Source organism: Nelumbo nucifera, chromosome 2 (assembly GCF_055504915.1).
Source record: "Nelumbo nucifera cultivar China Antique chromosome 2, China Antique-T2T, whole genome shotgun sequence".
In the NCBI taxonomy this organism is placed as follows: domain Eukaryota; kingdom Viridiplantae; phylum Streptophyta; class Magnoliopsida; order Proteales; family Nelumbonaceae; genus Nelumbo; species Nelumbo nucifera.
Window position 1 is genome coordinate 99,783,845 of NC_142650.1, and position 72,089 is coordinate 99,855,933.

General features: G+C 37.3%; 2 protein-coding genes and 1 long non-coding RNA gene across 8 annotated transcripts; all 3 read right to left on the bottom strand.

The window, feature by feature from the left end:
• Positions 1 to 9,358: 9,358 nt before the first annotated feature.
• Positions 9,359 to 27,126, bottom strand: ING2 (PHD finger protein-like protein). 6 transcript variants are annotated; one of them, XM_010271422.3, is made up of 9 exons: positions 26,998 to 27,126; positions 26,817 to 26,898; positions 26,588 to 26,679; positions 26,435 to 26,506; positions 20,924 to 21,114; positions 13,379 to 13,442; positions 11,130 to 11,386; positions 10,955 to 10,993; positions 9,359 to 9,714 (listed from the first exon to the last, which is right to left on the bottom strand). In XM_010271422.3, exons 3-9 carry the CDS (start codon positions 26,631 to 26,633, stop codon positions 9,610 to 9,612), a joined length of 774 nt encoding a protein of 257 aa, XP_010269724.1. In that variant the 5' UTR covers positions 26,634 to 26,679; positions 26,817 to 26,898; positions 26,998 to 27,126; the 3' UTR covers positions 9,359 to 9,609. The 6 variants fall into 6 exon arrangements, with proteins under 6 accessions (XP_010269724.1, XP_010269727.1, XP_010269726.1 ...); XM_010271425.3 differs by having other exon boundaries at positions 26,588 to 26,707; positions 26,998 to 27,082; XM_010271424.3 differs by lacking the exon at positions 26,817 to 26,898 and having other exon boundaries at positions 26,588 to 26,816; positions 26,998 to 27,116.
• A 2,950-nt stretch (positions 27,127 to 30,076) lies between these two features.
• LOC148802607 (uncharacterized) lies at positions 30,077 to 32,474 on the bottom strand. Its single transcript, XM_088897945.1, has 4 exons — positions 32,035 to 32,474; positions 31,640 to 31,697; positions 31,038 to 31,522; positions 30,077 to 30,506 (listed from the first exon to the last, which is right to left on the bottom strand). Exons 1-4 carry the CDS (start codon positions 32,472 to 32,474, stop codon positions 30,077 to 30,079), a joined length of 1,413 nt encoding a protein of 470 aa, XP_088754071.1.
• A 3,995-nt stretch (positions 32,475 to 36,469) lies between these two features.
• On the bottom strand, positions 36,470 to 41,263 carry LOC104606303 (uncharacterized). Its single transcript, XR_016082739.1, has 6 exons — positions 40,721 to 41,263; positions 40,416 to 40,625; positions 40,091 to 40,205; positions 39,667 to 39,795; positions 37,196 to 37,524; positions 36,470 to 36,658 (listed from the first exon to the last, which is right to left on the bottom strand). It is a non-coding gene; the product is annotated as an uncharacterized LOC104606303 (long non-coding RNA).
• Positions 41,264 to 72,089: the final 30,826 nt, after the last annotated feature.

The following is a 72,089-nucleotide window of genomic DNA, read 5'->3' on the forward strand; positions in this document are numbered from 1 at the left end:
GCATGAGGACTGCGCCAACTCCTTGGCTTGACGCATCACATTCATTGATGAAGTCCTTTGAGAAGTCTAGAAGTGCGAGCGTTGGTGGGGACGAGACAGTTGTTTTGAGTGTCTCGAAGGCCTGTTGGACCTCCCTAGTCCAGTAGAAACCATCCTTCTTAAGTAAACTTGTCAAGGGGGCAGCAATCAGTCCATACCCTCTGATGAATCGCCGGTAGTATCCTGTTAGACCCCGTAACTCCTTAACATTTTGAGGTCAAGGCCAATTTATCGTGCTTGAGATCTTTTTTGGGTCTGCTGCTACAATTCCGTTTTTGACTACGTGCCCTAAATAGTGTACTTGCGTCTATCCAAATGCGCACTTTGACTCTTTTGCAAGGAGTTTATGAGTCCTTAGTAGTTTCAAGGTGATTTATAGATGTACTAGGTGTTCGTCCCATGTAGCGCTATATACAAATATATAAAAAAAAAACAAGTATAAATTTGCGCAAATGGGGTCGAAATATGTCATTCATAAGTGCTTAGAGCATAGCTGGCACATTGGTCAACCCAAACGGCATGACCAGAAACTCATAATGCCCTTCGTGTGTACGAAAGACAATCTTGTGGATGTCTCCCTCATGGACCCAAATTTGATGATATCCTGATCTTAGGTCTAGTTTAGAGAATACGGTGGCCTTGCCGAGTTCATCTAGTAGTTCATCAATTATCAGTATGGGAAATCAATCATTCACAGTAATGTTGTTTAGAGCCCTATAGTCTATACAAAACCGCCATGTCCCATCCTTCTTTTTCACAAGTAATACTGGCGAGGAGAATGGGCTTTGGTTGGGTTGTATAATTTTTCTATCAAGCATATCTTGCACTTGCCTCTCAATCTATAGTTTCTAAAAATAGGGGTAACGATAGGGCCTTACATTTGTGGGTGCAGTTCCGGGCAGCAATGGAATGCAATGATCATGGGCAAGTTTCGGTGGTAGTTCCTTATGCTCTTGGAAGATCACTGAAAACTTCTGAAGTAGTTGTTGTAGTTGTGTGTGGCCTTCTTCGGATCTGCTTCCTTGGGCTAGAATGGGGCCGTTTCCATGGGAGTCTATCTGCATTAAAATGATGTGGGTTGGGTCTGCTGCCTGTTTCCTTAGGGTGGTGAGACTAATGGGTCCTGGACCCTTGGACAGCTGTCCTTGAATATGCACTTGTGAGCTGCCCACTTGAAAATCCATGGTGAGATGGGCCCAATCACATATCACCGGCCCTAGTTGCCTTAACCATTGGACTCCAAGAACTACATCTGCTCCACTGATTTATAGGGGGTGTAGATCTACCTCAAACTCATGTCCTTGTATCTTCATCTTTAATTCTGTGCACATACTGTCGCACACCAGGTTGCTCCCATTAGCTACGTGCACCCGGAATGTTGTACATGGTTGGACCGGAATCCCCAGTTGTTTGACCAATGTTTGGATAATGAAATTGAGAGTGCTGCCACTGTCTATCAAAACCGACACATGGTACCCTTGTACCAGTCCCGTTACTCTCATAGTTTGAGAAGAAGCAAGACCGGTCAAGGCTTGCAGGGATACTTTCGGGTATTCCTTTGTCCATTGTCCCCATTCTTGGTTGTCCATTGGCTCTTCAATGTCTGTTGATTGCTCGACGTTTTCGGTTTCGGGTTGAAGGAAGAAAACTTGAGGGATCTTACAATGATGGCCCAACCCGGATTTGTCTCCGCATGCATAACAAAGGCCCTTTTCCCATTGGGCTTGCATCTCAGCCCAGGTTAACCTCTTGGCTGAGCCGGGGCCTGAACCAGAGTTGGCATCCTTGCCTATGATTCCTACTCCTGGTTTGGACTCCGGTTTACCCAAGATACCTGGTTCTAGGTTCGGTATACCTGGTCTGACCGCAACTTCCAGAGGTCGATTAATCCTTCTTGCCCGATTCAGTTTGTCTTCATGTAGTCGAGCTAATGCTATTGCGTCAAGAATGGTGGTGGGCTGCATGGCTTTTACCTCCACCCGCAATTCTTCCTTGAGTCCACCAACAAAACTGCCAACAAGTGCATCTTCTGGCCACCCTTGCATGCGCACAACTAACCTTTCGAACGCTATCTGATAATCTTGGACGAAGTCGGTCTGTCATAGCTTAGTGAGGCTTTCATTATAGTTCTCAAAAGTCGAGACTCCAAATTGCATGGTTAAGGCATCGGTGAAGTCTGCCCATGTGGCTCTTGGGTGTCGTCGCCGGTACCACTGGTACCAGACGATTGCCTCTCCTTCCAGGTGTGCGGAAGCTAATGGAACACGATCAGGTCCCTGCATGTTGTGGTAATTGAAGTATCTTTTTGTTCATAGAAGCCAGGATGTGGGATCTCCCCCTATGAAGATGGGAAACTCGATTCTTACTGTTCTTGATCCGCTTCGATGACTAGTGTCACTGCGCTCTTCCTGCCCTTCCCGATTCGGCACGAGTGGTGCCTGTTCCAGTCATTCAAGCAAGGATGCAAAGCTTTCTTTGATTTCTTTGATGTCAGCCAATATTCTTTGCATTTCTCCTTCCATGTTGTCGACCTTGTGCTTGGCATCTTGGCTCTGATATCAACTTGTTAGGAACTGCCTAACTCAGGGGCTTTTTCGAGGAAGCTTGCCTCTTGAACGAGAGAGAGAGAGAGAGAGAGAGAGAGAGAGAGAGAGAGAGAGAAAGAGAGTGAGAGAGAGAGAGATTGTATTCCCAAAATCAATAATTCCCCTTCTATCTTCCTTTCCTTATTTATACACTTTTGTTACAATTCTGTTATACCAGCCTCTCCACTTGTCCAGTTTGTTATTTAGTTTGTTCTATTGGTTGGTTGTTAGTTACATTACTTAAAGGCTGGCGTGGCCTTTTCTTGTACACTTGTATTCCCTTTATTTGTGTCTCACAAGAGATTTGCAACAATGAGTTGGGAGTGGGTCGACACTTGTATAGAAGAAACATCATACATGACCCTGTTTGCAAGATGTGTGGCAAGAGCTCAGAAACCATATTGCACACATCATTGTTGTTGTGTGAGAATGCTTGGTCTTAGAACAGATAAATATGAGAACTTTGATGATTTTGTTAACTGGTTTTTGTTCTGGCTTAATGAAAACATAAATCATGGCTTAATGGTGTATCTAAGTATATAGCAATTTTTAGTAAGTTTCTCAGTGTGAAATGAGTATAAAAATTAGAATGCTAGAATTGATGAAGTCTGTGCTTCAATAAAAGTCATCATCATCATCATCTCTCCACTTGAGAAAGTTCCAAGCAAATCAAATATCAAAGCTAATGACGATCTAGAAGGTTGTGGAGCTGCTAAAGAATGATTTACTACAACTTCTCAACAAAGAGAAAAGAAGACTACATCAAACTGCACTTATTTGTATTTGTATTTTTGGCTCAATTAGGAAAGAGCACAAATGAAAATATGTACAATACAAAAACATACAAAATACAAGGTTTTGCACTTTATATATTTGTATTTGTACTCCTTCCAAATTAAGCTAGGGATTTGAAACATATTGGGCATTTAAAGGATTGGTAGTCATCATGGTTGTCAAGGCAACGCCTAGGCGGGCACCTAGGCGACGCCTAGGCGACAAGGTGCCCTTGGAGGCTCGCCTCGCCCAGTCTCCTAGCAGTTTTGTATTGTGTCTTATAAAATACTTTTAATTGTTACTTTTTTGAGATTATAATTATAAAATAGACATTATTAAACAAAAATATTCATTTTTTGTGTTTATAAATTAATTTCTTTTTATTATTTTCTTGTTTGTTAGGGTTTAATCAACACAAACATTGCTAACTGTTGTATTGAACCATCAAAGACTTCAGAATTTGTTGAATTTTCTTTTCTTTCTTATTTTTCTTCTCATAAATATGTTGATTTTCTAGACATAAACATGAAATTTATATGAAAGTTATGGATAGTTATTAAGGAGAGATGGTTATGGAACCTAGGGAACTACCTAGGATATGTATTTTTCACTTAAAAAAATCCATCGCCTAGGTGACTAGGCGGCAGGGCGCCCTCTGTCGCCTAGCCTCGCCTTGGCGCCTTGAAAACTATGATAGTCATCATCTTTTTCACTTTTCAACCTGTCACATGAGAAAGCACTATGGCATTCAGCAATCACAATCATTTTCTCTTCAAAATTGTAAACAAATCGTTATAGGATCCATTTTTACATGAATTATCAATTATCAATTTCTTGTAGCTGTGAAATGCATCTATCTCAAACACCATCCAAGTCTCCTTTCCAACTCTAAACTAATTCCTTGCCACCAGCAGAAAGAAATCCACGATTTCAAGGCACAAGCAATCTGTAATGAACAAAAAGACAAGGGGTACATTTAACATACATCTATTGTGTTGTAATTGTTGAGATTTGACCATTTAACAACCAAATCAGAGGTGAATATGTCAATCATCTGATAACAGTGTGGATCACTCACAGTGACGTGTTTGTACCTAATTGGTTGTTAGAGTTACTACTTACCCTTATTTACACATCTTCCTGATGACATCTTAAAAGTGGGCCCACCCATGCACATCCCACCTGGATGGTTGGATGTGTATGTAGTGACTGTTGGACAGTTTTTGTATGCCTTTAGCTTCAATCAATTCTGATGTACTTTTAATATTTAATGTAAATACATGAAGTACATGTTTGATTCATGTTGTATGGTATACTTCTGTGTAAGACCCTAAAACTGGACACTTAATGAGACTTGTGTTGGTTTTAAATGTTCACAGCCGTTGGATGAGTCTGGGGAGATTTATCTTGCCAAGGCTCACACTGGTGTGCTGCCAACTATTGGGGTGGCTTGTCTCAGCCGCCAGGGTGAGACCCAAGGCACACACAGTGTAGGATTACTTGAACCCTTGAATCGGACTAGATTTCCAATATTGCCCCAGACCTTGGAGATTGATGGGCAAAACTGGAAAGTTACACCTGACCCCTAGACCCGATTATGGTACTGCACTAGGTGTCAGATTGGGTTGTCTTTGATATGCCAATCAGTGAGATCCTTAGCGGGGGTCAAAATCTGGGTATGTTGGGATAGTCTGAGAATTCATATGAGTGGGTGATCATAGTGACAGGATCAACCCCTTTGTCGGACAAAGGTAATGATCGAGGATGCACTCTCTCTGATGGAAACCAAACTGTCGGCAGATGATTTCAATCGTTGGAATTTTGTTTTGCAAAATTTATATATATGATATATAGATATGTATGATTTCAAAATGTTTGCAAATGGTTTTAATTCCCGGGATCCATATGAGTAGAGAGTGCAACACTATTCCTTGCAGCCGAGGGAGAGGTCCTCTCTTGTCGGGCAGTGCTTGATCATTATGGACTGAGAGGTTAAGTGTAAGGCCATTTGGGATAATACCTAATGGGCTAATCTTGCACCTGCCCACAGTCCCTGGGTTTTTATAAGATGGCTTGGCCCAAGGACCACTTAGTGTAAGTGTTGGGCCCATAGGGTCCATGTGATGGGCTTAGAGGGTTCACTGGGCTCTCCGGTGAATTCGGCTAGGCCTTGTAACAGAGGCTGGGCCGAACCCATGTGGCTGGCATGTAGATCAATGCTTGGGTCCCATGCCATACAAAGAAGCCCAACTGGGCAGCAGTTTGGAAGACTTTTGAGCACTTGATTCTTATTGGGCCTAAAGCCCATTTCGAACTGGGCTGATTCGATTAGTCATTAACAGGGGGTGGATCTGAGATTAGGATGAGCCCAAAAGCTTATCTAGTCTGCAGATAAGATTAAGAAGAGTCCTAATCCAAATACAGATTTGGATAAGGGAAACTCCTAATATGATTAGGAGCTTTTTTCTTAATCATTAAGCAACTAGAGGAAACCCTAATTCGAAATACAAGAATTCGAACCCTAGGGATTTTGTAGAACACACTCTACAACTTTGAGATAGGATCTCAGAAACCCTAGAGAAGAAAAAGCAGTTCGCCATCTTCTTCTCTAGCTTTCTCCTTCAGCAGCCGCCACCTTCTACCGCAGTTCGATTTCTCTGTGAGATATCAGTCTTTGCTGAAAGGATGATTCAGTTTGGTGCTCATTGTTTCAAGAGGATTCTTGTGAAGGATTCAGTGTGTAGGATGCACTCTGCTGGTTCTATTCCACAGTTGTTGTGTCATGTTCAGCAGGAGCAGATCTTGGTGTCTTCCTTGGGCGTGAACACCAACTTTGGGAGATATTATTTCTTTGGATCAGGTATAATCACTCCCTTCTCTTTTGGTTCAGATCTGGTTCAGTTCTGGTTCAAGCGGGATCCTTGAGTCTTGATTCTAAAATCAGGGAATGCGATTCCCAATTGAAAGGTAGGTAAGAAATTTTTGAAATTCGCCCACCCATTCCGCAACAGTTTTGGCGTCCATACGATGGATCCTACCATCCCTTTCAGTGACATCATGGTCTACATTAGATCCAAAAATTAATAATCCGTTAGGTACTGGTTCACCCTATTCTGAACCAGATATAACTCGTTGACAAGTCTTAGGCCATGTTTGGGAGTGCTTAAAAGTAAGTGCTTATTTGGGTCATTAAGCACTTATTGGTATTTAGGAAATAAGCCCGAAATAAGTTCTTATTTTAAAAACAAGGGCTTATTTTTTAAGCCCAAATTTCCAGCTTCTTTTAAGTGCTCTCAATTTTTTTCTTCCAAAATTATCCCTAGTTGAATTTTAAAATACCACTTATAAAATTATCCCTAGTTGAATTTTATAAAAATACTTTATGAAAGCATTTTTATAAAAATACTTTTAAGAAAGTACTTTTAAGAAAGTATTTTTATAAAAGCACTTTTCTGAAAGCACTTTTGTGAAAGCACTTTTATGAAAGTACTTTTCTGAAATCACTTTATAAAAGTACTTTCATAAAAGTGTTTTTATAAAGTAATTTAATAAAATTGCTTTCAAAGGGTATATTTTGAAAATTTGAAAGAAAATGAAGGACAAAATAGTCACAAATGCTTATTTAAGTGCTTATTAGAGAAAAAACTACCAAACGCCCAATTTAAAATAAGTGGTTATTTTAAAAAATAAGTACTTGAAAAAGCTGGGTGCCAATGCAAATAAGTGCTTATTCGAATAAGCACTTGTTTTTAAACACTCCCAAACATGGCCTTAGATTTATTATGGACAAGTAAATATGTGCCCTACTTTTACCCCACAAAAAGGTAGAAAATTTTGATATGTAAATTTGTGATGCAAAATGGGGCAAAAATGATGTGGCATCTAGGCATAAGTTCAAACTTTTCCTCCCCTCAAATGGCATGAGTGGTGTGCGAATGGTGTGAGACTGTGAACACGATCTTCTAAGGACCAAATCCTATTTTGTCTGGCCTAGCCCAGAAATTTTGATCCACATATTTTTAAATATCTATATTTTATACATAATATATACATGTATTTGTTATTTTATGTTATATTATATATTATTTATAAATATTATAATATAACACTTATTATATAATATTTATACTATATAATTTATAAAATAAATTTATATATATTATGTTCCATTTAATGTAAAACATTATTTATGTAGTATTTTGTACATAAAAGATAGACCAAAAATCAAGCCCAGGCTTATTTTTAGGCCAGAACCCAAGCTGGCCTAGCCCATGATCACTATTTACCAAACGAGTGTAAATGGTAAACTGAGGCCTTGTTTGGCAGGTCTTTTCATGCGGGATGTCGACTTTTTAGAAGGCTGGCAGCCTCCATTTTGGTCTTTTCCCGTTTTGTTGGGAAAAGATCTAGCCACCGAAAGCTGCAGCCCCAAAAAGATGCGGGAAGCTTATTTCAGGCTATTTTCAAAAAGCTCCAAATGGAGTTTTTTGCCTTTTTTTCAACTCATCTTCCTGTAGAAAGATGTATGGACAAACTCACCTTAACCAAACGGTCTTTAAGCTGTTAAGATCTTGATGCAAAAGCTCACATCGTCTTTTGATTGTCAGAACTTCTAGATGATCTTTCAAAAAAGACTTACCAAACGGCCCCTGGATAAATATTTCCTTTCATTCTGAATTTTCATCCCCACCCCAAACCCCACTCTAGTTTTGGGAAGGCCTTAGCCTTACTTCATATAGGTTGGTATTTTTTTTTCGGTATTTAACACAATACACTAACTTTTCGAATATAGGTCGGTAGGTGGAAATGGTGGGACTCGACTATCCAACTAACATGCCAACCGAGCCACTACTCAGTTGGCATATAGGTTGGTATTCTTTAATTAATTATGTTGGGCAATTTTTTTTTTCTGGCCAATGCATTTGTCCAGCCCAGTTTAGCCATGCATTTCCTATTTGTATACGATAAATTACATATTACGACCCTAAACTTCCTATGAACTTTCAGATTCCAACAATTTGCCCCCTAATAATCCGTTAGTAAACTTCAACCTACTCTATTCTTGTATTTGTTAAACATTTTTAAAACTACAAACTACTCTATTCTTAATTATGGAAACATTTTTTTCTATTTTCTAACATATTTGTATAAAGTATAAACCCTCTATTTATGTTTCTTTTTTTCTTCTCATTCAAAGTGGGCAAAAAAGTGATAATGTGCTTTATCCTATCCATTTTTGTCAACTTAGTTAAAGGAGAGGGGTAAAGTGTTGGAATCTAAAAGTTTAAGAAGGTCGTTGTCACAAATGAAAGTTTGGGGGCCAAGTGTCACCAACCCAAAGTATAGGGTGATAATATGCAATTTACCCATTTAAACATTTAAGCAAAATCTATTGTAACTGCATTCTATGGAAATTGTTGAAACATAATTAAAATAATTAAAACATGGATGGACCCATGGTGACATCTTCAACGTTGTTAAAATATTTAATGGTAAATACACTTTGTGAAACATGAACCAATGAAAAATACATTGTGTAAACAGTCTCTAACGTGATACATTGAAATTTTGATACAACATGCCACTAAAAATTAAGAAATGCAAGTAGGTAGACTAGAATGTTCAAGGGACAAACTCCAATCCCACATGATAATTTTTGGCCTAGGTCTTTTGGTAAAGTAAAGCTCTTTCCCTTTTTTTTTTACCAAAGGAAATTCCTTTTCCGTGTGTCTACAAATTTTCAACTTATTGAAAATATGTACATGTAAATATATAATTATATTCTTAAATTACAAAATATAATTATAAATAAATTGATGGTCTTTAAAAGTGAAAACAACTCTTAAAAGTTACCCTAGCCATACTTTTCGCTTTTCCCTTTAAACAAATCAAGGACCCACATTAGTGGTGCATAGCGTTATGTAGTTTCACGGCTGTAACTTGGTTTTCCAAGACAATAATTTTCCAGCAAATGAAAGGCCATAATATAATTAATCAAGGAAAACAATATATTATACAGTCGAATAACTCTTGCTTGGTTTTGTTCCCAAGTAGGAGGATTAAAGAAACAGCATCACCAATATACATCAAAGTGATCAAACACAGCAACCGAGGTGTAATTTATACTTTACATGCCTCCACAACTACAGAAAAAATTGACTCATGGCCCTCTTGCTGCCAATTAAATCAAAGAACATAAATATACATATATTCAAGGTGGTAATAATCTGCAGGTGGGGCAATACCACTTTCCTTTGAATCTTGTCTCTGGTGTGAGGCCGACACAAGCATAATGGAACCATTCACCTCCTTGACACTGTCAAAGAAAATATCAATTTTCATAATTCATTAATTTATCCAAACAAGAGACTAGAAATGTATAATCAAGCAACAAAAGCTGACGTTGTCTGCCTACCTGGGGCGTGTTGATAATTATTTATGTAAGAAAATTGCAATAAGAAACTTTGTAAAATGCTGGGTCCTCAATGCACTGGACTCGTAGGACGGATCTTTTACTATGAGAAGTTAATTTATTTTTCTTAGTTGCGTTTTCTTGTGACATTTCTGTAGCTTTATTCTACACTCTTACCCCTGGACGATTTTATAGAACATCACAATCTACCAGCATAAGGCTATCCACTTTTTCCCTCTACTGCAATAATCAAGTTAACTGGATTACCGAAAAAGGATTATTCAATAAACAGCATAAGGTTGAGATATCAGTTTCTCAAGGCTGTGTAAGCCAAGAGAATATTTATCCATGACAATGTTTCTCGGTTTAGAGTATTTATGTCAGAAGATGAAACATCCTAATTTCTAGCCATTTATTTTTTTGTTGTCTCCTTTATACATATTTTGCAGCTGAGGTCCATGTATCACAAGATACCCTCTCTCAATGTGGTTTCAGCCAAAAGTTCCCTTGAGCATGTAGAGGTCCTATTCCTACCTAGTTTACTTAAGAACTTCTGACAATTTGAAGACTAATCCTGAATGGAATATGGAATAGTGAATTTAACTGTTGAAGCACGGAGCTACCACAGGCAAGGAAGTTTCACATTTGGCTAATCAAGAACCTAATAAAAGGGATATTCAGTATCAACCCCTTCACTGCATGGAGATGCTAGGACTAGGAGCACTTAAGGCAAATTGCTGTTATTCCTGCCTAAATACTACAGGAATATTTTTGTTGATCCCACATGAGTAATAAATTTTATTCACAACACAACATTCCTCCATGCCCAAAAGTGCAATAAATAAATATTGCCCTAGGCCTCTAGCATTCCTTCTTTTCAATTTTTAACCAAATGGCAAAATACTTTGTGCTTGATACCAGATTTCAAATTTACAGTTTTATGAAAATATACTTTTTATCATACTCGTAATATTTTTCTACCCTACCAATAATTTCTTGGTTGAGTTTTCAGTTTTCAAAGGTTGTCCTACCTATGACCCTCTCTTTGCATCTAGAAATTACATTTCACAAGGACCTATGTGTAGACTGCATGGACTAAAACAAGGATAAAAAACAGAAACAAAGGGTAGCAAAAGGGACTCACATTCTCATTATCACAAGCAATCATGTCTCCAAAAGACACCTGGAAGTTGTACAAAAACAAATAACTATTAGGCATAAGAACATCTGAAGGGTAACTTAAAAGATACTCAGTTACACATGCAACAAATGAACTTAAGGTAATAAAAAGGTTGAAAATGAAATATCAGTGTAATAACCTGATGACAGATGCAGTAGGTGGGTTCATTTGGATCAATGGGTTGATCAACATCAACAGGAGCAGGAATGCTTTTTTTATGGCTTCCTGGAGGAGGCATTAGTTCAAAATCCTTATCACGTTCTCGGTCCCAATCACGTTCCCTGAAATCTAGCCTCTTGGATTGAGGTGTTCCAAAGAAGGATTTGCGTTTCTCATCTTTTGGCACTATAGGAACAGGAGGAAGGATTGCTGGCTCATCTGGTGGTATTTTACCCTCTAATAAAACCAAATAGAAGTAAATAAAAACCAAAATCATGCATAAGTCATCTTGGCTTTAATTTAAAGATTAAAAAACACCTATTAATATTTTGCAACAAGAAAAATCATTTCAAATTTCAATTCATCTGCATTTTTATCAATAAGTTTCACCTTGCATGCCCAAATGTCATATGAAAAAAATACATTTTTTTGCATACATTAGTGTCCGTATTTGTTAATTATAGTCATGGTTTTCAAAACCGAACCGGACCGGAAAAACCGTGAACCGGTCACCTGACTGGTTCCGTTTTCCCCCAAAACCGCTTTTTTCCCCCAAACCATTGATTTTGGTCAGCAAACCGCTGAACCGGCCGGTTAACCGTTCGAACCGTTTGAACGGTTTTGACCATTTTTCAAATTTTTCAAGTTTTTTTTCAAAACGGGCCGATCGTTCAGGTCGAACAGTTGGACCGTTCGAAGCAGTAACCGGACCCCTTACCGGTTTGGTTCTAAAAACCATGATTATAGTTCATAATTACCATCAATAAACAATTGCAGCAGTTTGCAATGTAATGCAATCTCTTTATTAAAAACCAATAACTAGAAACTTTTTATGGTCTTCAAATGAGGCACCTTTATTTTTCTTTTCTTTGTAGCAACAATAATAATTCATGTAGCTTTTGCACTTACCAACAATGTTTTGCAGGTCATAAGGATATTAGACAGAGTCGAAGATACAATAATAGCATACATTTTATGTCCATATATAGTTATTCCTTTTTTATTTTGATCAATGCTTTAGATCTAGGTCACTATATTTCAATTTGCAATGCATATACAATACAGTGAATACACCAATGAGTAAAAAAAAGTCAGTTTTATTAGGTACAAAGAAGAATATTTGGTGAAACTCGTTTTGCCCTTTTCTTCACATAACATCCAAAACACCTGCATCACTTACTGTTGTAACTACATTAGCAAATAGCAAACATAAGACCAGCTATGTGCAGGCATCAACATGGTTTTCCCCCCTCAATCACCAAATTGATTTTTAGACTATATTCTAATCCTCAAGAACTTACTTTTGTTTGGGTGTTTCATGGTTGTGAGGAAGCTCCTTGTGATTAAAATTGTAAAATAATTACAAGGCCAGCAATGCCTTATGGAGTAGAGTTTTCACATGTCCAAAAAATGAGTGTAGTAGAAGTATGAATATTGAGATTGATGAGTGAGAAAACTAGAAAGTAGTATTATAAGTGGATTTAATTGTAGAAACATAAGAGTAGCTCCAACAAATAATAAAATGAGGAAAAATAGACTAAAATGGTTTGGTCAGGTGCAGAGAAGATCAACTACAGTACCAGTGAGAAGAAGAGATCTATTACAAGTTTATGGTTCTGAAAGAGCTAAAGCAAACCAAAAAGGATGTGGAATGAAGTGGTGTGAAATGACTCGAGGGTCCATAATTCAACAGTGGATATGGCAGTAAACACACTGGAATGGTAGAACAATATTCATGTAGTTTGGCCCCATATGGTTGGGACAAGGCTAAGGGCCTGTTCGTTTGCTCTGAAGTCTGACATTAAAAGTGCAATAATTACATTGAGGTATATTGGTATTAGTAAACTTTTCTTTTCTCTGAACTCTGAATGTAGAGAATGTTGTTCTCAATTCTGAATTCTGAAAATTATCAAATATCCATTTTGACCCCATATATGAGAGTTTTTGTTTGTCTTTTTGGGGGTATCATTGGAAAACAAAAAGTTGTATGATTGCACTTTAAGAGATAAAACGAACAACCATTTTTCTCTTAAAGTTAAAAGATTCCTCTTAAGAGTTGAGAGGAAACGAACAGGCCCTAAGTGGATTAAGATTTTATAAAGATTTCTTTTTGTTTTGTCATCCTTTTTACATGTGGGTTTACTCCCTGTATATACATAAGAGTATACTGTACTTTTCTTCTCAATGAAGGCTTTGATTCCTATAAAAAATATTATCATGTTATAATACCTTGCTTTAAATCTTCTGCAAAGTTGTTGAGATCTTCATCAAGCCGTTTTACATGGCTATCTATCTGCGAGGCATAAAAATGTAAGAATAGAATCCAAATTCCAGTAAAACATTAATCCTATAAATGACCATAGGTATTTTGCCAAAATTTTCAGTGAACACAAAGAAGCTTGAAAGCATTTCACAGGAGCATTCAATGAAATCAAAGCTAAGCATTGCTCAAACATATTCTGCCATTTCATCCATTGCTAATGAAATTAAGGAGTTGAATGTCTTGCTTAATGTTCTTTTACTTTGGCATCCATCAACTAAATAAATAAACATTTCTTAACAGTAAAAATAAACAGTTCTGTTGATTGCCATTCTTTTCTAAGATAGGTTGTTCATTGTACATTCATAACCATAAAAACCCTTCTAAATTACTTGTGACTTTTTTTATGATAAATGATTATTTTTATTAAAAAGCTTTATATCATATCTTTACAAGCATCCCTAAGAGAGGCACGCGCCACTACCTCTCATACATAAAAGAAATCACATTACAAATGTGCCCTGAACAAAATAGACCTCTCCACTCCTTGCTTAGCCAAAGCATCTGCCATCCCATTTGCCGATCTCCTCACCCATTGTATCCTCAAATTCATATTCCTGGTTAACCATGTAAATTTTTTCATTTCAGTCCAGTAGCACTAAATTATAGACTCTGGGTGTTTTAGCTATTCTATCACCACTTCTGAATCCCCTTCAGTCACCATATTTGTCAAATTTATCTCACTAGCTATCTGCATCCCTTGGATTGCAGTTAGCAGTATCGCTTTGAGTGAGTCACCCATACCTGCAGGGCCAAAAAAAAGTGCTATAGATTTACCTTCTCCATCTCTCAAAACCCCTCCTATTCCAGAAGGGCCTGGATTACCTTGGCTGCTGCTCTCATCAAAGTTCAGTTTAACAAAACCTTCAGTTGGTGGACCCCAAACAACCTCCATTCTGTCCTTTCTCTTAGAACTTTTAGCAACTGCTTCCCAATTCCTCCAAATATCATCAAAGGAAAACTGGAAAGCAACTCTAGAGTTGTGATCCAGTGGATCACCTAACCATCACACAAATCCTGATTTCTTCCTTGCTTTTCTCCTTTTCTAAGAATATTATTGCATTCCTCTCCTGCTAGATGGTCCAAATCCAAATCAAGGCTGCTCTGACACATCTCCACATTATCCTCCCTCTTTTCTTTGGCCAAGTAAATATGAAGGGATCAAATAACATATTAACCTCAGTTGGTAAAGTCCACTTGCACCCAAACAAAGAAAAAAAGCAAAGCCAAATATCTGCAACAAAAGGGCAGGAAATAAGTAAATAAAGACAACTTCATTACTGGATTTGCATAAGATGCACCAGTTAGGGAAGAGACAGGAATTAGGTCTTCTCTTTTGTAGCAACTAGCAAGCCCATAGTATTTATCTTCCCATGAACTACTTCCCAGCAGAAAGCTCTTACTTTGGGTGGAATGGGTCTGCACCAAAACTCTTTAAAGGGAAAGGAAGAAGCTGAGGAATCACAAAAGGTCTTGAACAAAGAAGCACAAGAAAACAAACCCTTGGGGTTGGGGGCCCAAATATGTTTTTCAGATTTATCAAGGTCCAAGCAAACCTCCTGAAGGAGTTGTAAAAGATACACACAAGCCAAGAGTTCATTATCCCTAAGACCTCTATGGAACCCAAAGTCCCAACTAAGGTCCACTGGATGTATTGGAGGAATAACAAATCTTGGCACACTCATTTTTGTACAAAGAAACTGAGTATAAGGAGGGGGAAAGCTCCTTTGAAGGACAAGAACCAACCCAAGTTTCATCCCAAAATTTAACAGAAGCCCTAGAGCAAACAGCATACCTAACAAAATGGAGAAAGTAAGGCAGAATGCTATGAACCGCTTTCCAAGGTGAGGCCAAGGTAGCTCTGGTAGATACACCTGTGTCCCAACCTTCCATGTATGCTAGCTATTACTTCATGCCATAGTCTATCCCTTTCCATCGGCCACCTACAAAGCCATTTCCCTAGCAGAGTCCTATTCTTTTTATCCACACTACCAATCCCTAGACCTCATTGTTTAAGATTCCTACACACAACCTCCCATTTAACTAGATGATCCTTCCTTCCATCACCCGGCTCCCACAAAAAGTCCCTCATAATCTTTTCAGTTTTTTTGGCTTCTTTTTAGGGGATTCTAAAAACTTATAGGAAATAGATTGGTAGGTTAGCAAGTGTGGATTTAATCAAGGTAATCCTTCCCCTCAAAGATACATAACTCCTCTTCCAAGTTGCCAGTTTCTTTGTACATCTCTCCACTATGGGGTTCCAGAATCTACTCTCCTTAGGTTGCACCTAGAGGAAGTCCTAGATAGGTCAGAGGCCAACTAGCAATAGGACACTCTAAAGTATCTGCAGCAAAGTTCAGTTCCTCTACCTCCAAGTTTATTCCTGTTATGCAACTCTTATCAAGGTTGACTTTCAGATTAGAGATAAACTCAAACTTCTTGACCAACTTTTTCAGATTCCTCACCAAATTTTGCTCTCCACCCTCATAGAAGATTATAATATCCTAAGCCAACTGTAGATGAGTAATTGGGATCCTATTTCTTCCGGTCTTCCATCCTTTTATTATAGTCTCTCTATCGGCCTTTAAGATCATTCTACTTAACACATCTGCTATTAGGGTGAAGAGAAAGGGTGAGAGAGGACCTTGCCTCAAACCCCGATGAGCAAGAAAGAAGTCTCTAACAAACTGCAAGACTTAACACAACCATAGATCCATTTGCACCATCTTGCCCAAAACCACAATATCTCATCACATCAATCAAGAATGTCCAATCCACCAAATCATAAGCTTTCTCTAGGTCCAACTTGCACACAAAACCTTTCCTTCTTGATCTTTTCGGATCCTCTACACATTCATTAGCAACTAGAATCTGATCAGCTATTTGCCTCCCTTGAATGAAAGCCCCTTGATTTTGAGTGATTACAACTGGGAGAACTAGTTTTAGTCTCAACAAAAAGACCTTGGCTAAGATTTTGTAAATGCTGGTTACTAAGCTGATCGGTCTAAAGTCCTTAGGGTAACTAGCATCAGTTTTCTTTGGTATAAGAGCTAGAAAGGTTGCATTCACCCTGGACTGCCATTCACATATTTAGCACTCTGCTTTCATGCCATTTTTTCAGCATAACCCTAATTTGTTATGTCCAACTTTAATGAAAAAAACAAGTACCTAGAGCGAATTGTCAGCCATCATCATCATCCATGCCTTATCCCAACTATATAGGGCCAGCTACATGTATCCTGTTTCACCAATCCATTCTATTTAAAGTCATATCCACTGTTAAATTACTAGTGCCTCAATCATTCCTTACTACTTCTGCCCATGTCCTTTTTGGTCTACCCTAGCTCTTCTAGCCCCTTCAACTTGTAACAAATCACTTCTTCTAATTGGAGTTGTTGGTAGTCTTCTATGCATGTGACTAATTGGAGCCACTCGTAGGTTCCTACAGATAATTTCATTCCTAATCCTATCCTTTTTGGTTTATCCACTCATCCATCTTAGCATTTGCATTTCTACCACACTCATTTATGTGGACAGAAAAACAAGTTATATGCAGCACTTCAAGTGTACAACAATAAGCACAAAAATACCAAGATGGAAACAACCAAACAAGTTGGATTCTTAGGGATTTTAGACCTGAACCTGAAGTAAAATTCCTCTTGGAACAGTTCCATTACAGTAACAATGGTGTTAAGCTAGCCTCTCGCATGGACACACAGCTATAGAGGGATTGGAAGGTGCCAAAATGGATCGGCTCCTCAAAACCCAAACTCCCAAGTCTTGAAAACCCTAGCTGGGGTTGAGCTACAGTTCAAACAAGAGATAAGGAACCAAAGAGACCTCCATAGAAACAACCCCCTTCTCTTTTATAAAACTCAAGGCTTACTGGAGAAGCCAACTAAAATATTTACACATATGCCCCTAGAATGTTCTCCCTTCACAAACAACTCAAGAACAAAACTAACTTCAAACAAACCCCTAAAAGATAAAACACCAAAGAGACCAAAAACTAATAGCTGTGCATCCAGCTGCCTCTGACCAGAATCCAAATTACAAAAATGACGAAAATACCCCTGGACCCAAACTGTCAACAAAGTTGCCTAAAGACAACAATTTGGGATCCTACTACAAAAAAAAAAACATACAAATTCAGAATGTATTCACATCTCTCTCTCTCTCTCTCTCTCTCTCTCTCTCTCTCCTTTTGTTTCTTTTTTCATTCTTCTTCCCCCTCTTTTTTTGGCTTATCATTCCCACTGGGTTAGAAAGAGATCGACCCTATGAGAGCAGCAATTTTAGCAGCCTTGCACATGTCAAATCTTTGTGAAGGATGAGTATGTCATCAAAGTAAACCACCGCGAACTTTCCCATAAATCTTAGGACTTGTCTCATGAACCTCATAAAGGTATTAGGGGCATTATACAATCCAAATGGCATAACCAGGCATTCATAAAGACCTTCCTTAGTCTTGAATGCAGCCTTCCACTCATTCCCCTCTCGGATACGAATTTGAAAAGACTTGTGAACCAGCCAATGTGTCCAACATGTCATCAAGGCAATGTATGGAAACCTATATTTAATTGTATTCTTCTTAACAGCTGTCAACACATGTATGCCAACTACTATCTTTCTTTGGTGTGAGCAAAGCTGGTACAACACATAAGTTTAAGCTTTCACGGATCAACCCTTTCTTCAATAACTCTTGCTTGTTTTTGGAGCTCCCCGTGCTCCTTAGGACTCTTTTTATAGTGGAGTAGGTTAGGAGGTTAGGTAATGCTACTCTTGGCATTAAATCTATATGATGTTGTACATCCCTTAGGGGAGGAAGGCCATCAGGTTATTCCTCAGGCATCACATCAGAATACTCATGAGGTATCTTCTTTACCTTCTCCAGAACAGGTGTTTCTTTGCTGACTTCTTTTGTAACCAACACATAAACAACACCCAAATACCCATCTCCTCCCGTCCTCCAGCCAATTTAGTTGAGGTGAAGAGGGTAGTGATTGGCTTAGCTTCCTTCTTTGGAAATGAATTAAGATGCATTGGTTTAAGAGTTATTTTCTTATTATCTTTCACAAAATTGTATGTGTTATTGTCCCCATCACACCAAACCAATTCTTCAAATGTGTTATAAATATAAAAATTAACTAGAGATTTATAAGAAACCTCTACCTCATTTCCTTTGTTGAACCACAAAATGCAAAATGGCCGGGGGTTTTCAACAACTTTGAGTATATATATATATATATATATATATATGACATGGCACGTCTGACCCATTCAACCCAGACAGTAAAATCGATGTCCCGCAACCTGGAGGCAAAAGCAGTTCGGCCTCCGGGTCAGTTTTTAAAACATTGGTTTATCATTCACGCTTTGATACCAATTCATAGGTTCTGCCTATCACAGGAGCTTCTCCAAGGGAATTCAAACCTCCTAAAGAAATTAACAAAGAGGAGAACGACTGAGAAAAAGATTGATTGGTAATTGCTTGCCTTTCCCATTCATTGACCATCTATTTATAATTATTCTGTTACAAACTCCTACTCAAATTCTGCTTTCCTACTATAGTCAAAACTGACTAATCTGACTTCTAATTGGATTCACCTATTATATTCATACTACAATTAGAACACTAATTTAAACAACGTTGACCTTATGTGTGGTCCCTGCCTATATGTCTGATTATAAGGCTGAACCAGGACCACATATGTGGACCACCCAATTGTATTGGGTCTGGGCCTATCAGAGTGGTGGCCTGATTAGTTTTTTGGCCTTCTCTTATCTATTCTCTGATCTTCTTGTCCTCACTCTCAAGAAACCCTTTTTCTCTCTTCTTTCTTGAATCTTTGAGCTCTTTCTTATTTCTTTATTTTCTAGTGAAGTAAATAAAAAAATTAAAGAAATTAATTAAATTACTTTGATTAAGCAAATTGACTTGCTAAGTTAATTAAGTAAATGAAGTGATTGTCAATTTACTATTAGTTAGGCTAATTAAGTTAGTATTTAAGTAATGATTTACTCTTAATTATTGTTTATTTAATGATTCTAATTATTTACTGTTATGCCATCATAGACCCCTTTATCAGTATTCTTAATAGTTTGCTGTTAAATTAATTATTGTTAACTTAATGACTCTAAATTCATTATTGTTATTTCAAGGATTATTTCAATCATGATAAATTAATAAAACTGATTTTTAACTAATAGAGTTTTTAACATCTAAAGTGGCCTTTTCAAACTTTAGGGTCTCAAGGAGCCTGTAATTTCCCAAATTATTTGACTTGAGCAGTGCCATATAAACATCCTTTATTATTTTATTCATTGTCTAATGGAACCGTCGATAATGTCTCTAACGTCATCCATTTTGTCTTAGCGTGGCTTTTCCATAAAAGTTTGAGGGCGAAAATGGCCCATTTTAAACTTTAGGGTGTAAAGTGGCCTTTTTACAAAGTTCAGGCATTGTCAGAGCCCAAAAAAAAATCCTATTAAAAAGTATAAAAAATTTACATCAACCCATGTATTTGCTCCAGTTTCTTAAAAAGAAAAAAAAATGCTAGGCTATATAGAAAACTCACAAAACCATTCTCAACCACACCACTGGTGGACCTATCAATATTCTTCTTCTAGCCTTGAATTTCAGTGGTCTAGTACTACTTGAATCGCTGCTATAAATAGAAGTTACAGAGGCCAATAGGGCATGCGACCTGTTTGGTAAGTTACTACAAAAATATGATTTGAAGAACTAAATATTTAGTCATCTTGAGCGAAAATGAAAATGCAACCACTGGAGATATCAAGAAAGAACAGTTTCCTTCAAAGCAACCAGGCCAATTAAGAAATTTCCCTCACCATACAATGAGAATAGAATACTAAATTGGGTAGTTTAGTCACCAAAACAATAAGAAAAATGAAATACATAATAAGTACATGATTAAACCAGATGCATCCTTACAATTTTTCCTTGACAGTAAAATGGGGACAAATAAACAAATAGGGGCCTTTTGGTTGGGGGGGGGGGGGGGGGGGCGGAGTCCAGAAATTCAAAGGCAGATTCACACTTTAATATAGCTATAGATTTTACTTAGTTGTCAATGTTTCAGCTCCTAATACACATTCTGATCTATGCATCATTAATTGGCAATTATTTTTTTCTCTAGTCAACAAACTGGGAAAAAATATTTATCAGAAAGTTCTGGGGCTTAAAAATCACATTGTCAGAACAACCCAATTTACAGGGCAATAATAACTGCCTAAAATTATACCCATGCCAGATAAGAACATTAGAATCAAATAGTTGCAATTGGATAATCTAACAACTATCAGTTTCTGTAGCAATCAAAGTATACCAAGAAAGCAAAATGATAAATAAATATAAGAACGAAACCCATGCATTTCAGTTAAACTATTAATAAAGCAAGCACCAAGAAAAGGAAGAAAGAAATGCAGCTCACAAGATCATAAGCTTGCTGTGCTAGCAAGACCTTCTCAGTGCATAGGCTCAAAGCATTCTCCTGGTTTGCCTCAATCTCCTTTCTCATCTTCTCAAGTGTTGCCTCATCATCATTATGGCTCCCTTTCTTTGAGATTTGAGAAGGCAATCCCAAGCAGTACTTGGTCTGCTCTCTTGTCTGATTGATCATGGCTTCCATGAAAAATAAAAAAGTTCAGAAATTTAAAAGCTCAATGACCAAAGTGCTGAAAAAATAATAACAACAATCCATCACTAAACATCAAATCCAAATGTAATAAAGTCCATATGATTTTTTTTTATGATAAAAAAAAGAAAATTTATTGATAAAATAAACAAAAGTACATCAAGAGGATGATGAGAGATAACCAAAAGAGAACATACATAGCAAAACAAAAAACTGAAACAGATCTTTTAGAAAAGAAACAAGAGGGAAACTAGCTTAATTCAAGAAGACTCCAAAAACCAATGCCAAGGTCTTCCTTAGAGACTCCTTCAAATTCGTGAAGGATGAGAACCCAATCCATAATCCTTTTGCCACAAATGAGTGTTAACTTTTTTTGATGAATCAAATGAGTGTTAACTTTATCTCTTGAGCTAGCTTTGTTCTCAAATACTCTTCTATTTCTTTCCTTCCACACTTCCCAGCAAGTAGCAAAAGGGATGCAGCTTCACACAATTTTTGCCTTGGCATTTCCTCTCATAGATGGCCAACAAGCAAAGATGTCTCCTGAAGTGCTTGGTTCCACCCATCTAGTCTTGAAAAGCCCAAAGAAGAAACTGCAAACAAATCTTGAACATGGGCAGCCAACAAACAGGTGAAGAACATTCTCCTCTGCATTCTCACACAAATAGCATCTTCCAGCTAAAGTGAACTCCTTGATTCTAAATATGGTCCAAAGTCAGAATGCTATCCAACACCACCAGCCAAGCACAAGCTTCTAACCTTGGAGGAGTGGGGTTTCCCAAACCCCTTTTAACTCAGAACTTTCTGATTCCATCCTTAGCAGAGCCTTGTAAAAGGATTTAAAACAGAGAAAACTCCATTTCTAGACTCTTTTCACCAAATTGAATCTTTCCTATCCACCTGGATTTCAGCTAGCTGTAATTTTGAGAGCAAACCCACACATTCCCAAATCTCCCAATCAAACAGAGCTCTTCTAAATTTTGAGTACCAGCTTGCTCTACCTCAATCAATTTCAAATTTTTTTGAAATCGAGCTGTTCTTCTTTCTCAGTCTATACAATCAAGGGCAAATATCACATAGCTTTCCGATTCCTAACCAATCATCTCCCCAAAACTTGATTCAGCTATCTCTATGTATAGAAGATGGGGGTTAATATTGTAATTTTATTTTTCTTTCATTCTTGTATACTATTATACACTTTTATTTCTTTTATTCTTGTAAGGACAGAATTGTCCACTTACACAATAATATACATTCTTTCTGTTTAGGCGTGTGACTTATTAAACACACCCCTCAAATCAAGTCTCTCTCTTGTTCTCTCACTTTCACACCTAGAATTAACATGGCTGAAGAAGCAGGATCTGGTTCCCTGGAAAGTTAGACCTTTGGTAAGGCAAGCACAATACTTGGCATCCTTATCAAATAGCTCATTCAAATGGGTACCTAGAAGTGCAAATGGCCTGGCTGATTCCTTAGCAAAGGCTGGGTACAGAAGAGTAAATTGGATTGGAGTTGTCCAGGACCAGGGGCAAGCTTGTAACATCTGTATCTATTTTTTGTGGTTTTCTGTTTATGTTTGTGTGCGTGTGGTTATTATAGATCATGTTTTTTTTTTACTGATAAAAAAAAAATGAATACTGATAAAAAAAATAGATCATGTTGTTTTGGAGCTGGTTTGGATTTGTTTTTTTACTTTTGTACTGTTCTTAATTCCACCGTTTTCTGCAGTGGTTTCTCTTTAATGAAATTTATCTGTTGCTTATCAAAGAAGAAGGATTGCTACTAGTTGTTTGCCATTTGTTACTTCAATTTCTAAGAATATTATTTTGCATAAATTTGGGTCTCATTAAAGTCATTTTTCCTTTCCCACTTCTTCTAAGCATGCTACTTTCCTTTCCAATTAATACATACATATTGATGTTTGGTCGTCTCCTATTATTTCTAGACTTGGTTACAGATATTTTGTATAATTTATTGATGATTGCACTAGATATACTTGGGTTTACTTTCTGTACAAGAAATCAAAAGTTCTTTCCACCTTCCAGAACTTTTTTTTGAAGATAAATAAAGAAAAAATATATGGGTTGTTAGGTAGATTTATGGGTTTGGGTGATGTATTATCAGCCCTTGTAATCATTTCCTTTTTCCACCTTCCAAAACTTTCACATTATGGTAATGACCCAACACAATGCCACCATGCACATCTTATGTTCAAATTCAGGGGAAAATATTTTGATACGGAAAACAGGGAATTCCGGACTTATCTGAAGCAGCACGGTATTCTGTCCCAAAGATCTTTCCCAAGAACTCTTCCAAAAAATGGAGTTGCTAAGTGCAAGAACAGACACATTTTGAGTGTAGTGAGATCCCTTTTGCTTGACTTATCATGTACCTATTACCTTTTGGGTGGAGGCGGCCAGAACCACTATGTATCTTATCAACATCACTCCATCTTCAGTTCTCAGTAACCATTCTCTTTTTTATTCTCTCTTTCATCATACACCCCAACTATTCTATGCTTCATGTTCTTGGTTGTGTCTACTTTGTGCATACCCCTCCTCATGAGTGCACCAAGCTAATTACTCAATCAGCTATGTGTGCTTTCATGGGGTACAGTTAAGAATCTACGGGTTTTCTCTGTTGTGATCCTAAAGTTCACCGTCTTTGCACATCTTGAAATTTTATCTTCTTTGAGAACTTGTCTTTCTTTGAACATATTGTTAAATTACCTACACCATTTTTTTCTGTTTTGCATTACTTTGACTCTTCATATGATTCTAAGTCTCCACTGTTGCATATTCAAGAAGTATCCAACTGTTCCAGTGCCTATGCCTCCTCCTCCGTCATCCTTAGGATCTATTCGTCCAACATCCACACCTTATGTAAGTGACCATTCACCACCTATTCCTACTCCTTTATGTTGTTCTTCTAGAGTTTCTTGTCCTCTTGACTACTATGGATTTTTTGCAACCCATAGCACTTTTCTATTGTAGTGCTTTTTTTATCAATACTTTTATATTGTATCGTCTTCCACAGATATCCCAAAATCTTACCAATAGGCTATAGAAGTTGAGCTGCTTGAGCATTGGGAAGATGCCATGAATTCTGAGATTTAGGCTCTACTAAAGAATGATACTTGAGAACTTGTGCCTCCTCCACCAGATGCTTTCATCATTGGTAGTCGTTGGGTTTACTCTGTCAAGCTGAACACCGATAGCACTTTGGATAGATATAAAGCATGACTTGTTGCTCGTGTATAAACAAAAACATGGCATTTAACTATGAGGAGACTTTTTCCCCAGTTGCCAAAATGATACTGTCAAACTTATTCTTGCCATCGTTGCTGTTATGTAGTGGATTATTCACCAGATGGGTGTAAAGAATGTCTTTCTTCATGGGCATTTCCATGAGACAGTGTACATGAAGCCACATCCATGATATTTTGATGATCCAAAGTTAGGCTGCAAACTTAAGAAGTTGTTACATGGACTCAAACAAGCTCCACGAGCTTGGTTTGAGAGATTATGTGGAGTTGTGATAGAGGTTGGGTTTCAACAAAATTCATCAAATTATTCCCTCTTCACTCTCAAGCATCCTTAGGGCTTGGCTCTTCTTTTGGTGCATAGTGTCGACATCCTTATTAGTGGTGAAGCCTTGGAAGGGATCAATCGTTTTTTTAGCTGTAAGGTAAAGTATTTCACTAAGATCAAAGAGCCGAAATACAATATAGCCCTTGTACAATGAGAAACTGTACAAAGAGAAACAGTATGTCCAATACAACAACCCCTTGGAAGAAAAAAAAAACTATAAACTCCTTACAAAAAGGAAATCAGAATCAAAAAAGGAAGAAGTGTGTCTATTTTTGAATAATGGATAGATTTCCAACCAAGAATGCACCATCCCCAAAATCCTTATTGGGTACTTCTTTTGAGGATTGTTTTCCGTCGAATAATCTACTATTTCTTTCACTCCACACTGCCCAAAAAAACTGCTGCAGGGAGGATGCTCCAAGCTACCTTTCCAGCCCTAGTTAAGCCTCCTACAACCCATGCCCCTATAAATCCCTTCACATCAGCCAAGAAGCACATCTTTACACCAAACAGTTACAATAGACTCATCCAAATCTAGTAAGAAAAATCACAGTGTAACAACAAATGGCTAGAAGGCTCCACATTCCATCACATAGGCTGCGTTTGGTTTGAAGGAAACATTAGGGAAAGGAAAGGGAAGGTAGAGAAACCTGTACAAACCTTGCACAGATTTTCCCATCTTTCCCTACCTTTTCCTTCAAACTAAACACAGCAATAGTGAACAAGCTATATCCTCCACCTCTAAACCTCTTCTGACTAAATTTTCTTTAGTCAGGGTCTTATCCAGCAGTGCCGACCAGACAAAGAAAGCCAGTTTAGATGGACGGAACAGACCTGATCCAAATCTTGTCACTTGGAAAGAAGAAGACTCCTCCCTTGTCAAGCTGTTAAAGAAGGATTTCACAGAAAAAGTACCCGATTTCTCGAAGAGCCATTTCCTTTTATCCTCCCTTACTCCAGATGTCTTTGAGTCATAAAGAATTGAAAGAAGCTGATCAAAGAAGCTACCTCCAATCATTTAAATTTCTCTTGAATTAAGAGTTTCAAATACAATGTCCATTCTGCCTCTCCAAACAATCAGCCACTGTTGCATCCTTGTTTACAGAAATCTCAAACAGATCAGGGAAGAGAGTCATTAATGGGCCATCCCCACACCAGAAGTCCTTCCAAAAAAGCACCCTGAGGCCATTTCCCACTTCATATTTTATGCTCTACAAAAACTGAGGATGAACTTTCTGAATTGCCTTCCACAATGAGCACCCATAGGATGATTTTACTTCTTCTGTCTCCCACTCCCTTCTGCTTGAACTGAATTTGGACACTATAAACCTTCTTGACAGACTACCCGTATACTCATTGAATCTCCAGAACCACTTCCCTAGCAAGGCTGTGTTGGTATCTTTCAATGCTCTGATCCCTAGACCCCCATTCTCCCTGGAGCTGCAGATTTTTTTCCAGTTTACTAGGTGACATTTTGATTCCTCCTTCCACCCCTTGGTATTGCAAATTAATGTAACTTGATAACGTTTCCAAGGAAATGGAAGATTACAAAGTAATAAGAGAAGTCAAAGACTTTCGATTATTGCCTACTATAGCAAAAAAAAAAAAGACTCAATGAAAAAAATATGAAATATTTGTTTTCATTAGTGTCATAAGCCCAATGGATTTCGAACTGGATGTTACAGGAAAAAGGCCAAATTATGAGTCAAAGTTCTACCTTGTGATCTCTCATCGAGTTCTCTCATGGTGTTAAGAAGCCTCTGAAGTTCTGCTGGTAATGTGCTTGAATCTTCAAATTTAAAACAGATAAATAAATATACAGATAACAATAGAGAGTTTCAACGAATAACATTTAAATATAGGTTCTCACATTCTAAATAATCATCAACGAAGACTCCTGTTCTTGCAATCGCCATTCTTACCAACGCCTTCTAGGGTTTCTTTGTCTTCTCACCTTGATCTCTGCAAATGAAATGGAGAGACAAGTTTCCTTTGAACACGTAAGAGTCTTTTGGTCACTGTGTATGGCATTTTTTTCATTCTAATGATACTATTTCTCGGGTATTAGGAGATTGGAGAAGGAGAAGAGGTGAAGCTACCTGAAAAAAAAAACAAAAAAACCTTCAACTTTTTTCTTCTGCTGAAAACCCCAACTTCCTTTAACGCCCAAACCTCGCCACACTGAACAGATAAATTCTCACATTTGTAAGAATAAGGGGATAGAGCTACATTCGCTGATTTAGATTCATCAGATGAATAAGAGGGACGAGGTGAAGTCACCTGATTTTCTCGCTTTCTTCTTCTGTACTTTGAAAAATCCTAACTTCTCACGCCCGGACGTCGTCGCCTACGGTTAGTCACTCGAGGAACATCTTCGTGAGGGCTGACAACGGGTCGGGTCTGGGCCGGGATCAGATAGAACGGAACCGAGCCGACATGAAATATGAGAACTTGAAACCGAACCGGACCCTACAGGATCTGTAATTTTTAAACCCAACTGAAACAATCGGGTCTGACCCGATAAACCTAATTATAATAAATAAATTAATCAATTAAAATAAATATATACGTTTAATATATTAAATATTATATATAGCTCAGGTCGGGTCTAAATCGGTTTGGGATTAGGTAGAACTGCTTTCCAAACCAATAATAATCAAGACATTATATCAGGACCTAGAATCGACCCATTGATTCCAATTCTTGGTACTAGAATTGGCCCCATCGGTTCAGGTTTGTCAAATCAAACTGACCCATTGATAGCCCTAATTTTCGCATATGAAGCTATAATCAAGGCAGATTCCTATTGAGATAGATCACACCAAAATCCGAACCAATCCAATTATCTTATATATCTATATATTAAAATGGAATTGTCCTATGTGGCATCTATCTTTTTTTTTCCTTTTTCCTTTTTGATTTTTGATTTTTTTTTTAATTTATATAATTCTATTTGTAATCTATTATGCTCTAAGGTGCCAATGCACAAGAGTCTAGATCACTTACCAATAAAATACATTCCAACATTCTACCAACAACATCTAACACTTCACATCTCATACATGATAGGTCCCACTTTTTGTTAGACAATGAATGCCCTTAGCTTCAATTAGATTGATGTACACAAACATTTATGAATAATATAAGTACATCATTGTTTCATGATCACATTTGATATGTTTTGGTAAATTATTCCTTAAACTAGACACTTACATGACTCATATTAATTAAAATGTTTCCAACTATTGGATAGATTTGAGGAATTTATCCTAACAAAACTAACACTGATGTACAACTAAATTGGTGAAGCAGTTTGTCTCAATTGCTAGGGTTAGACATCAAACACAACTAGTGGGTGTTTGGAAGAAGCACTAAACCCAGACCAAATTCTAGTTATACACTGGACCTTGGAGATAGATGGGCAAAACTGGAAAATTGCACTTCATGGTTTTTAAAACTGAACCGGTTAGGGGTGCGGTTACCGGTTCGAACGGTCGGCCCGTTCTGACAAAAAATAAAAAAATTGAAAAACGGTCAAAACCATTCGAATGGTTAACCGACTGGTTCAGCGGTTTGCTGACCAAAATCAATAGTTTTGGGAAAAAAAAGTGGTTTGGGGGGAAAACGAAATCGGTCAGGTGACCGGTTCCAGATTTTTCCAATCCAATTGTCCGGTCCGGTCTAGTTTTGAAAACCATGTTACACTTAACCCTAGACTTGAGTATGAAATTGTACTAGGTTTTGGACCGAACAGTCTTTGATGTACTAACTAGTGAAATCCATTAAGGGTCAAATATCTAGGCATGTTAGGGGCATTTTAAGAAATTACCTAAGTGGGTGATTATATTGATAAGATTGGCCCCATTGTTAGACAAAGTGAATACCAGGGTTTACATTCTCTATGATGTGAACCTAAAACTGCCAGTAATGGATTTCAATTGTATTTGAATTTTGATTTGCAAAAATGTATTTATAGGATATATTAATATTTTATGGAAAAGTTTAAAAAAGGTTTTAATCACGAGATACATCTGAGTGGATAGTGTGACGTTGCATTTTGTAGTCAAGGAATATGTCTTTCCCTATGACCAATGTTTTGATGATTATGGGTCCAGAGTTTAGGTGCAAATGACCATTACAAGGTTGATTACCTGATGGGCTTCATCTTACATAAGTCTATTGTCTTTGGGTCTTCATAGAGTGGTTGAATCCAATGATCGTTTATATATAAATGTTGGGCCAAACTGAGCCTAAGCTGATTTGGGTCAGGGGTTCATTGCCTTTGGGAGTAAATTCGGCCTAATCTCTTGTAGAGGTAAAACTGAACTCTTATGGACTTGTGCGAAACCTTTGTGGATTCCACGCCATACAATGTTCAGGCCTACATGACCTTACAACACATATGAAAGTGAACCATTAAAGAAAATGGATTTAAGGCCCATTACTAATATGACTAGTTAAATAGGCACATGAGGGATAGGCATGGATATGGGTATGAAGCACCCATTCCTCTAATAAGATAGAGTTTATCCATAAGGATAAATTCTAATCATGTTTTGATTTAAATTCAACTCCTACTAGGACTAGAAGAGTACTTTATACAAGGAAAGAGAGGGATGGACAAACCATTCTATCCTAAGCGCTCTCTCTCTCTCCTCCCTTGCTCTTATAAAACCCTAGTTCATTCCAACCCTAGTAGGGATGTTTTTCCTTCAGTTTCTAACTATGTTTTTGGAGAAAAACATCAATCCTAAGAAGGCTCACACTACTACATCCATCCCAAGAAGATTGGAGGTCTAAAGTGTAGAAACTGGGTTGTTGAATTGGCTTCACTTCACTATTACGCCATTTTCAACAGAAGACTGGTTTGGACTTGACATTGGGTATGAATTACCACTTTGGGAGCTGCATTTGTAGACTCCATATTAAGTATAATCAGAAATTAATTTGAGTTCCAAATCTAATCTAGTTCAATGCAAGATTGATCCAAAATTTCAGATTTCAAAATCACCAAGAAGATTGGAGGTCCGAAGTGTAGAAATTGAGTTGTTGAATCGACTTCACTTCACTACTACGCCATTTTCAATGGAAGGCTAGTTCTTTTTTTTTTGGGCCCCAAAATGTACTCCCGGTGGAGGGGTGGCCACTAAAATTTTATTAATATGCAGAAAACCGTGGAGGGGGGGATGTGAAGCTTTACCCCTCGCTCTATACAAAAGGGAGCCTGGATCATATAAACATTAAGCGTCCAAGCAACCTAAAATCAACAAATTCTCAGAAAAGGAAGACCTAAACCATCTGCTGTAATCAAGTGTTGTACGTGTGAAGGAAGTGTACGTGTGTAATCATAAACGGTTTTCTAAGACTCTAAGCAACCAAGCTTTGCAAGAGCATCCACCGGTTGGTTAGCCTCTCTGTAAATATGAACACAAAAGAAATCCAATCTATTTATAAGCTCCTGAACTTGAGACAACCAAAACCAAAGTTTCCAAGGGGTTGTACAAGTTTCATTGAGAATATCAATAAGAAATTTGGAGTCTGATTCCACCATTGTATTCTCTAAATTAAATGCAACCGCCAAGTGTAAGCCATCCAACAAAGCCATAGCCTCTGCGACTAAATTGGAGTGTGAACCATAAGTGTTAGAGAAAGCACTAATGAAACCATTTCTTCCATCTCTGATGATACCCCCTCCACCACAAGGGCCAGGATTTCCTCTAGAAGCACCATCAACATTCAACTTAAAGTAACCCTCTGCAACTGCTAATAAATGCATCACCTTGATGTACCTATTCTTAATTGGGTGAATTCACAACCCCAAACCCTGTACAGAGAGTTATTGAGTAAAACTCACTTTGTGGGTGAGATTTAGAGGAGAGGATACCTCATGAATCCATCGCACAATTACCCAAATCACCATATTAGAGCTTCTTAATTTATTTTCCATTATATGCTTATTTCTTTCCTTCCAGATTTCCCAAACTGTAAAACAAGCAATCAGCCCTACTATAACAACTCATTGGTTTTTTCTTGAGGTTGTTGAAAACCAAACAGAGAGAAGCTCCTTGATACTCTCATTACCCATGAAGGGGAGCCCAAACAATCTGTTAAAGAAAAACCAAACTTTTTGAACTAGACAGCCATGCACCAACAAATGATTACCATTCTCCTCTAAGTGATCACGGCAGCAGACACATCTGGATACAAAAGGGATCCCCAACTCCTTTATATCAGAGTCCACCCCTACTTTCCCCACCATAAGTTTCTAGATAAAGAAGCTTATCTTGGTGGGCACTAGAGCATTCCAAACTACCTTGTACCATTCCACCGTAGGATGAGCATCCCTATAGAAGGACCAAGCTATTTTAACAAAGAATTCCCCTTTCGTTTCAGGAAGCCAAACTATCTTGTCTTGTCTATCAGAGAGCTTCACACCTGACCTCTGAATATGTCGGAGAGCCTCATCCTCAAGAAACCCCCTAACCTGATCTAACCTCCAAATTCCTACCTCATCAAGAACATCACAAACTCTCAATTGCAAATTAAGACCATCTAGTTGAATGGCTTTCTCAATTAGAGGACCATCCATAGTCCAATTATCCAACCATAAGCTGATTTCTCCCCTTCCCACTAACCATCTGAAAAGAATGACTAAATCACCTCTTAGTTCCATGTTCACCTTCCAAGTACGAGAAGTATAGCATGGAGTGATGACTGTATAGAAATGATCAACCTTCAACACCTTGGCTCTGAAAAATTCAACCCACAAAGAATTTGAAACAACACTCGCCACAAAGCTTTCAACCTGAGTGCTTTTTGGACATCAGATAAGCTTTAAATGTATATCCCACCTTCAGAAAAAGATCTCACAATTTTCCTCCAAGCTATCCAATGGTGATGATTACCTGTCTCCAAATTAGACCAAAGGAATCCTTTCATCAACTGATCCAGGCACTTTATAACCTTCTTGGGAGTTGCAACTGTTGACATTAAGTATATTGGAATATTGCTCAATACATGTCTAATTAGGACCAACTTACCTCTAGCTAAAATCATTTTTCCTTTCCAGCCTGAAATTTTTGCTGCCACTTTCTACACAATCCCATCAAATGCTTTTGCTTTCACGTGGCCCTTACCAATTAGGATCCCAAGGTAGGTGAAGGGAAGAGGCTTATTTACATAGCCCATGACTGGAGTTATGATTTGGATTCTACTGTGAGAAGCTTTTATTGAGGTGAAAAAACAGCTCTTCGCCTTGTTCACCAATTGACCCGAACACTGCTCGTACCTTCGGATTATTGACATTCTCTCTCTAACACTTGCTTGGACCCTCTTGTGAAGATAATGGTGTCATCAACATAGAAATTGTGGGTGATAGGAGGGCAACCCCTATGAGTCACATAAACATCTACAGGATACTTTTTGCCCAACTTGGACAAGTTTCTGCCGAGTACCTCTTCTGCAATGATAAACAAATACGGCGAGAGGGGATCCCCTTGCAGCAAGACTCTGGTGGACTGAAAAAACCCTGTGACTCCTCCATTCCAAAGAACTGAGAACCAGTAATTCACAACCATTTTCCTAATCAAATCAATCCAAGTTTCATTAAAACCGAACCATCTCAGGACTTTGAAGAGGAAGTCCCAATTCAGTCGGTTGTAAGCTTTAGCCATATCCAGTTTAAGCACTACATTTCCGCCCACAACCCTTCTGTTAATAGCTATAACTATTTCTTGTACCAAAGCTACATTATCCATGATGTTTCGCCCCTGAATGAAGCTCTAGTGAAATTATCTTAGGTAAAATACCAACCATTCTTTTAGTAAAGATTTTTGCAATAATTTTGTAGCAGAAATTACCTAAGCTAATGGGACAGACATCTATGAAACTCTTAGGAACCTTGCATTTTGGTATCAAAGAAATAAAGGAGGAAGTGTAACTCACCGGAAACTGGCCACCATTAAAAAAGAATTGCACAGCCCCTACCACATCCATTCCAACAATGTCCCAACACGAGACAAAAAAAATGTCTTGTAAAACCATCCGACCCTGGTGCATTATCCCTGTCCATGGCATGAACCACCTCTTGAATTTTTGTCTCAGAAGGAATGGCCAAAAGATTATCATTGTCTTCCTGATTAACCACACACGGAATGACTTCCATCAATTCCTCATCACCAACAACCCCTTCCTCTAAAAGAACACTACAATAATAGTTTACAGCACCATGTTTCAGCTCCTCTAGGTCAGAAATCCAATCACCTGTAGAACTTTTAATTTTGCTGATTCTGCCCCGCATTCGGTTCAGCTTAATAGAAAGATGAAAAAATTTTGAGTTTCTATCCCCCTCTTTCAACCATTTAATTCTAGATTTTTGCCTCCAGAAAATTTTCTCCTGTTTGTGAACTTCATGGAGTTTCTTCCTCTCCTCCCTTAACTTCGTGAAGCTAGCAGCAGAGTTCGTTTGTAAATGATTCAATTCAGCCTGTTGAACCCTGTCTTTTGCCTCCTTGACAACCTGATGAACATTCCCAAAGACCTCCCAATTCCATTGCTTGAGTTTACTCCTTAATTTATGTAGTTTGAGAAATAAATTCATCAATGGATTGGCGTGAACCTCCTCAGTCCAACAATCCCTGACAACCGTGTGAAAAGAGTGATGGGAGATCCACATCTGTTGAAACCTAAAAGGTTTGGGACCTGTCTGTCTTTCCAATCAACAAAAAAAAAAAACCAGAGGGCATTGATCTGAACAGGTGCAATGAAGATGTGTCATAGGCTTCAAAGGGAAGGATTGCACCCAGCTTGAGTTAACTAGAACTCGATCTAGACAAGCCCAAACACAATCCAAGCCCTCTTTGTTATTGCACCATGTAAATCTGCTTCCAGAGAAACCCAAATCAACTAGGCCTGCGACATTTATTAGATAAACAAAATCCTCCTTTGCAAATACATCAGGATTTCTTCCCCCCACTTTCTCCTCTCTACAAGTGATCACATTAAAGTCTCCAGCTAACAACAAGGGTTCAAAAATACCAAAGGCTAAGTTTTGAATTCTGTCCCAAAGAGACATTCTTTCCAACCGACCACATTTGGCATAAACCACAGAAAGAACAAAATTCTCATTGGATGTGGTGGTGACTTTCACCGATAGGATTTGATCACAGTCCTCAATCAACTGTACAAAGAAAAGGCTATTAAAAAAAAGAACAATTTTACTATTGATATTTACCATAAAACTAGTCATATTGAGTCTCCTGAAAATATGGGAAAGTCTATCATCCCCAATCATGGGTTCAGAAACTACTACTACACCTAACTTATGCAATTTACAAAGTTTTTTAGATGAGTGATAGAGGGATCATTTGCAATCCCTCTAATATTCCAGAATAGACCATTCATTGAGAACATTTAGAAGTAGTCATACCTTGGCCAGTTTGTGATCTGGTAACTAGTCTATTCTCACTCTATATATATTTTTTGCGAGGCCTTTTCTTGTGAACCACCTGTGTCCAGTTCGCTTCCACCTTTAACCCGACTTCATCCTCAGATAAGGCGTAGGAAGAACTTTAAGCTCTCACAATCATTTTATCAAGCAGCTCGGCATCAGAATTGAGGCCAGTGTTGTACCCCCTACGAGAAAGCCTCTCGTCCAATTCCAACTTGGATTATTGCAGCTCCTCAAGGCTCCAGATCCTGTTAGGTTTATAAAGATATCGTCTCCTGACTGACTGGCCGAACAGGCTTCAAACTAATATCATCTTTAGAAACAAAAGATGTCTGCACCCCCTCTGTAGGTAACATCAACTATTCTGGGATTCCAGGTTGCTGGTCCTGGATCTCTTTTGTGTTTGTATTTTCTATCACTACAGCTTCTAGAACCGTTGTTGGGGTTTTTCGAATTTTCTAATAAACCTACTTCACAATTTGTTTTTTCCCGGGTGCTTTAGGATTAACAGGCATTTTAGCTGAAGTGGATTTAGACTTGGTAACTTCTCCCTAAGATTTCAAATTTCTCTTCAGTTTCAATTTGCATTCCCCCTCACTGTGACCATGTTTGAAGCAGAAAGTGCAATATTTGGAGAGGTTCTCATAAACAATTTTCTACCAAAAACCCTCCTTGTTGAGCCCAACCCAAACATGATTAGGGTTTTCTTTCAACAAATCAACCTCCATGCAAACCTTAGTCGCGGTTGTTCTGATTAAATGAGCAGTAGTTGGATAAACTTTTAGCACTTTTTCAGCTACCTACTCAATTGATCGTAGGTACTTGTCTTTGTACAAGTTAATCGACAACATTGGTAGAGAAATCCAAAGAGGAACCACTGACAGTTCCCAACCTAACTCCAACCCAAGCGTCCATTTCAAAACTCTTAGTAGAAAATCCTTGATAATAATAGCCTCCCTCAACCAAACGCAAAAGTATTCCTCCTCACTTTCAAATCTGAGAAGCACATGCCTCGGATCTAATGCAGTGACTACAATGGATTTTTGGAGTCTGAAAGTACCTACCAGAAATTCCCTGATCTTCACTAGGGAATGACGACCATATGAGCATTTTCTGACCAGAGCAAATTGGAGAGGGGAGAGAGATTTCTCAATATCTTCTTCTGAGAAAAGCATCGCCAATTCTCCCCACTTGATTGAAGGTACCTTCAAAGGAATATCCACCGTCGGTGGATCAAGAACTACAGGAAAAGGATTCGTGGCGACAGCAACCACCGAAGCAAAGGAAGGAGCACCTCGAGAATTCCCAAGCGGCTCCCCTATTTCGTTGAATTTAAAATAAAATAATTTTGATGGAAGGTTGATTCATATTTGACATTGGGCATGAATTACCACTTTAGAAGTAGCATTTGTGGAATCCATATCAAGTGTAATTAGAAATTAATTTGAGTTCCAAATTTGGTTAAGTTCAATGCAATATTGATCCTGAAATTTCAGATTTCAAAATCACTAAGAAATTGATTCCTATGTTGGGTTAGAAAAATTTTAAAATTTAGTTAGCCACTAGATTTGGTTCAATCATGTCTAATATGATTTCTAACCCTACCAATACTTTTATGGTGGGCCTCAATTTTATAGCAAGATACACTACAAGAAAAGCGATTTTTAGCGGCATTTATCCAATTTTTAGTGGCATTTATCCAATTTTTAGTGACACTTAAATAAATGCCAATAAAACTTACTTTCATTGGCGTTTATCCAAATTTTAGTGGCACTTATATAAACGCCCAAGAAAACTATTTTTAGTGGCGTTTTATTCATCCTTTAATGGCAGTTTCAAATGCCATTTTTAAGTTTAATGATGGCATTTATTGGCACATTTAGTGGCAATTCTTAGTGCCACTAAATAGCAACAGATAATGGCAATTATAAATGCCACTAGAAGGTTACCATAAAAGCTAGCAATAACAATATAATAGCATTTTTTTTTTATATAGCGGCATTTTTTAATGTCATAAAACATTTATCTGTATAGTGGCATTTATAATTGCCACTAAAAAGTCTTAATCAATCTATTCATTTAGGATTTAGTGGCATTTACAAGCGCCACTAAATGACTAAACATATTCATTCATACATGCTAAAAAAAATAAAATGAAGCAACAAAAAAGATGTTGCTTATTATATAATGGTAAATGGACCTATATCAATAAATATTAATTTCATCATGCCCTTTAAATCAAATGCATATTATATATTTAATTAAAAAAACCAAATGATTATGAAATTTAACCAAATAAACCCTTTTCATGTAAAACAAATTTATCATAAAGTGTTTATATATACATCTGTCACTTTCAGGTCATAGATCCATAATGGATAGTCCAAAAACGAACAAAGGATATAACAAAAAAAAAATCATCTCTATGATGTTCAAAAGTCTTCATCAAAATCCAAAGTAAATATCTTCAATATCCTCCATGTTAACAATTTCCTGAAAAAGCAAATACATATTTTTAATAAAAACTAGATATAATATTATATCTTTCAATCTAATAATAGATGGCTGAAAGATAGATAAATAGAGAGAAATGTTACATAACAAATATTATATCTTTGTTGCAAATGGACTATTTTGTGTGCTTTCACTATTTTTTTTTTCTAGGACAACATACAAGTTTATGATTGTGTCTTTTAGTTCTCACCTACTTTAGAGTGGGTAAAAAAAAGTGAGTAGGAAATTTGGAGTAATGCTTATACTTTGAGACCCTTGAATTTTCTATAGACAATTGACCCAAGCACATAATGCCTGGTCTGATCTCCCCAACACCTCTTCCCCTGAGCTAGACACATTCTCAAAAATTAAAAACTTCTTGGTTCTTTCCATTCCGCAGTAAAAAGTTAAAAAACTATTTTTCAAAGCTTCTTTCTTTGTAACTGTGCACTTGTTGAATCCAAAAGAAATAGATATCCAAGAATAAATTGTTTAACAAGGCAAGACAACAAACTATATTAGACTATGGATACAGACCTTCATTGCACGTCGTTCCCTCACAAAGTTTGGGTGGACTTTATCCTTTAAATAGTCAATCTTCTGAGTAAAGTACCATTCTGGAGCCCGAGGCTCAATATTAAACTTCTTACAGAATGGAACCCACTTCCTTGCAAATTCAAATGTCTCAGAAAGGGCTTCAAAAGTAAGTATTGCAGCATCAACCCCAAGAGAACTCAGATAGAGAGAATTTGAAATTTTCTCAATTATTTCAAATAGGTAGAAACTTCTATGGTTGTTGCATAAGAACCAACCATGCTTGTCAAGAGAAGTGAATGGTGAAAAGTGAAAGCCATGTAACATATCACCTACAAGACAATGAAGTGGTACATGGTCAAATAAGAATAAGAAAATACAAGCGTGTATGAATAGAAGTGATCTACTGCAAAGTTCAAGAGGATAAAGAAACAGGAGCAAACCAAAAAGAAAATGCACTGAACAAAATAAAATGGCAGAACAACACACTTGACACACTCTAGAACAACATGCTCAAAGAAACATGCCCTCCACCTCCATCACCACCACCCCATCTAATTGCATTTGAGAATTGAGAACTATCTTTAGCAATAATGGAAAGAAAAAAAAATCTTCAAACCTTGAAAAGGAAAAGTTTTAGCATCGATCCACCTTTTAAACACATAAATGCCTAACCTTTCAGGACCACTGAACAGAGAGATGCCAAACCATTTTAGTGAGGTGAAAAATAAAGGTTGCAATGAAGAAGATAGTTCTTTAGAAAAAGTTTGGAAGCAGTATTTCTCAAAACCATTCTGGGCCCCGCTATTTGGGAAAACTGGAGACCAAAAAGCCACTAGTTCAGTGGTTTATATAAACCAGCAGTTGAACTGCTAAAAGAGTGGATCATACTCCTTCCTGGTTTCTTGCCTCATCCAGGTTTTCAAAAAATTGCAAGGAAACGAGTGAAAGAACCTGGCTGTTAAAAGAAGGCCAGTACCTACATTGGTCCCAGCTATCCCCAGACTTTTGCTAGGTTAACTGTACATGGACCCAAACTTTGGCATTTTTTAGCACAAAGTGGCCACTCTCAGACTTGAACCAATGTATCATGCTTGTTAACCTGAGATTTTACCATTACACCTGAGAGAAAGAACCTTAAGGTTCCACAACTCAAATTCTACAAAGTATAATTCTCATCCAAAATACTCTTATAGACTTGTACTATCCTAAAGTAAGATATAGAAACCACAACAAATCAGCATCTCTAGTGCTTAATACAAAGTGAAGTTCCAAAACAAAACTAAAGGATTCAGAAACAAAGTGCCAGTATTAACCCATTGTCTCATCATCATCTAAGCCTTGTCCCATATAATATGGGTCAACTAAAAAAAAGAAAAATATAAGAATATGAAATTCTAAAACAAATGTCAAAGGACTCAGAAAAGCTACTGGATATTTCCCCAATCAAGGCACCAATTAAAAGTGACAACAAACCTTTGGCCCTCGATATGAACAAGTTGAACAAGACAAAGATCTCAACAATATGATAATTAAAAAACTTGACCAATCACAAAATTTTGTATTGCAAGGAAGACTGAGTACATGTTTGATGATGATCATCTGTGCTAAAAATGAATTAATTAATTAAAAAAGATGAAGTAGGTGCCCAATAGAAACATCCAATGATTGCAGTGAAGAGTAAAGCAAATGACACAAAAATATCATCAAACAAAAAAGGGAAGGGAAAAACAAAATATAGCAATTCCTTACTCCTGTGCTGAAAAACTAGACAATACAAAAAGAAGACAAATTCTGCTTAGAGAACAGAAATGGAATTAATGAACTTCCTAAGTTCTTGAGCAAGAGCAAGATTACTGGGATAACAACATATCATAATTTTGTCAAGATAGTAAATATACTTCAAGGTACAACAAGGGATTTTACAATAGTGCTTGGATGTACTCCAGGAATGATGATGGATCAGATTTAGAAGTCCTAGTGTCCCCACGTTTGTGTTACCGGTGAACCTCTTAAAAGAAAATATAGAGCTATGCCAAAACTAACATCCTTTTTTTGATAAAGGCCAAAACTAACATCCTAATTAATATTTAAATGACTAACAAATTACCCAAAAAATAAAGAAAACAAAAGAATGAAAAAAATAATAATAAGTTAGACCAAAATTGAATGTAGGAAAATTTGACATGTATTAAAATTTGTTCAGTTTTGCAAATTAGTAAATGTTTATAATAGGTACAAAATGGAACCTAATTAAGACTACACATCTTGAATGTAAGAGAAAAATGAATATCAATAAAACCATATTATGGGCAGATTTTTCTTTCAATTTCTTTTTCCAACTTGGAAAGGAATTTCTCAGTTATTATTGTTCTAAATATACAGAAAAGCTATAATAAATGGGTTTTCAATTAGATCACATTAACATTGTAGCAAAATAATCAGACAAATTGAACTTTGGGAAGGGTAACCACCTTTGACTCTTTGTTCATATGCAGCTCAGTCACGCATCATGAGAGTTGCAACCTCTCCATTCAATGGATCTGATGGGTTTGGATACAAAAGAAGTTGTGGAAGGAACACTTCAAATACATTTACCAGATCTGAGAAGAAGCATCAACGTCAACAACTGAGTGCAATTACATTGATCCATAAAATTAAAAAGCAGCAAAATTTCCAATAAAATGCTTCTACAAAGGCATAACAATCCTATATGCATCACAGAAATAATGGTTAAGACTTTTTACCGAACATTTGGGGCCCTAGGTCTAGTTGATTACATCCAAACAAAATGAAGTGGTGAAGCTGAAAAATAAATGCATTTTGTATACCATCCACGGGCAAAACTTAATGAAAACACTAAAAAAAACACATAGTTATCAATGTGCAGTAGCTCACATTTCATCTACATTGGGGTGGTAGATCATGGTAACAAAGCCAATTGATGGAGATTTATATGGATAAGCATCTGGAAGCTCTACTCTGATCCTCCACACACACCCTTGATAAGGACCTGTTGCAACCCACAAGTAATGTTCTTGAATTCACTGAATAGTATGGGCAATCAAATAATTTAAAGCTGATGTAACTATATAGCAATACCAAGAACTGAAGAAATTAATAGTAAAAGAGCCAATTGGCTATAAGAGTTCTAAATTCATGTTATAAACTAATAAAGTAATGACAACGAATAACAAGAAAACTAACTTAATAGAACACTTACAGTTGCCTATATTTGATTTCTCTTCATCAGAACAGAAAACAAATGTATAGTTTTGAGCATCTATTGCTGGACAAATGGCTGAACCAAAGAATTAAAAGTCTTAACCATTGAAATGGTGTGGAAAATTTACTATCACTGGGTCCATTGAAATCGACATAAAACTCTTGCAAGCCATCGTTGGTCATCTCTACCTTGTAGTCGCTCATCATCCTAATAGAAGAAAAATAAACAAGAAACAGAGTCAAAATTACCAGGAATACTAAGAAAAAAAAGACAGAATTAAGAAGGGTAGTTGAAAATTTTACCATTTCATCAGATCCATCTCTTGGCATTTGCTTGGGGAAGACATTTTGTTGTATCAGAAATTTAGAATCTTTCAGTGGTGGTCTCAGATGGGTGAGAGGAGAGAAGAGTTCTTTGGCAACAGAATCCTTCGCAATGGTAGTAGGCTCTCTTTCGGATAGCAGTGTCGGAGGGAAAAAACCGGGCAATCACTTCCCTCGAACGTCGCCGGAATTGAAGGTCACTAGAAAGGAGATAGCAAAACGGGAAGGCCTCCTTCACAATGGTAGACTGTCCTTCGAAGAGCAGCATTGGAGGGCAAAATCGAGCAAAATGGCGAATGAGAATGCGCGCGCGGGAGGAAGAAACTTCAATCCCGCTATTTTTCTTCTCTCTTAGATTTGCATCTCCACCATTGATTTGAATTTAAATCAATGGTTTAAATAAAAATTTACCTATTAAATGTCTAAACCCACATTAGTGGCGCTTTAAAAATGTTTTCAACGACAATTTAATAAAAGCCACTTAAAACAAATATATAGTGGCATTTCACATATACTTTTTCCGGCATTTTAACATCTGCCACTGGAAAGTTCCATTTAGTGGCGCTTTTGCTGCATATATAATGGCACTTAAGCAAATGCCGCCATAGAAAACGCCTCTAAATAATGAAATTCTTGTAGTGATATGCAATGTCAGATCAAGTTGGAATTTGTATTGTTGGCGGGTGATCTCAACTCCACTGGAGATTTAATGTATTTGAAGAGAGACTTTAAACTTGTCTTGAAAAAGGGAAAGTAATAAAGACTTACTATAGTCATTTAATGCATTTGTATAGTTGGAACAATGTCAAGGTGGTCCACGTCAAAAAGTCTATCCTTGCTCCAAACACCCCTTGCTTCTCTCTCCTTAATTCTCTCCCCATTCCCCCTCCCTTATCACCCCTTCCATTAAGCCATATCACCATTCTTTTAGACTCTCTCATTATGCCATGTCTCAGCAAAATCATGGATAGTTATATAGGAAAGAGAACAGAGAATAACAAAGAATCCTTATTTTTTTTGTTTTCTTAGAAGACGTGTATGTGCATTGGGTTCTCTTAATGGTTAAATTCTGAATTGCTCACTTACCCAAAAACCAAATTTCTTGCTTCCTCCATTAAATCCGTTGAGCACTACATATCTCTCCGATGTCCAATTAAACGCTTAAAGTTCCTACTTAGAAATTGTCCTTAAGTGTGAAGCCAACAAGAAACGTTCAACTTATGCATTGGATTTATTTGACGTTTGGGTTCAACTTCATAACTTGTCATTGGAGTATTTCATGATGGATGTAGCGAAGAAGATTACTAAGACTATTGGGAAGCCTTACAATCTTACCCCAAAAGAGGTGGAGTGGTGGTGTAAGTTCGCTCGAATCAAGGTGTCATTGCATAACTTCCAACCTCTGTTTTGGCAAGTACCTGACTCTTGGAAGGCTTAGAATCTATCATATGGATCGTCAAACCATGTTATATGGTTGAGAAAATTTCAAAGTTTTTCTAACCCATTCTAGGAATCAATTTCCCGATGATTTTGAAAACTAAATTTTCCATATCGATCTTGCACTGAATCAGACTAGATTTGAAACTGAAATTAAAAGTAATTGTAACTAATACCAATGATACAAAGTCCACAAATCGAAGCTCTCATAGTGGACTGTGCAATAAATGACAAGTCGGTCCAGCAACACTATTTTCTGCAAAACTGCTATCCAACTACCTTGGATCGACTAGGATTCATAAGCCTGATTTTCCCAATATTTTTCTTGCAAAAACACAATAGGAAAACTAACAAAAACCAGTTCTTTCAATGGCTAGGTCGTGATAAGGTTTCTTGGAGAGAAGAGAGAATATGAGAGAGCAAGAGAGTGAAGCGAACAAGCTCTGTTTCCCCTCTTTCTCTTAACCCCCTTATATAGAGTACTCTCCTAATATAATTTGGAGACTATCTAAATCTAATTTGGATTTGGACTCTTTTAAGAGATAAACATTATCCTCTTAATAGGATAGGTGTTCCGTACCTAGAACCATGCCCAGTTTTGACCCAAATCATCACGTGACACTTTAACTAATCATATTAGTAATGGGCCTTTGGCCCATTTTTCTTAAAGGTTCATGTCCCTAAGTGTTGCATGATAACTTTGGGCATGATATTGTATGGCGTGGGACCCTACAAAGATCTCACTAAGTCCATAAGGGTTTGGCCCCACCGTGGAAAGAGATTAGGCTGAGTTCACTAATTAGGGCACTGAACTCCTAAGCCAATCAGCATTGGCTCAATCTACGCCCAACATTTACACCTAAATGATCATTGGATTCAGCCACCCTATGAAGACCCAAGGATAATGGGTTTATTGAGATAAAGCCCATTAGGTAATCAACCTTGTAATGGTCTCTTACACTTAACCTCTCAACCCATAATCATTAGAACACTACTTTGATAGGGAATGACCTCTCCCTTGGTTGCAAGGTGTAATGTCACACTCTCTGCTCGGATGGATCCCAGGATTAAAACCTTTTATAAACATTTTTCATACAGTAGCAATATAATAATATATATATAGACTACAAACACCGATGAAGTCCATTGTTGGTAGTTTAACTTTCCATTAGAGAGAGTGTAAACCCTAATATTCACTTGTCTAACAAAGGGTTCGATCCTATCGCTGTGATCACCCACTCAAGTAATTTTCTAAATTGCCTCAACATGCCCAGATATTTTGACCTGTATGGATATCACTGGTTGGCACATCAAAGGCAGCACAGTGTACTAGTTAGTGTAGTATCATAATCAAGTTAGGGGTTATGTGTAATTTTCTAGTAGTGTCTATCTATCTCCAAGGTTTAGGGCATAACTAGATATTGGTTTGGGTTCAATGTTTCTTCCAAACACGCACCGCCTATGCTTTGGGTCTAACCTTAGCAACTGAGACAAGCTACTCTAATTATTTGGCAGCATACTAGTGTCAGTCTTGTTAAGATAAACTCCCCAAGTCTATTCAATGGTTGAGAACATTCTAAATTAACGTGAGCCTCATAAGTGTCCAGTTTAAGGGGTAATTCATAGAAAAAACATACCATCATTAACATGAAACAATAATATACTTTATTCATTTATAAATAAATGTTTATATACATCAATTTGATTGGGGCTAAGGACATATACTATCCACTAGCACCATTTCAAATAATAAAGATATTTTTGTTCAATTAAAGTATGAGTGGCTGCCATGGTTCTGCAAAATTTGTGGGTGCATAGGGCATGAATCTTTTTCGCTGCAAAGTGAAGGAGAGGTTGAGGAGCGTGCTACAAGAAACCTACTAAGAGGATCTCAGAAGTCAACCAACAATTTCAAAAAAGAAGTAACACCAATCAAGTAAGGCTAGTTCATCTACAAATCACAATAAAATGTCATCCTCTGCTAGCCTATTGGACAGTGAAAGTAATTCATCAAAATTCTCAGATTCTGACATCGTTTCATTGCCTGAAACATGTAGAAGGGTACAATAGTAATGTTCAATTTCCAAATCCCATAATACCTATAAAAAAATGAAACTTTTCATGTAATCAATCCCACCCCAAGATTGGTGGTGATAATGGTGGGGCCATTACCATTGCTCCACCATTTTCCAAAACTAAAGATGCTCTTAAGATGAAAGAAGCTAATGTGGTAACAATTAAGGAGATGTGCCCATTAAAAAAGCCCTTTTGGAGGGAGAATCATCTAGGACTGCATAGGGACCAAGCACAAACGGGATAATAAACTGTTAGAAATTGGGCCCACCAAAAAAGCCCATTCAAAGCAATAGAAGATTCTACTTGTGGGCTACCCAAAAAGAATATCAAAGCCCAAGCTAGGCAAAAGACTTCCAAAAAAGCACATTTCTCAACCAAGCGTATCTTTGTACAAGCTGAGGTGGCGGGCCCAATTACGCCACCAACCCAAAAATGAATGCATTGATTTGGAAAACAATTCCTCGTTTGAAAAAACTCCTCCATCAATCTTATTTTCTTGTTTGAAACTAACTATCAAAAACCCAAGTCCGATAGGATGGTTGGGCAATTTAATCATTATCACTAGCACATTGTTAGCTTAGTGGGCAGGTCAGGGGGCCTTTGTTTTGGTGGGATAAAAATGTCAATGTTGAATTGCTTAAAGAAGATTGCAATTATCTTGTTCTTAGAATCCACAACTTGCCTAATATGACTAAGTGGGACATGATTTGTTTTTATGTTCATCCTAGTGATAAGGGTCGTCATTAGTTTTTTTTTTTAATTTTATTTATGAATATGCTAATACTACTACTTACCCCCTTGGTGTCTTTTTGGGGATTTAAATTGTATTTCAAACCCTTCCAAAAAATCTGGTAGATCTCAGCCTGCACCAAAAGTTTGGAGTGCTTTCAATGCAATGGTTGAGAACTTTGGTTTGATTGATCTAGGCTTTCATGGTCAACAACTCACATGGCCTAATAGAAGACAAGCAAATAGTTTGGTTAGATGGATGAGAATTGATCATGTGTTTGTTTCTCATGACGGACTATAAGTGTTCACCTCGGCTAATCCTCTCCATTTGCCCTCATAATGCAAGCAATTATAGTCCAATTCTATTACATTTTTTTCAACCATGAGAAGACAATTCAAGTTCAAAGATTTGAGATTCAATGGTTGAAGCATTCACAATTCTTGAATACCTTTAAAGATGAATGGGATCAATCTGTTGACTCCTTTGGATTTTGGTGTAGAACAACTCTAAGGCAACTAAGGAAGAAGTTTAAGGCTGGTAGTGGCACCATTGAATCTAACATCAAACAGTTTGAAAAGAGGCTAGCCATTCTATAAGATAGGCACTAGCCACACTACTCAAAGGAAGAAAAATTAGAAGAGGCAAATATCCATTGCAGGCTTGAACATTGGTTAGAACATAAGAATATTTATTGGAGGACGCATGCAAAGGCCCATTGACTTACAAATGGTAATAGAAACACCTGCTTTTATCATATTATGGAATCCAATAGATGGAGGATGAACATCTTAAGGCTCAAGAATTCAACGAGCCAATGGACATCTTCTCACAAAGAAATAAGTAATAGTCCTACTTTTTTCAAATCTCTCTTTAACTTCTTTACCCCAAACTTGATAGTGTTCATGGGTCTTCCAACACAAATAACTGTAGAAGAACTACTAAAGGGTAGTTTTGTAATTCTACCTTATTTTTTCTTTCTTGTACTTCAATAGGCGTGTACTTTAGTATACAGATTATTTTTATTATCTTTGTAAGGACAATCTTGTCCATTCACATAAGTTTAATATATAAACATCTTTTTTGGGTTGGTTCGATCAGATTGATCAACCCTAATAGATATGAACTTTTGTCTTTCTCTCTACTCTCCCTTTCTTTTTCAAACTGATATGGTATCAAAGTAGGCTACTCTCTGATTCTTTTCTCCTCTCTTTGATCAGTGTGACATCTATTGTTATTGCCGATTCAATTTGGACTGTTTTGATCTATATAGATATCAGTTTTCTCTGTTTTGCGCATTCAAGAATTAAATCTCTCTCATACGACTTTAGTTTGCAATGAGATTTGAAAGGAAGTGTCGCCTAGGCCCTCTCATCATATTCTGAAAATTTCATCAAGATTTGAGAAGATTTGAGAGAGATCTATACATCTCTTCTGGGTGGCTGCACCCAGACTTCCTTTTTTGGACTGTGTTTCAAGTTTTTTGTCATTTGCTGAAGCTTAGACGATTTTTGGTGACTGTAAGAGGTTTCTATTATCAGGCTCTTTGATTCTCATAGCTTTATTACTTCCTTGCTGCTCGACTAGATCTGTCTTTTACTTATTTACTATTCGGTATGACTTTGGAAAAGAGTGGATTTATTTCCGTCAAGTTTGATGGGAGCAACTATGCTTTTTGGAAATTTCATTTTTAGTATTTTGTTGAAGGGAAAGGCATGTGGGGATACATTGACAGTTCCACTCCCATGCCTGATGCAAGTGATGTCAAATGGCTGAAATAGTGGAGAACCGAAAATGCTCAGGTTACATCATGGATCATTGGGTCTATATCAATGAATGTCAGTATCCCACGGTGAGAGGTCTCAAATCTACCCATGACATGTTCGAATACCTATAAAATGTATATCAACAATTGAACATGACTAGCCAATATCATATCGAAATCGATATCTTCTCCTATGTTCAAGGGGAGAAGAGAATTCAGGAATACTATGTAGGATTTATAAACCTTTGGACTAAATATGAATAGGCTCACTTTGGGGTCTAAAGATTATTGTATGAAGACCATGAAGAAACATCTCACTAAGAGAAAGACCATACATTTCTTGATGCATCTCAGGCCTGACTATGAAACTCTACAATCCAACATTCTCAGTAGAGAACTAATCCTTGAACTAGATGCAATTCTTGGAGAATTGTTACAGGAAGAAACACATCTTCTTACTTTATCTGTGTTCTTAGCCACCAAACAGAAGGGTAAGAAAGACTTCTCGAAGTTGTAGTGCTATGAATGCAAAGAATTTGGTCATGTGGCATCCCATTACAAGAAGAAGAACTTCTGTACCTACTGCAAACAACAAGGGCATATCATAGTGGAATGTCCAACCAGGCCTCCTAAGAAAGGACAGCATAAGGCTTATTAGGCCTCAACCAAATCTACTACTATTGATGTTGCCACCTCATCATCAGCCCACAAATCAGATGCTCGGGGAAATATGACTGAAGAAAGGATCTGTGAGCTTATGTCTTCAGCTATTTCTTCTACTTTTTCTACTTTTGGTATAGTTGGTAAGTTTGCTTTTATGTGTTCATCTTCGTGTCACATGTGGATTATTGATTCAGGGGCCTCAAATCACATGACTGGGGCCTCCTTTGGTCAGTCTCTTAAACCTAGATCATTTGACAACTATATTATTACTGCCAATGGTGATTCTTTACCTGTATATGGTTGTAATGAGTTGTTCTTATCCACCTCTAAGACCAAACCCTTTCATATTCCCAAAACTTTCTTTGTCCCTAAATTGACTACTAGTTTAATATTTGTTGGACAACTTGTTGATGATGGTAATAATGTTTTATTTACTCGTGATGGTTGTTTCATTTAGGACTAGCACACTGGGGAGCTGAAGGGGAAGGGGCATAGGCTTGGGAGGTTGTTTACTTTGGAATTCGAGAATAAGAGATATTCACCAGATTCTTGCTTGCTTTTCTGATTCTCCTTGTTCTTCTATTTCTTCATTTGATAACGTGTGACATTTATGGCATAGACGTTTGGGTCACACTTATGCTAAGAATTTGGACTATTTGTTTTCCTCTGGTTGTTTGCCTTTGAATACTTCTTCAGTCAAGAATATTGATAAATCTTGTTTAATTTGCTACTATAGTAAAAGTCATGTTTTACCTTTTTATCTTTTATTGAACATGCATCCACACATTTTTTATCTCATTCATAGTGATGTGTGGTCGTCTCCAGTCATTTCAGACTTAAGTTATAACTACTTTGTATTATACATTGATGGTTGTACTCGTTACACATGGGTGTACTTTCTTCAAAAGAAATCAGAAGTCTTCTCCATGTTTAAAAACTTTTATGCTATGGTAATAACCCAGCTTAAAAGTACCATAAATATTTTGTGATCAATTCAGGGGGAGAGTATTATGATGGTGAGGATGGTGAGCTTCAAACCTATCTTAAACAACATGGCATTCAATCCCAAAGATCTTGTCCTGATACTCCTCAACAAAATGGAGTATCGAAGAGCAAGATCCGTCATATTGCTAGTATGGTGAGGTCCTTGATACAAGATTCACATGCTCTCCTTACCTTCTAGGTGGAGGCGACCCGCACTGTTGTTCATCTCATCAATAGTTTTCCTACACCTATCCTTGGAAATTCTTCTCCACATCAGTCCATATTTCATCGTCCACCAAACCTATCCATCCTTTGTGTCCTTGGATGTGTTTTCTTTGTCCATCTCCCTCCCCATGAACACACAAAGCTAACCGCTCAATCATCTATGTGTGTTTTCATGGGATACAGTATGAAATACAAGGGATTTATCTGTTATGATCCCAAAGTCCATTGGTTGCGCATTTGTCGTAATGTCATATTTCTTGAGAATCTCTCATTCTTTGAATATATTTGTAAATTACCTGCACCATCCATCTCTGTTCTGCATGATTTTAGATTTACAGGTGATTCTCTTTCTCTTCCACCTCTTCAGACGTACTTCAAGAAGCATCCAATTCACCCATTGCTTATGCCTCCTGCATCTCAAGCAATAATGTCTGGTCATTCCTCTCCATCAACCATCACTGTAAGTGCAAATTCTTCTCCTAAAGATTTACCTTCATCTATTCATTCGCGTCAATCATCTCGTATTTCTCGACCACCTAACCACTATGGCTTCTTTTTGAGTCACATCTCATTCTCAGCCATTTTGTCATCCACAGATATTCCTAAGTCTTATAGCTAGGCCATAGCAATTAAGCATTGGAAAGAAGCTATGGATTCATATGTTCAAGCTTTATTGGAAAATGACACGTGATCTTGTCTCTCCTCCAGATGCCTCCATAATTGGTAGTCGGTGGGTTTACACTGTAAAACTCAAATCCGATGGTACTTTGGACAGATATAAGGCTCATTTGGTTGCTCAAGGATACAAGCAAGAGTATAGAATTGACAATGATGAAACTTTTGCACTCGTGGCCAAAATAACAACAGTTCATTTACTACTAGCCATTACTGCCCTTAAATAGTGGATAGTTCATCAGATGGACGTTAAGAATGCCTTCCTCCATGGAGAGTTATAGGAGATAGTTTATATGAAACCACCTCCCGGCTACTGTGACAATCTTCAATTGGTGTGTAAACTGAAGAAATCTTTATATGGTCTTAAACAAGCTCCATGAGCTTGGTTTGATCGCTTGCGTATAATAGTGTTGGAAGCTGGTATTCAGCAGAGTGCTTCAGACTACTCTCTCTTCACTTTCAAGCGGGCTCAAGGACTGACTCTTCTCTTGGTCTATGTTGATGACATCCTTATTACTAGAGATGATGTGGATGGTATTACCAATATCAAATTCTTTCTTAGTAACTCCTTCAAATTAAAAGATCTTGGGTCTGCCACATACTTTCTTGGACTTGAGATTCAGAGATGTCATTGGGGTTACTTTGTTAACCAACTGAAATATGCTTCTGATCTGGTGTCTCTTACTCACTTGACTGATTCTAAACATGTTGATACTCCTTTGGAGCTTAATTGTAAGTTGAGTAAAGATGAGGGTGATCTTCTTCCTGATGCTACCCTGTATAGGCAGCTTGTAGGTAGTCTTATCTACCTAACCATGACTAGACTTGACATCTCCTATGCGGTTTAGATTGTGAGTCAGTTTGTTTCAGCGCCAGTTAGCCTCACTATTTGGCAGTTCTCAGAATTATTCATTATGTACGGAGTACACTATCATATGGACTATTTTTCTCATCCTATTCATCGACACAGTTCCGAACTTATGCAAATGTTAACTGGGCCGATTGTCTTGACACTCATCGTTCTACTACTGGTTGGTGTATATTCCTTGGTGATTCTCTGATTTCTTGGAAATGCAAGAAACAACAAACGGTTTCCAAGTCATCTATTGAAGCCGAGTACAGAGCCATGTCTTCAGTCTGTAGTGAAATAATCTGGGTTAAGGCACTCCTTCACGACATGAATATTGATCATTCATATGTTATTCCTCTATTTGTAGACAACATGAGTTCAATCAAGATTGAAACCAACCCTGTATTTCATGAGAGAACTAAACATATTGAGGTGGATTGTCACTTCATTCGTGACCTCCTTCGTGTGGGTCACATCTCTCTCCAACATGTTTCATCGGGTCTACAACTTGCGGATCTCTTCACCAAAGCCATGACCAAAGCCCGACACAATTTCCTTGTTGACAAACTGATGCTTCTACCCCAACATCAGTTTGAGGGGGAGTGTAGAAGAACTACTGAAGGGTAGTTTTGTAATTCTACTTTATTTTTTCTTTCTTGTGCTTTAATAGGCGTGTACTTTAGTGTACAGATGATTTTTATTATCTTTGTAAGGACAATCTTGTCCATTCACATAAGTTTAATATATAAACATCTTTTCTGGGTTGGTTCGATTAGATTGATCAACCCTAATAGATCTGAACTTTTGTCTTTCTCTCTGCTCTCTCTCTCTCTCTTTCTCAAATTGACAATAACTAAGTCTAAAAATGATAGGCTTGGTATGGTTGTTGAAATTAAAAGTGCCATTTTTATTTAGTATTGGGCCTCTTAAGGCCTTGGGCCTATATGGATACCATGCTCTTGTATTCCAAAAGTGTAGGGATATAATATTATGGGCAATGATGTTATTACCTTGATTCAGGACTGCTTTAGAGACCCCTCTCTGATAAAAGAAATCAAACTCATATTTGATCCATCGGTTTAAGTAATTGGAGGAAGCAATTGATTTTTGATTCATTGGTTTAAGTAATGTGTTCTATAAGGTAATAGAAAAAATTATTATTCAAAGACTTAATCCTTTTTTGTGGCCACTTGTCTCTCATTTTCAAAGTGTGTTTACCCCTAGAGGCACATCACAGATAATACTCTAATTTTGCAAGAGATTCTTCACTCTATTAAAATAGAAGTGGCCTTCAAAATACTCTTATTTTGCCTTAAAATTGGATCTCTCAAAAGCTTATGATTAAGTGGAGTGGTCATTTCTTTTACAAGTGTTGGTCTCTCTAGGTTTCTCTTCTCAGTTTTGCATTCTTATTTACTGTTGCATTTCAACTACCCAGTTACCACTTCTAGTCAATGGAATAGTGCCCAGTGAGTATTTTCAATCCCACAAGAGGCTTGTGACAGGGGTGCCCACTCTACCCTTATCTCTTCATCTTGTGCACTAAGGCATTGTCTTACTTATTTTCATATAAAACTTGCTTCTAATGAGTTGCATTGCATGGCTTTCATTAAAATAAATCACCTTATGTTTGTTGATGACCTCTTAGTGTTCGGTAGATGTTCAATAGCAGAAGTACATTGTCTTCTTGAACATTTAAAAACATGGTCAGGACATGAAATTAACAATAAAAAATTGGTCATTTGTCCTAATTAAGGCAACATTGGAAAGTCTTGGCAGGAAAGTATTTTAACAATTTTCGAGATACAAAATTAGCTCCCAATGTGTCCCAAACTTGCTGCAGCATGCTAAAGTGTAGTGTAGAGATTTTCTTAAGAAAGGGTGCAGGTGGATAGTGGATGATGGTTAGAATATTTGCATCAACAATGACCCTTGGGCTCCTAGTGGTGAACAAATTAAGCCCTTGTGTGATGTTGGTGCAGGCTTTTTGTGTTATTAGAGATCATGGTGTTTTTTGTTGTTTTCTCGATCCATTTCCTTGGACTTTTTGATGGTGCTGGAGCTTGAAACCAATGCTGTTTGGGAAGGTCTCAAATTCTTAGTGGAAATGGGCTTTCCCCCTTTAACCATTGAATGTGACTCAAATTGTATGTTCACTTATGTTGGAGAGAAATGTGACTCTTCGTGGCATATCCATATGCTTAATACTGATTGCAGAAGCTTTTTGTCCAGCCTTCCATCTCACACTATTATCCATGTAAGGAGAGGAGCAAATAGTGTCGCTTATAACATAGAAAAGTTTTCATTATCTTGTAGTTGAACTTTTACTTGGTCCTCTCCCCCTTCTTTCATTTCTCTCATGTAATCAATTGTTAGATGAATTCATTTGTTTAATGAATTTAGCAGTTGGGCTTTTGAAAAAAAAAATAGAGGAATTATGAAGCCCTTTGTCACAACCAAGATGTTTGGGTTGAAAGTATAACAATAAAAATAATAATAATACAATATATGCTAAATACTATATATGTTAACTTACAACTTTCTACCATATGGACAATGTAAGTATCCCATAGCTTAGGGGTTCTATTAAAATTATTAGTTTTATACATTGGGAATGTAGAAATGGAGGGTGAAGATGTGACCCAATCCAAAGGTTGGTGCCCCTATTGGATGATATGGGATCTATAGCATCTATTCACATGACAAAAGTAAGTAGAGTCATGTAACAAGATTTCCTACTGGCCCAATTAAGAGATCCTTATAATATTAGTGATATTACTAGATTGGGTTCTTGGATTCTCTAGGTCCCACTTGAGTTATCTTCGAGTCAATCAAGCAAGTTGATCACTATAGGAAATGGTTGGATTTCACTAAGACCCACTTCAGAGAGAGAGAGAGAGAGCTTATGGGCAATTGAGTGAGCTGATGATTGTGATAAGGACCAACTAATATAAGGAACCTTCTTGGGATTTAGCCTGGATGATCCATTTGAGCCCATAATAACCCACAATTTTGGAGTTTTTATTGAGTTTGAATTGAACCCAAAATCAATCTATCACATAAAAATCTCACAATTTTTAATTAATTTATTTATTTATGTAGGCTTGCCAGGATCTCTAACAAATGGTCTCCCTTATTTCAACCATAGGAATGGACTCTTTTTATTTTTCTCTGCTAAATTCCCATAAGAAAGAAAGGTTTCAACATACTCATGTTTTACTATAATTTCTAATTTTACTGAATACAAATTTTTTATCGTTAAATTACCAATAAGTTAACATTTAAGAAAATTATTAAATTTTTATTCATTATCAATTAATAAAATTAATCATTTTTTGTATTTTCTCGTGCATCATACAAGGCCCATTAGTATATAATAGGCCATGTTAGCATGACTATCCTTGCCCGAAACCCCTCTTCTAATTTTCTCAGATTTTAATTTTTATTTATTTTTTATTCCACATAATTGCTAAGTGAACCAATGAAAGGAGTGACGTTTGGAATTCAAAAGCTGACCTAAGGCTCTCGCTGAGAGGAGTGCATGGTTTGCAAAAATAGAGGTTAATGGTGTTAAACAATGCATGTCCTTAGCTCCAATCAGGTTTATGTACATAAACATTCATTAGTAAATGAATAAATTACATTATCATTTCATGTTCTTATTGGCGTGTTTCTGTGAATTATGCCTTAAACCGAACACTTATGAGACTCGTGTTAGTTTAGAATGATCTCAACCATTGGATAGTCATGGAGACTTTACCCTGACAAGGCTGACACTGGCATGCTGGCGAACTGGTGGAGTAACTTGCCTCAGCTACTAGGGTTAGACCCCAAGAACAACCAGTGGGTGTTTAGAAGAAAAATTGAACCCAAACTAATTTCTAGTTATGCCTTGGACCTTGGAGATAGATGGGCAAAACTGGAAAGTTGCACTTAACCCAAAACTTGATTATGATACTGCAGTAGGTTTTGGACTGAGCTGTCTTTGATATACCAACTAGTGAAATCCATCAAGGGTCAAATACTTGGGCATGTGGGGGCAGTTTGGAGAATCACTTGAGTAGGTGATCATAGTGATAGGATCGACCCCTTTGTTAGACAATGTGAATACCAGGGTTTACAGTCTCTCTAATGGAAACTTAAACTATCAGTAGTGGATTTCAACTATATCTGAAATTTGTTTTGCAAAGTGTATTTATATGTTGTATTACTATTTGATGAAAAAGATTTAGAAAAGGTTTTAATCCCGAGATCCATCCAAGTAGAGAGTATGACACTGCATTTCGTAATCAGGGAAGAGGTTCTTCCTTGTTGGCCATGTTTTGATGATTATGGGCAGAGAGATTAGGTGTAAGAGACCATTATATAGCTGATTACTTAATAGACTTTATCTTACATAAGTTCATTATCCTTGGGTTTTCATAGGGTGGCTGAATTCAAGGATCATTTAGGTGTAAATGTTGGAACTAAACTAAGCCCAAGCTTATTGGGTCAGGGGTTCACTGCCTTGAATGTTGAATTCGGCCTAACCTCTTCCAAAGGTAGGGACAAACTCTTATGGATTTGTGTGAGACCTTTGTGGGATCCACGCCATACAATATTCAGGCCTAAAGTATCCATGCAACACCATGGGATGTAAACCATTAGAGAAAATGGGCCTAAGGCCCATTCCTAATATGATTAGTTAAGTAAAGTCGTCATGTGATTTGAGTTGAAAATGAGCATGGATTTGGGTATAGAGCACCCATTCTCTTAAGAAGAGAGTTTTTATCAATTAAAGATAAAGTCCTAATCCAATTAAGAAGCTAATTTTATTTGGATTAGCTTCTAATTAGGTTAGAAGAGTGCTCTATATAAGGGACTAAGAGGGGAGGGGTGAATTCACCAATTCTCTCCACTCTCTTGTTCTCTCTTCTCCCTTTGCCTCCCAGAAACCCTAATTCAACCTAGTTGTGATAGGGATAATTTCCATTACTCCTCTACTGTGTTATTGCAAGAAAAACAACAGAGCACATCATAGTTGCAAAAACTAGGGTTTTAAGGGAGAGGAAGAAGAGAAGAGAAGAAGAAGGGAAGAAGAGAGCTATCAAGAGGTGTGTGTGTGTGTGTTTCACTATTCACACCCTCAAAAGAATACATTATAATCTGAGAAAATAATAATTACAAGAAGGCCCCTATATGGGTGCCCAAATACTAAGAGAGTATAAGAAAGGAGACAAAAAACCAAAAACACCCCTATCTAGCCATTCTCAACACTCCCCATCAAACTGAGCATATATGTCAATCATGCCTAGCTTGGCAAGGTTTTCAGCAAACTTTGGATGGTGAACACCTTTAGTGAGGCAATCAGCTAGTTGGTCTTCTGACCTTACAAAAGGAAGGAAAATCTTTCAGCTAGTAATTCTTTCTCTAATAAAGTGTTTATCTACCTCAATATGCTTTGTACGATCATGTTGAACAAGATTGTAAGCAATATTTATGGATTCTTGATTGTCACAATATAGTCTCATTGGAACATCTGCTTGAATACCCATCTCAGTCAATAAGGTCTTCAACCAGAATAGCTCAGACACTCCATGAGCCATTGCCTTGTACTCCGCCTTAGCACTAGAACGAGCAACCACAAATTGTTTCTTACTTCTCTAGGAAACCACATTGCCTCCAACTGAGGCACAATAACCGGATGTAGATCTTCTATCATTCATGGACCTTGCTCAATCAGCATCTGTGTAAGCCTCATTCTTTAGATGGTCATGGTTAGAATACAACATCCCTTTGCTAGGGCATCATTTCAGGTAGGCTAAGATTTTGTTAACTGCCTGCATATGAGATGTCCTGGGTTCATGCCTATATTGGCTAACCACTCCAACAACATAGGAAATGTCAGGTATAGTCAAACAAAAATACAAAAGGCGTCCCACCAATCTCTGATATACCCCCTTGTCTGGAAGAACTTCTCCTTCAATAGAGTTCAACTTGTGGTTGTGATCAACTGGAGTTTCTATAGGCTTACATCCTAATTTCTCAACCTCATGAAGCAAATCAAGTACAAATTTCCTTTGTGACAGAAAAATTCCCTTCTTAGATCTTGCAACTTTAATGCCAAGAAAGTACCAGAGATCACCAAGGTCCTTAATCTCAAATTCAGAAGCAATAAATGACTTTAACTAAGAGATACCTGTGATATCATCACTTGTCACAACAATGTCATCAACATATACTATCAACATTGTTACTCTACCATCAACTCTTTTAATAAATAAGGTGTGGTCATCTTGAGATTGAGAAAAACCAATCTTTAAGATGGCACTCCTGAACCTACCAAACCATTCTCTTGGAGATTGTTTTATCCCATACAAAGATTTGTTTATGCAACACAGTTTTCCATCACTGTTAGAAAAACTTACCCCAAGTGGTAAGTCGATATACACTTCCTCTTATAAGTCCCCATTAAGGAAGGCGTTCTTTACATCCATTTGATATAAAAGCCACAAGTAATGGGTGGCAAGAGACATGATCACACGAATAGAGTTCATTTTAGCAAATAGAGCAAAGGTTTCCAAATAATCAATGCCATAAGTCTAAGTGTATCCTTTGGCTACAAGCCAAGCTTTGTATCTTTCAATTGAGCCATCTGCCTTGTGCTTAATAATATAAACCTACTTACACCCAACAAGAATCTTATCTTTGGGGCAAGGAACAACCTCCCAAGCCTGGTTTTTTATTAGGGCCTCCATTTCTTGGTTCATAGCTTCCTTCTAGTGGAGGCACTACATTGCCTCTGTAACATTGCGAGGGATAGAAACATAAGAGATAGCAGAAATATAGGCACAATAGGAAGGTGAAAGAGCATCATAAGACACATAGTTAGTGATAGGATACTTTCTACATGTCCTCTTCCCTTTTTGAATGGCAATAGGAAGATCAATGTTAGAATCAATAATAGGATTGTTAGGAGGTTCAAGATTACCTGAGTCCAAGGAATTAGATTGTGATGGGCATTCTACTTCAAAAGCCACCCTCTTACTACGCCTGATGAAAAATTGTTGCTAGGACCGAGGTCGATACATAGGAGGTGGAGGAGGAGGAGAAGGAATAAAGGTAGGAAGAGAGGAAGGAATAGAGGTAGGAACAGGAAGGCTGAAGGGAGTCCGATCTTCACTTGCATTCTCCCCCTGAAGAGAAGGACGGGGTGACTGGAAAAAGGAAGAGGATTCAAAAAAGGTAACATCCTTAGAGACATATCTCTTGTTAAAGAGAGCATCAAAGCATCTATAGCCTTTCTGGATCGGAGAGTAACCAAGAAATACTCACTTAACTGATTTAGGATCAAACTTGCATCGAGAAGGACTCATATCATGAACAAAACAAACACAACCAAAGACCTTATGGGGTAGATTAAAAGGAGGTTCATTAGGGAAGAGTAGTTGATGAGGAGAATGAAGGTTAAGGACCCTTGATGGAAGTTTGTTAATGAGATATACAGTTGTCTTAATAGCATCACCCCATAAACGAGTTGGAACAATAAGCCTCGAGCAACACAACCACATGCCTATTTTTTCTTTCAGCCACCCCATTTTGTTGTGGAGTATGACTACATGAACTTTGGTGAATAGTGCCCATTTCTTCAAGAAATCTAATCAAGTGATGTTCAAAGTATTCCTTCGAATTGTTAGATCTTATTATCTTAACTTTTTTCTCAAATTGTGTCTTGACCATATTCATGAAGTTTTGAACAATCATAGGAATTTCATCTCTACTTTTCATCAAATAAAGTCATGTATACCGACTGTAGTCATCAATGAAGAGAATGAAATATTTGTACCCCCCCATACAGGGGACAACATATGGGCCCCAAACATCAGTATGGATCAAGTGGAAAGCAACATTACTTCTTTTACTGTTTGCAAAATATGTGTTTCTACATTATTTGGATAAATGACAAACTTCACATTCAAAATTCAATTTGGACATAGAATTAAACAAATTTGGAAACAAAAACTTAATAAAATTGGCAGACATATGACCAAGGCGACAATGCCATAATTTCAAAAGACTCATTTTCTCATTGGAACAAGACTTGACAATCCATGCTCTGAAAGTCCATCCAGGAGGTAGACTCTATCCACTTCATGCCCACTTACAATCGTCTTCCCCGTGCTCAGGTCTTGAAAAACACAATGGTTGGAAGAAAAGGTCACTGAGCAATTATGGGATTTTGTTAAAGAACTAGTAGACAATAAATTTTTTTGTAGCTGGGGCACATGTAGAACATAGTCAAGAGAAAGGTTATTAGTGATTCTGACTTCACCCTAACCCGAGATTGGGGTCTAAGATCCATTAGCAACAGTAATCTTGTCCTTCCCCGGGGTTAACCTATAAGAGGTAAAATGTGAAGGCATGCCAGTCATATGGGCATTGGTTCCAGAGTCTACAATCCATGGGCTAAAGGAGGTGGAACAAGCAAGTGTGGTACCTGTCTTGGCATATAAACTACATAGATTACTAAGTCCAGAACCAGATGAGGAGGATGTACCACCCTTCTCTAGCTGCAACAATATATTCCTAAGTTTGTCCATCACATCAGAGGAGTAAAGCACATCTGAGGGCTGAGCATCATTACCAACTGTAGCCAAGTGAGAATTGCCCTTCTTCCCGGTTTTGTACTTCTCAAGCTTTAGATGAGGATTGAGCTTCCAACACCTTTTCTTTAGTGTGTCTTGGCTTCTTGCAGTACTCACAAATAACATCCTCGACCTTCTTTGCAATGGGATGTTTGCTAGTATTTTGCTTGGGTTGTGATGACATAAAGGTAGAATAATCACTCATAGAGGACTGCATCATGGTGGTTCTTCGACTTTCTTCCCCTTGTATAAGAGAGTAAGCAATAGCGAGAGAGACAACGCCTGCACTAGGAATGTGTTGCCTGGTGAAATCAAACTCTGGGTTTAAGCCTGCCAAAAAGTTAAAGACTCTATTATCCTTTATGTACTTTTGATACTACTCACCATCTTCAGGGTCCTTCCAAACTAGAGATTTCAAGTGATCCATTTCTTCCCAGATAGACTGTAGAGAAGAGAAATACATAGCAATAGATCTCTCCCCTTGACGCATACTGCAAGCTTCCCTCCGAAGCTGATACACTCTAGTAGTATTGTTAACTTGGGAATAAGTAGCAACTACCCTATCCCAGGTATCCTTGGCAGATGGAAGAAACATGTAATTTCGAGCAATATGAGGTTGCATTGAGCAAATCAGCCATGACATAACAAGGGAGTTGTCATGTTCCCACCTTGCAAATTTTGGGTCTTCAGGACTTGGATTCACTTCCCTTCCTGTGATGAATCCCAGTTTACCCCTCCCAGTAATGGTAAGTTTAGCAGAATGAGACTACTCTAAAAATTAGTGTCATCCAGTTTAACAATAGTTATCATACCACAGGAAATATCTGTAATTCCCGGGAGTACGCTGGGAACTATCTAAAAATCCTTAGATGATTCTATATTCTAACAAGACACATTTTCACCAACCAAAAAGGGCCCCCAACACTTTAACCAAGGTTCCAGATCCAAAAACCAGGTCACCACACGGTTAAGAGCCAAAGGAAGCCCGAAAAAACTAGGTTGGCGGCAAAATAGGAGAAAAAAATCTCCCAAAAATCACATAGTGCTCAAAAAATACGGGACCACTTCCCATCAACCCCAAATTGAAAAACAACCTGAATGGTCTAGGTTTTACAATAGAAAAATATCATTAAACCTATTGTGCATGGCTTGACATCAGATCTAGAATTTTTGCGATTTTTTCCTTAAAAAATCCACAAAAAATCATAGAAGCTTCATATGATGACAAGAATCATACCAAAATTTTTCTAAAATCAGGGTGAATCAAACTGTGTTGGTTTCATAGACTGTCGTCGGCACCTGTACAAACTGCTGACATCATCTGGCGGCGGTCTGACATCAGCAGTTCACCTTTGGGTAGTAGATTAGCCGAGAACAACTCCTAGATGCTTTACCTGCTCTGATACCAAGTTGCAGAAACTAGGGTTTCAAGGGAGAGGAAGAAGAGAAGAGAAGAGAAGAAGAAGAAAGGGAAGAAAAGAGCTGTCAAGAGGTTGTGTGTTTCACTATTCACACCCTCAAAGGAATACATTATAATCTGAGAAAATAATAATTACAAGAAGGTCCCTATATGGGTGCCCAAATACTGAGAGAGTATAAGAAAGGAGACAAAAAAACCCAAAACACCCCTGTCTAGCCATTCTCAACAGTTCACATACCCACTTTGATCCAAGCAAATTGGAGACCGGTTTTGCTGTAATAGTGTTGTTGAATCGGCTTCACATACACATTGCACCATCTCCAGTTGGAGGCCGATTTTGGAAATGATATTGGACGTGAACTATCAATCTGGGAGCTATATATTATGGATTCCATATCAGCTGTAATCAGTTTTTAATTTGGTTTCAAATCTGATCTAGTTCAATGCAATATCAATCATGAAATTTCTGATTTCAAAATTATCGAGAAATCGATTCCTAGGTGGGTTTAAAAAATTTTTAATAAATTTGGCCAACAACTAAACTTGGTTCGACCATGCTTAATATGATTTCTAACCCTTCCAATAGATGGAACCTCTGGTATTTCAGATCCTTAACCATGAAAGGAAAGCCCTTCTCTAGGCGGTTCAAGCTCTATAAATAGAACCACTCACACGCACACACCATTCATCCATTGAGTGAGAACAACCATGACTAGAGAAAGTGAACTTCCTCTATTTTTGGAATTGGCAGTTTAGAGTGAGAGAGGTGGTCTCCAATTCCAGTTCTGAGTACAAGAGAAGAACGAGAGGAAGTCTATTTTTGGAAGCTCTCTAGAATTGGTATAAAGCCCACCTTTGCTTCAATAACTCAAGGTTAGTGGCTCTTTGTTTGTTTCAGTTCGTTTCTTGATCTTAGAGTGATCCATTAATACTTCTAATATTGCTAGAAGTTCATTTAGACACTAACAAGACATGCATTCCAAAGTTTGAAGGAGATTCTAAAGCATCTTATCTCACCAAGTCCTTAGACATCCTTTGCAATAGCTTTGTCTACCAGTTGCCATCACCTCAAAAGTAGATTGGGGCAACATAAGATTGATAGAAGCAATGAGCATTGCTTTACCCTCTTTTTTATTGTTTTATTTATTTTTTAGTTTTTGGTAAAAGCATTGATCTACCCTAGCTTATGCCTTTAGCGAGAGAGAGGAAAGAAGTGATGGATGAGAAAGTAATACGGTTAAGAGAGGACCTGAGATGGATTTTTAAAAATTGCAAGAGTTGTTCTTGAGACATGAGAGATAGTAAGACAGTTGAGAAAGGATCGGGTGAAGAATTTTCAAGCAATTTTTAAGAACACGAAGCGTTAAGTAGTCCCGTTTTTTAATAGATGATGTTGTAGATTAGAAATATCGAATATTGCCTTTATTTTGTTTGTATCCATCACCCAAAGGTTGTTATCTTGTATCTCCATTGTAAATGTAGTGGTGAGTTGCAGAGATTTTAGTGTTTTCTTCTTCATATCTATATGGAAAGATGAATGTTTTTCTTCCTTATTATATGGCTTCTTTTTCATGCTCTTTTGGCAAGTTAAAACGAAAGAGAAAAAAACTCCAATTTTACTTGAAAGGGAGGGATGAATTGTACATTTGCATGTTCTGGTCCAAAAACATTGTCCAATTTACTTTACACTCTTCTAGGTGCTACTGAAAAATAATGCAGTCTTAATTTCTTTTATTTGCAACCAGACCTGTTCACGTGCCGGGTTTTGGGCCCAATTTTACACCGTCTCAGGCTCGGGTTTCGGGCCAGACACAATAAAATTTTGACAAAAGTTAAACCCAAACTCGGCCCATGAACAGGTCTATTAGCAACTATTGGTAGCAGTGTAGTCTGGTCAGACTTCGGAGGAGTCCAACAAATGTATCCATGTGAAAATACATTTTTCCCTTTACCAAAAAATAAAAAGAATTACATTTTCCAGTACTTCTGGATTTTTTCTAATCTTGAAAAGAAAATAAGTGTGGTTTTTTTTTGTCACAAATGAAAGTTGTCAATCATAAATTTCCTGATAAACAATCCATTTACTTTATTAATATTAAATAATCAAATATTAATAGTAGAGTTTGTTTATTAATATACTTTATGATTAATGAAGTGTATTCTGATTGATTAAAATTAATAATACTATATATTCTATATTACCTATATAGAAATTATATTCACTCTATAGTTAACTATAGATACAAGTTAGTAATTAGAAAAGATAACTAATACAAATTAAAATACATTTACACTCCGTTTCAAAATGATACAAATTAAAATTGTTAATTTCTATTTGTTAATAAAACTTTGTTAGTTTTTAAATTAATTTTAAAATTTGTTATTAATTGGAAAAACTACTTTTTATTCATTTAAATTCCATTTACAATGAGTGAAAATTTAACTAACCATAAATAATTAAAATAATATTATTAATAAAAAATAATAATTACAAATTTTAATTTCATTTAAGAATAACGTGGATTAATATAAAATTATCTAACAACATTAAAAATTAATAAAACTTTATTAGTTTTAAAATTACTTTCTTTAAATATGTTTAAATGAATCTATATATCTATATATCTATATATATAATAGAAAAAGGAAAGAAGAGAGGTGAGGGTCCTCTCACCTTTCTCACACATGTGCACATTTATCTTTAAATTAAATTATTAAAAACCTCATGGGTTTTTATTGTCTCCGATAACATTCATATTTACTTTCTAATAAGACCATTCTTAAATCTCTCTCTCTCTCTCTCTCTCTCTCCAACCTTAATAGTCAATGTTTGTAACATCTCCCCTCCCCATTAAATCTTTATTTTCCTCTTAAATATCTCTTAATACTTTTGGCTCTCTTTAATAAAGTATGGTGTAAATTAGATGGGTTGGTTAGGTTAAGGGTCAACCTAAATATAAACCTTAGCTTGAATGTCAAAAATCCCAAATTTGACCACCAATGGGGTGAACCAATCTAAACAAATCATTGGAACTTTCCTTGGGTTATCAGGTTTTTCCCTTTATTTTTATTAATTTAATTTAATGTAGATTTGTTTCATGGATTGTTCTGATTCAAAAATAAAATGTAGTAAGAAATAACTTAATGTGAGTCTTTGGTAATCTTCACCAGATCAATTTTGATTTTTATTAACTCGGTTATTAATCTCATGCTAAGCACTACTTTATTTGGCTTTATAGGGCTACAAAATGGGAAGTAGCCCATCACCCCAACCCAGGTCTCTACTGTAACTAACTATATAAGGTATCAATTGAGCCACCATCAAGGTGTTAATTAGTTATGTGCTTCTCATAATATATAAGCTATATAAAAAGGAAATTTTGAATCTCAATAAAAAATAAAAGAAAATTATTTTTTCTACTATTCTACATGTAAAAAGTAGAAATATGTAAAATACTTTGGTGAATCACTATTACTTAATTTTTCTCGCTTAAAAAGTATAATTTTAAACAACATCCTATGCATGCACGGGTCACCGCTAATATATAGTAAAGCAAAAGGCATGTTTTCTTTGGCTAGGAAATAAAATATTATTGTAGTTTCGCACATATTCTAATTTTTGAACTATGATATCATTCAAACAGCCGAACCCTCTCCCTATATTTATTGTGCCTCGAATTTGAAAAAAACCCATTTTGGGAACATTAGAAAGAAGAAAGAATATTCTTAATGATTTGCAAAATATTCAAAAAATTGGATGAGGACCTAAATAATATCATCCTCTCTAAATAGGAGATTGCTCTCCAAAAGTTGCTTAACAACTTCTAAGAAGATTAATTCTAAACTAATCCAGGAGGCTACCAATGAAGAAATTTATAATACTATTCTATCTATCAAAGACTTAAATGCCCCAGTCCTAGATGGATTAAATTGCTTATTTTTTAAGAAATTTTGTTGTATTATAAGGGATAGATTCCAGCTAAAGCCTTTTTTCACCTAGGGAAGATGAATAAAATATTAATAGAATTTTCATTTCACTTATCCCTAAATGTGAAAATCCAAAAGGAGTTAATAACTATAGATTGCTTATGTAATGTGGTTTACAAAATAATGGCGCAGCGTGAGCCGCTCTAATAGAGATGATTTCACGAGCAAACCTTACGATCGAGTTTCAGTCCAGAAACCGATAACACTCACGGAGAATATTAAGCGTACAACTTCAATAGTAGATTAAAGTTGATAAAGAAAGTCTTGTTCTTCTTTAAAACCTAAAACAAAAGTATTTATAAAAGTGCCAAAATAATGGCAAACTTGTAAATATTAGATAGCCAAAGTAAGTAAATAACTCAGCAAGATTTCGATAACCATCATTCGACGCCGGGTAACATAAGGATTCCTCTCTAAGATGGAACTGGCGCCGGTTCAGTTCGGTCGCAGGGTTGGTTAAGAACAGGCACTCCATCATTCACCTCCACTTGAAAAGAACTCGACCTCGAATCATGATCAAGATATGCAAGCGTCGCCTCAAGCAAGTAAAGATGAAGATCAGCAACATTAAAAGTTTTGAAAATACCCATGTAATTAGGCAAATCCACCACATAAGCATTGTCATTGATCTTCTTAATAATCTTGTACGGACCATACTTCCTAGGCTTTAGCTTGCTATGCTTCCCAACAGGTATGTGCTCCTTCCTTAAGAACACCATGAATTCACCACCGATTTCAAACACCTTGTACTTTCAATGCTTGTCAGCTGCAAGTTTATACTTCTCATTGGCCCTTTGAAGTTTCTACTTTACTTCCTCTTGCCTTGACTGAATCTGACCTGCCAGCTGCTTAGCTGTAGTACTAAGACCTGGTACCCTAGGTAGCTTCACCAAATCCAAAGCATGGTTAGGTACTTTCATATAAACAATAGAAAATGGTGATCTACCTGTAGAGTTATGAACTGCATTGTTGTAGGCAAACTCTGCTTGAGCTACAGCAAAGTCCCACTGCTTCGGCCTTTCTCTACAAATACTACAAATCAGGTTACCCAGAGTCGATTTACTACTTTTGTCTATCCATTAGTCTGTGGATGAGCTGTACTGCTGAAATTCAAAGATGAGTCAAATAGCTTCCACAAAGTAATCCAGAAGTGACTCAAGAACCTTGTATCTCTGTCTGACGTAATGGTCTTAGGCACCCCATGCAAACGAACAACCTTCCTAAAGAATAGTTTGGTTGTTGTTGTTGCATCTACAGTCTTCTTACATGGAAGGAAATGCGCCATCTTGGAAAACCTGTCAACAACCACAAACACGGAATCCATGTTTTGTGGGGTTTTTGGCAAACCCAACACGAAATTCATAGACAAATCTTCCCAAATAGCAGTAGGAACTGGTAAAGGCATGTAAATACCAGTATTCTGAACCTGTCCCTTAGTTGTCTGACATATATAACACCTACTCACGATAGTAGCCACATCTCTCCTCACCTTAGGCCAGTAGTAACACCCCTTGACAGCCTTAATCGTCTTGTCCCTCCCAAGGTGTCATGCTAAACCACCACCATGCAAATCCCTAATGACTTTCTCGCGAAGGGATGTGCAAGGAATACACAATTGGTCTCCCTTCATAAGAAACCCATCATGCACGTAAAAGTCACCCAATGGTTTCCTGGACATGCACTTCTCCCAAACCTGCTTGAAGTCTTCATCTTGAGCGTACAAATCTTTTAAACATTCAAAACCCACAATCTCAATATTAAGAGTCTTAATCAGGGCCACACGTCTACTCAAAGCATCCGCCACCGTATTCTGTTGTCCTGACTTATACACAATCTTGTATGGGAATTTATCAACAAAAGCAGACCACCTAGCATGCAGGTCACTCCTCAATTGTTTTTAATTACTTAAATACTTAAGGGCTTGATGATCGGTGTAAAGGACAAACTCTTTAGCAATCAAATAGTGCTCACATGTCTTCAATGCCCTTACAACAACAAAACTCTTTATCATAAGTAGACCATTTCTTTCTAGCTTCACATAGCTTCTCACTAAAGAAAGCAATTGGTCTATTCTCTTGTGATAACACAGCCCCTATGCCCACTCCACTAGCATCACACTCAACCTCAAATAACTTGTCAAAGCTTGGCAGAGTTAAGACAGAAGCGGTACATAACTTCTCTTTTATTTGAACAAAACTTTGCTCTTGTTCCTCTCCCCACTGGAACTTACATTTCTTCAAACACTCAACAATAGGAGCTACAATACTACTAAAGTGTTTAATAAACCGCTTATAGAAAGTTGCTAACCCATGAAAATGCCTCATATCGCTCACATTCTTTGGAGTTGGCCACTCTCTAATAGCTCGCACTTTCTCATCATCTACTTTAATCCCATCCTTACTTATAATGAAACCCAAGAACAATAAACTATCACTCATAAAAGTACATTTTTTCAAATTAGCATATAGTTTATTTTCTCTCAACACACTCAATACCCCTCGGATATGTCCCACGTGCTCATCAACAGATTTACTATAAATCAAAATATCATCAAAATACACCACAACAAATTTACCAATGAAAGGGCATAGTACCTGATTCATTAGTCTCACAAAGGTGCTTGGTGCGTTGGTTAGTCCAAAAGGCATGACTAACCACTCAAACAATCCATCTCTTGTCTTGAAAGTTGTCTTCCATTCATCTCCGAGGCGGATTCTAATCTGATGATAACCACTTCTGAGATCAATCTTGGTAAAGACCACAGCCCCATCAAGTTGATCAAGCATGTCATCCAGTCTAGGAATGGGAAACTTGTAGCCAATAGTGATTTTGTTGATTGCTCTGCTGTCAACACACATCCTCCAACTCCCATCTTTCTTCGGTGTCAATAATGTCGGCACTGCACAAGGACTCATACTAACTTGAATGTGCCCTTTTCTCAATAGCTCCTCTACCTTCTCCCACAAGATCTCATTCTTCTTAGGACTCATCTTGTAGTGTGGCAGATTAGGTAGGCTAGCACCAAGAACTAAATCAATATGGTGTTGAATGTCTCGCATGAGCGATAGCTCATTAGGCAACTCGTCAGGAACTACATAATGAAACTCGTCGAGTGATGAGAGTAGAATTTATCATATTTTTATCCCCAATTATTCTATCTTTTATACTAAATTAGCATCTAATTGAACTCATATCTCTTGTATTTTGGTCCAGGGTATGAAAGAAGGCATCAAGAGCAAAGAAAGATAAATCGGATGATTTTTCACAGTTTCAACATCGTTCAGTGATCTGGGTCTAACTCGTGTCTCCGAACTCCGAATGGGCTGATTCAAGATCCACTAGAAAGATAAGAGACAATGCCACAACTTTCATGTTTTGGGCTTTCGCAGATTCGGCCTGTATCGAAGTCAAATCCGGGCCCGAAGTCGGGGCAATTTCGTAGGAAGGCACAATCCGCTGCTGAAGCCCAACTCGTAGAAAAGCCTGGCTGAAGCCCAATTCGCAGAGGAGGTCTATTACGAATCCAAGAACAAAAAACTAAGAAGAATCCTTCTAGATCTAAATTTTTGATGTAATATTAGAGTGAAAAAGGGATTGAGTTCAAGAGATAAAGAGATAGGATTAGAATTAGGATAGGACTTTCTATTTCTTGTAAAGATCAACTTCAAGAGAAAGTAGGAGACCACCCCCTCCCCTTTAATCTATATAAAGGAGGGGGCAGACCAGCTTTGGGGGGCACTGGATCATTGAATCATTCAATCATTCAACTTTTGATTTGAATCAAGAAGCAATGAGCAATCAGTCAAGAAAGGTTCAAGAAAGGTTCAAGAATTCAAAAAACTTCAAGAAGAGGTGATCTCAACACCATGGGCGAATTCAAGAGTTCTTTCTTCCCCTTTGTTTATTTTAATTCTTTCATCATGAAGTGATTTGTTTTTTGCTAGGGCTATGGAAAGCCTAACCATGTTAATGAATATATTTTTATTTTCTTGATTTATCCAAGATTGTGATTTCCATATAGTCTATGAATTATTGTGCTTAATGCAATTAAGAGCTTGGCCACCTCTTAATTGATATGGGTTATGTGAATGAATTGAGAGAATAATTCATAGTGTGAATTGAATGGTATATAGAGATATATATACATGATTCATCTGAATTTAATGGTTTTCTTGGATTTAATGCACTTCCATCTTGAGACCTCTACTCGAGAGATCGAAGGGTTACCTGATGGGCGTAGGTTTAGTATATCTCGAGAGAGAATATTAAATAAATTTGGGAAAATCTCAGCTTATGGGAATAACAATTAGTCTTGGATAATTGGACCCATCAATGTTCATTGCATTGGTTAGGTGGACCAAAAGTCCTAGCGATTCCATCATTTTCATATTTGATTAGTGATCACCCTTGTTTTTATTTTCCAATTTTTATTAGTTCTTGTTTCCTTAAATCTAAATTTTGACTGTCCAAATAATTAGGGAAGACTGTGATTCTAATACTTATTTTGTTAAATCCCCGTGGGAACGATATTATTATACTACTTGATAACTAGTGCATTTGCTAGAGTTATATATTTATAGATATCATCGAGCAATCCCTACACTTCCACTGGAATTTTATTCACTCCTAGTGGTTCACTCACACTCTCCCCTTTTATAACCAACAAGTGGACATCGCGGGTATTTTTACACTCCCTTACAAACTCAGAGTATCGATGTGTTATGGTAAGAAAGTTTCTCCCCTCCACTTTTGAAGCTTTGGTTTGGTTCTTTTCCGCCATAGGCAACAATGTATAGCACACACCCTATTTCTCAAGCTGGTATGTGTTCTTCCTACCCAAGTGTTTAGCATCTACATCAAACTGCCGAGGTCTACCAAACAAAATATGGCAAGCATCCATATCCACAATATCACAATAAACCTCATCAGTATACTTACCAATAGAAAATGGAACCTTGTAGCGTTCATCCACACGTACGCCACCAACTTCTTTGATCCACCCAATCGTGTAAGGGTTCGGGTGTTTCTCAGGAATTAGTTGCACCTTCTTCACCACATCTCTACCAATAATGTTCTCCTGGCTGCCACTATCAATAATCAATTCAAATAATTGACCTTGCACCGTACACCTAGTGCGAAACAGCCTGTGTCGTTGTGTGTCATCCCTATTTTTCTGAGATAATATAAGCTTCCTCACAACACACGTATACTCTTCATGTTCACAAATACCTCCTTCATCCTCTCCATCGGGCCCACAATACACTTCATCATCACAAACTTCTTCCTCCTCCCTTTCTACTACGTTAACTGCTTTTCTTCTAGGACAATCACTGGACCTATGCCCAACCTCATTACACTTGAAACACTTAAAAGGAACAAGTTTTGCATAAGGATTAATGTTTTTAGGAGGGTTTGAAGTGTTAACTCGAGTGTTTCCTCCCGTTGCAGCCTTATTGGTGTTAGCTACATTAGGCGAGTTGGGATGTTGAACCCCTAGAGTTGGCTTGCCCTTATCAGCCGCTGCTTGCCTATTGTCATTCCCGCTATACCGTCGATAATTATCAGCCCGAGTCCTCTCTTGAGACATCAACTCAGCTTTCAAAGCTAAGTTCCTTGCTTCCTGTACACTCATAACCATCTGGACTCCAATCTTGTCTCGAATAGCGGGCTTCAAACCACTCAAATAATGAACTGCTTGTTGATTGTCACTTTCTGACAGTTGGTTTCTCTCGACCAATCTCAGAAACTTCGAGGTGTACTCATTCACACTCCTCATTCCCTGCGCACATCTTTGATACGATTCAAACATATATTATTTGTAATCAGGAGGCAAAAACCTACCTCTTATTAATTGTTTCATACGTCTCCATGTTCGAACTGGACCTCTTCCTTCTCTAATCCGAGTCTCCCTCATTCGTTTCACCAAACAGATGCTCCTCCCTTCAATCGAAAAGCTACTAGTTTCACTCTTCTCTCTTCCGGGATCTCCATGTACTCAAAGAAATGATCTACATCGGTAATCCAATCTAGAAGACCCTCTATATCCAAATCTCCACTAAAAGTAGGGATATCCACTTTTAGTTTAAACTCATCATCATTCCGATGGCGATTAAAATTGCCATGATATCGCCAATTCCTACCAGTCCTACCATCACCGGGATTAACTGGAGCAACGCCGAACTCTAACTCATCATTGCTATCATCATCAATAATAGGGTTCCTAGGTAATTGAGGTATAGGATCAATGATTGGCCTACCGTGGTTATCTCCTCCGGCTTGATTCAGTGCATTGTTCCCGTTCCTTGGAACATCCTCTCGCAACACAGTCCGTAGTTGTCCAACGATCTCTGTCAACTGTTGTTCAATGTTACGAGTTGTTGTTTGCTGCTCTTTGATTGCTCTCCAAACAGCTTGTAACCCCTGATCTCTGTCACGAGGTTGGTTGCGACCGCTACCATCTTGGTTGGCCATCTGATTGGGCGAACTCCCGCTCTGATACCACCTGGCGCAGTGTGAGGCGCTCTAACAGAGATGATTTCACGAGCAAACCTTACGGTCGAGTTTCAGTCCAGAAACCGATAACACTCACAAAGAATATTAAGCGTACAGCTTCAATAGTACATTAAAGTTGATAAAGAAAGTCTTGTTCTTCTTTAAAACCTAAAACATAAGTATTTATAACGTGCCAAAATAATGGCAAACTTGTAAATATTAGATAGCCAAAGTAAGTAAATAACTCAGCAAGATTTCGATAACCATCATCCGACGCCGGGTAACATAAGGATTCCTCTCTAAGATTGAACTGGCGCCAGTTCAGTTCGGTCGCAGGGTCGGTTTTGAATAAGGATTCCTCTCTTAATAAATATGATTAAATCTTTTTTGGATGATATTATCTCCCCTTACAAAAGTGCATTTGTCCCAAATAGACAAATTACTAATAACATTTTGGTTGCCCATGAGATGATGCACTCTATGAAAAAAAAAAGAAAGGGAAGGTTGGGATTATGACTTGTAAAGTGGACATGGAGAAATCCTATGACAAATTGGAGTGGAATTTAATTGAAAAAGTACCTGAGAAGTTTGGCTTCCATAAAAAAAAATGGATTAATTGGGTTATAGAATGTATTAAATCATTTTTTTTAATTAATTCTCATCAATGGCTCTCTCACAAGAACTATAAGAGCTTCTAGAGGCATCAGATAGGGTGACCCGTTATCTCCATACATTTTTGTGTTATGTGTTGAGGCTCTCACAAGAAAGTTAGAAGTTGAAGCACCAAATAGGGAAAACCTAATTGGATGTAAGACATCTAGGAGTGGATCTATCATCTCCATTTTACAAATTGTTGGTGATTGTATTATATTTGCTAAGACCTCTATCAATGCTTGTCTTAAAATAAAGAAAATTCTGGATAAGTATGCTTTAGCTTCTGAACAACTACCAAATTATTCAAAATCAACTATCACCTTTTCAAAAAACATCTTTAATAGACATAAAAAATCATGTCTAAAATCCTCAAAATTCCTCTTGAGGCAAAAAAATAAAAGGTACCTTGGTGCTTATATTATTGATGGGAGAGTGTCAAAGGATGTTTTTAAATTTATCAATTGACCAAAAAAACTTGTTGGTTGGAAAAAATACCCTTTCTCTTGTGAGCAAGATTACTTTAGTTAATTCAACAACTTCTATGATTCCTCAATTTGTTACGCAATCTTTTAAATGGTCAAACTCAAGGAACTCCAATCCCATCCATCTTATTAGTTATAAGAGAGTTTGATCCTCCATGTTTATGGGTGGTTTGGGTATGAAAAAGTCTCAAATGGATTAACAAGGCTCTCTTGGCGACGCTTGGGTGGAAAATCATCACAAATAAATAGAACTTGTGGGTTAAAGTAGTAAGTGGCAAGTATTTAAG

What these genes read in the sequence shown, in the direction of transcription:
- ING2 (XM_010271422.3), bottom strand. Translation starts at nt 26,633, where the DNA reads ATGGCGATTGCAAGAACAGGAGTCTTCGTTGATGATTATTTAGAAT. An exon ending in CACAGCAAGCTTATGATCTT is followed by an intron (nt 13,443 to 20,923) that starts GTGAGCTGCATT and finishes TATGCCTCGCAG; the next exon opens with ATAGATAGCCATGTAAAACG. An exon ending in TTGCTTGTGATAATGAGAAT is followed by an intron (nt 9,715 to 10,954) that starts GTGAGTCCCTTT and finishes TTTCTTTGACAG; the next exon opens with TGTCAAGGAGGTGAATGGTT.
- LOC148802607 (XM_088897945.1), bottom strand. Translation starts at nt 32,474, where the DNA reads ATGGATAATGTAGCTTTGGTACAAGAAATAGTTATAGCTATTAACAGA. An exon ending in ACAAGAGGGTCCAAGCAAGT is followed by an intron (nt 31,698 to 32,034) that starts GTTAGAGAGAGA and finishes TAATGTCAACAG; the next exon opens with TTGCAACTCCCAAGAAGGTT. An exon ending in TTGATGAAAGGATTCCTTTG is followed by an intron (nt 31,523 to 31,639) that starts GTCTAATTTGGA and finishes AAAAGCACTCAG; the next exon opens with GTTGAAAGCTTTGTGGCGAG.